This window comes from Bombus pascuorum, unplaced genomic scaffold, assembly GCF_905332965.1.
Source record: "Bombus pascuorum unplaced genomic scaffold, iyBomPasc1.1, whole genome shotgun sequence".
Taxonomy (NCBI): Eukaryota; Metazoa; Arthropoda; class Insecta; order Hymenoptera; family Apidae; genus Bombus; species Bombus pascuorum.
This window is the reverse complement of record NW_026869764.1, coordinates 111,504-183,592: the sequence shown is the minus strand read 5'-3', so window position 1 is coordinate 183,592 and position 72,089 is coordinate 111,504. Positions and strand designations below refer to the sequence as shown.

Here is a 72,089-nt window from a genome sequence, read left to right as displayed (position 1 = left end):
GAAATAAACCGAGCGAATCGAATAACGATGCCAACCAGTGATTATATATATATATATATATATATATATATATATATACTTATTGTTATTATTAAATGTACAATAATACACATCACTTTCATTAATTTTAAAAACTTTTGACCCTCCAAGAATTGTATCAAACAAAATTATATTTTAATAATCCAAAATATATGAAGCGCTGATGGTTTATTTTGTTTAAATATATCAACGTTTCTTTTATAAATGTAAAAATATTACAACATTGCAAAGTTAAACTCGAGAATGTTCTTTTTTTATATAGATCAGATCGCTTCAAAATTATTTTTTTCTATATATTGTGAAACATTGATTATGGAATTCGTTAAGATTTTAAGAACTGGATCAATTTGATCGATCAATGATTAACAGAAGAGTGTGCTTTAATCATGTATGTTAGATAACAATCCATTAGAAAGTTTTAGCAAGTGAAAGAAGATATATCTTGAGAATATTTTGCAAAATTCTGAATATTATGGCTATAAATTCATTTATAACCTATCAATAAATTACGCTATAAAGATAATACAATTTTTTATTTTAACTCTGTAAGTTACTTGTTTTTATCAAAATTTTCTTATTTAAAAGCATTTGATGAAATTCAAACAAATAATGACAAAATATTGTAACATTTTAACTTAATTGTTTACATTAAATATATAATTCAATACGATACTCTTATAACATGATCACGTTTAAATTTTAATTTTTGCATTCATCTAACTTGCTTTAATTTTTTAGGGTCTTCAAAGTCTCTGGATCTCCAAAACCTTGTGCATGGATTTCGTGTTATTCAAATAAACCTATTCTCCTGTAAGGTAAATCATTATAAATATTCTCTTATGTTGGAATGGTGAGTCTCTTTTTATTATCTTTATTACGAAATGTATGTAATCATGCGTTCTCCTTTTTATTATGACGGATTTAAATGATGTACTGCATGCCTTTACCAACGAATGCTTACAAATGGCCATGATGCTGCTCTCAATGCGATAAGCGCTGTATTAAAAATATAATTAAAAACATCAGACCAGCGGAGTGAGATCTCTATTTGTAACGTGCCGCCTGCGTATAGAAAGGAGTAAAAATCACCGTGGACTCGTCGCGGTTAGCGGTTGAACTCCAATTTGAAATTGTTTATGTCATGCTGTTAGCGCCAATCTGTTAACGCCCAACTATTAACGCCAATCGTCGCAACCTTGGGTTCGCAGGTTGATTGCGCCATTTCCTTTAGCAGATGTTTTCCTATTTTTCTTCGGGTAACTAATCAGTTACCCGATTTTATTTATTTCTTTTTTGGAATTCTTTGGTATATAGTTTACATAAAAATAACGTAGTTCTAAAAAACGTTCTCTTTGTCCAACAAACTCCCGATTCCTATACAATCTCCCCTGGTTATCTGGTGCACGCGTAACATTCACGTACTGTTGCATGCGTTGCCATTCCTATTCGTATCCTTCTTTTTATACTTGAATACTTTATTTGAATATAGAATTATAGAAAACGTTTAAGAATACATAAATACAGAAATATAAAAGATATAAAGATATAAAAATAAAAAAATACTGATAGTAAAATTATGATAGTTTGTTTTTGTTCGTTATCGTAGTCTACCGGCGGATCTTGTCCAAATACCAATTTAATTTGAGGGAATCTAGTCGTTAGAAACCTTAACATGAGTTGAATGTTCATTTTTTCTAGTGTGCTAAAGCTATTGTCATTTATCCCTATATGCAAGTGTCCAGTCTGGTTAATAAAGTGTTTAGTTAATTGATGCAACCAGTGCTGTTGGTTGAAGTCTCCTAATTCGGTCTTTGTAATTTGTTTAAAATGTGGTCTGTTAGTCTTTTGAGTTATTGGAGCTGGGGTGATGTTTGTTTTCCAGTCGACACATTCGTCGTAATAGTTCGGGTTTTCTAAATCGGATTGAACTTTGTCATTGGTGATAAGATACAGTCGGGACAGAGCATCTGCAGCTGTGTTTTCCCTTCCCTTTTTGTATTCTATTTCATAATCATACTCCTCGAGTCTCAAACGCCATCGCATGAGTCTCGATGAGGGATCCTTAACATTTTTTAGCCATTTCAAAGCTTGACGATCACTTTGAATCTTAAATTTTCTACCAAGTAAATATTGTCTCAGTCTTTTGATCGACCATACTAACGCCAATAACTCTTTTTCGGTTGTGGAATAGTTTTTCTCAGGAGGGTTCAAGGTTCGGGATATGTAATAGCATGGATGTCCGTCTTGGGAGAGTATTGCTCCTAATCCTTCGTTACTTGCGTCTGTTATTAATGTGAATGTTTTTTCAAAATCCGGGTATTGCAGTACAGGAGCTTCACAGCTAAATTCAATTATCCTATCGAAAATACTTATAATAAGCGGAGACGATGATGGGAAATGTCTACAATATCTGAAATCTTCTATCGTTTCCAGTTTTTAATCACCCTCTATTCGCCTAATGGATTTCATAAAAATTGACCGTGCGAATCATAAACTACAAGTGATAATTGCTTCCATATGTCCTGCGAGTATTTCCAACAACAATAACTAAAGAGAAACTAAGGAAGAAAAGTATATTGGATCATGATGATGTGCGAGATACTATTCTTGTATATAGAGAATAGTTCATTTTAATCTATAAAGCCAATTATATTCTCGAATTATTTATTGATTCAAGAATATTTCAAACAGGATTTGTTTGGTTGAGAGTAATGTTGGGTATTATTGAATAAATTTTAGGACAGTTTAAATAAGAAGCGGAAACGAATTATTTGTTGTTTGAACAAGTCGAAAGACAACGTGTATTAATGTAACGAGATTAATTGTTATTTACAAATACAATTTTATTTTTTGTTTATTACTTTTATTTGCTATTTATCGATCGTAGAGGGAATTTATCTTTACATAAATATAACGTTTCAATCAGAAAGATTTAAACGTTCCTGCTTAGTTACTTTTCAAAGATTCAATGTTTGTCCAGGCAAGCCACTGACGAAACGTTTTAATAAAAGCCCAATAATATGCATATAGTAAATGACAATTAATATTCGGCAATGTATTATGGCAGATGTTATATTACTGTATCTACAGATACAATTTTGGTGGGTCAAATTGAGATTATATTACTGTATCTACAGATACTTGTCCTACCAAAGTTGTCCTCTTGGAACATCATTGTAATTCCGAATAATGAAGGAAATTATTACTTGCGGAAGTTGTAAGGTATAACGAATGAAGAATGTACCATTCGATTTATATAACAAACGAAATTGTAACATATACTAGGCAGTACTGCTACTCACCGATGAATCAAGAGAAGATACATCATTAATTTGAAGCTCTGTTATTCCAAGAAATAATTAAAAAGCCAAACCAAGTCCATGGAAACTCCATGCGGTAGAAAATTTTCTTACTCCAGAGTCAGAATCCAACAATCCCCTCTACATAAGGATGGAACTGGCCATCGACAGGGGGGACACCAACAGCCCTCGAAGAGGAACGAACCACCCCGGCCCAACGCCACCCAGATGGCGCCTGAAGGAGAGGAACAAACAGATGCTACAGGCGGCAGCCATCGTCTCGGCCTGGAGCTGGAACGCCCAATGCACGAGCGCAACCAGTAGTATCGACGAGGAAGCGGAAGACCTCCGTAAATACATGAACGCGGCGTGCAATGCCTCGATGCCGCGCTCCAACCCGAGCAGTGGACATTTGAACAAAGGAGTCTACTGGTGGACACCAGAGATCGCGGAGTTGCGAGAGAGCTGCAACAGAGCCCGCAGAAGATTCGCACAGGCACAGCGTCGCAGACAAACTCGCGACGAGGAAGAGATCTCCCACACATACGAGAAATACAGGGAGGCAAGACGTACCCTCCAACGGGAGATTAAGATGGCCAAAGCGCGGTCCTGGACGGAACTCGTGGACGCGGTCGAGTCTGACCCATGGGGGCGGCCGTATAAAGTAGTGACGCACAAACTGCGTACCTCGGCTCCCCCGATAACAACAAACATGGATCCGATGCTACTGGACAAGGTCGTTGGGACCTTGTTCCCCAGACAGGGCGACAGTGCAGGGCAGCCAGAAACGTCCCTCCCTTCCACCACACCCAACGATAACGACGAAGTGGCAACGACGACAACGGAGTGGAGTGAGGAGCTGCATGTCACCGAGGAAGAGCTATTAGAAGCGACGAAGAGGACAGCAGCCCGCGACGTGGCACCAGGCCCGGACGGAATCCCAGGCCGAGTATGGGCAGAGACGATAAATATAATGGCTCCCCGCCTGCGACACTATTTGATAGATGCCTGAAGGACGGCATGTACCCACGGGCATGGCGAACAGCGAGACTGGTCCTGCTACGAAAGGAGAGTCGTCCGCTAGATTCGCCGTCCGCATACAGGCCGATAAGCCTGCTGGACGAGGTGGGCAAGCTCCTGGAAAGGATAATTGCAGCGCGTCTAGAGGCTCATATGGAGCGACGAGAGCCTGGGTGGCACGACAGCCAGTACGGGTTCCGCCGAGGACGCTCGACAGTGGACGCGGTGAGACGGGTATGCTCTAAGGTGGAGGATATGGTCTCCCAGGAAGGAGTGGCGATAGCGGTCTCACTAGACATAACTAACGCCTTCAACTCCATCCCATGGGCAAGAATCTTAGAAGCCCTGAACTACTACGAGATACCGGAGTACCTCGTAAGGGTTATTAGGGCATACCTCTGCGACAGGTGGATCATATACAACACCAAGGATGGGGAAACGAGGAAACCGGTCGAGTGCGGTGTACCGCAGGGGTCAGTACTAGGCCCAATCCTCTGGAACACCGCTTACGACCGTGTACTTAAACCGTGAACGCTATCAGGAGACTCGGACTGAGCGTGTCACCAACCAAATCGGAAGCCCTGGGGTACTTCGACCGGCGACGAAGAGAACCACCACCAACCGGACTGTCCATCAATATCAACGGAGAGGAAGTGCCGGTGGGACACCAGATGAGGTACCTGGGTCTCATCATCGACAGCCAGTGGACCTTCGAGCCGCACATTGAACAACTGGTCCCAAGGGTGACTGCCGCGGCCAACGCCCTATGCGGCCTACTGCCGAACGTGGGTGGAGCGGGAGTGGGCGTTCGCCGACTGTACGAGGGAGTCGTAAAATCCCGAGTACTCTACGGAGCCCCAGTGTGGGCCGAAGACATGATGGAGAGCCGGCGCAGCCGGCTACTACTAAGGAGGCTACAAAGGACGACCGCCATCCGCACAGCAAGAAGCTACAGGACGGTGTCATACGCGACGGCGACCGTGCTGGCCGCGTCCCCCCCTTCGAGCTGCAAGCCCTCGCACTTCGAAGGGTATACGACAAAAGGAAGATCTCACGCCTGGACGGGCGCGCAACGACGCCACCACCCGACAACAGACCACCGTCGAGTGCACGGGAAGAAGCCAAACGGGAGACATGGGAGCGATGGCGCTCTCAACTGGTCGAGGAAGACACTACACGGCAACACCGGGCTGTTCGCGCCGTGCTCCCCAACTGGGAAACATGGAGAGAACAAGGCGGGGTACCGCTGACATTCCGTATGACACAGATGCTCACAGGTCACGGAGTGTTCGGTGAGTACCTACTACGGATCCGGCGGGAGGTGACCTCCATATGTCACCAATGCGAGGAAGAGGAGGATACGGTACAACACACGTGGGAGCGATGCCCGGCATGGGCAGACCAGCGCCGCGTCTTGCAACTCGACATCGGCGAGAGCGTAGCCCGAGAAGCGATCGTGAAGGCCATGTTGAGAGGGCACCAGGAATACACCGCCGTCCGCTCCTTCTGTGAGCAAGTGATGCTAGCAAAAGAGCGGGCGGAGAGAGAAAGGAAAAGGAAACGCGACCCAGCAAGAGTGGAGCGACAAAGGATACCCAGGCGCAACAGGGGGGGTGGCACCGCCGCCGCCCCAGCTCGAGCGACAAGACTAGGAAAACGGAACAGAAGGGATGTGGTCCCCTCCTAGCGGACCAACACAAATATGGACGCCTCCCTCCTGATAAAAAAGGGGAGAACACGATTACCATTGATTGAAACAAACTTTACACAATACACCGGTATTAGTTTCTAGTGCGTTTTGATTAAATGTATTGCACCCATAAAAATAGACACAACAATACGACACAAATAATAGTAAATTTCAGATTAAATTTAGAAAGTAGTATTTGTAAGATCGTTACTATTTCGCACTTTTCCATGTATGGAATTGACCGATATGTCTTTTAAGGAATTCGTATCATTGTTTTATATTATTATTATGTACATAACGTGTTACTATGTTTACCCTTTTACTATTAGTTTACTATTATCCTATTAGATTGCGTTAGAACAAGAGGACGGTAAGCAGAATCGTGGTAATTTGTCGAATAATCAATAAAGAACTAATTATAATATTATTTTTGAAAATAGATCTGAATTAATGTCAAGTCTCATGGATATTTTTCATCGAGACATGAATATTTGAAACACGTGCATTCTCGTTTCTCACACAGTCTGACAGGAAGAAAGAAGGAAATTAGTGTATGAATGCGCGGTTCACTCACGATCGATGCAGGTAGAAAGTACTTACGAGGGAGAGTGTAAGGCGAGCGGAGAATGGTGGATAAGAATGGGAAACGAATCAGCCAATTGACTGGAAGTCAGAATAATAATAGTCCTGGTGTGTAATTGTAAGTGTGCCGCGTTTTCATGTCGTAAACAATGCACGTAGTAAAAGGGTAAATAGAGAAACGACCTTGTAAATGATTCTTTGTCGATTACACTTTTGTCACGTTTGTTTACCAGCTAGACTATAGTAAGTGCTATTTTAGTAGAATGCAAGAAAATTGTGGGTGTCACGTTTAACCGCAGTTTCATACAAAAATCTGAACTTTAGAGCGAGAACGTTGTTGTGGAAGTAATGATAAGTAGAGTGCAGATGTTTGTATAAATTCATATTTTTATAAATTGAAAAAATGAAATCTGAGTAGACGATTGTTTTGCTATAAATGTTATAATGAGTACTATGCCGTGTATGTTTCATATTTCGTTCGATCTAATACTTCATATATAAAACCTATAGTACTCATTGCTACATATATATCTATTTAATTAATAGTTATTATTAATATTTGTAATAAAACAATTATCTATACAGGAAGCATAAAAGTTTCAGTAACGATATAGTACATGACATTAGCATTATGTTAGGCATTATTTTACATTAGTTTTGGATTCCCGTTTTCTCGCTTGCATGAAGGAAAAGGATTAGACTCTTGCTTCGTTGGAATTGAAACTTAAATAACTCAGTTTAATATTCCTTTGAAATTACTTAACTTGTGACTTAGAGAGTACACATAGATACCCCCCGACCATTACATTAAACAATTGTACGTCCCTGTTTATAAAATATGTACGTTGTCATTTACTATATAACATTTTGTTCAATCTTAATATCCAACTCAGCGATCTCACACCCACAATGATATACCTTTGCCACTCGAGATATACCGATTACTTGAACGTTATCAGTTTGCTACTAATATTCCCTGCTTTCTGTTCGTTAGCCATAAGCGCGCGTCAATTTGTTCACGCGCCTTGGTCTTTCCTGTAGCTCCCGGCTATACGTCGCATTGATTCGTTTTCGCTTCTATTTCCTCAGCAGTCAGTGTAATTAACAACATTGGATTTGTCAAGATGGTTACGGTTATTGGCGATTTTAAAGTAAGATTTCCTCAAGTCCCCGATCAAGGGAACTTGGATGAAGGTGGTCTTATTTGCGCCTTTTGACGTTATATGAGATTTTCTTATTTCACAAGATCTTTACTAAGCAAATCCTTAAGACACGACCTTAAGATTAATCTTCAGTCGCAGTTATGAAATCAAAAGACATCTGAAGACTGTTCTTGAGACGATCTCAAGTATAAGACTGGGCTATGAATATCATCCATAGATTTATATGAAGCAGGTCATATGGGATGCAATTTTGAGCGTGAGAAACCTATCGTTGTATAGGACATAGTAGCAAAGTTCCTTTTGTCAAATATAATATGTGGAAGACAAAGATATTGTAAAAACAAAAGTACCTTTTCGTGTCTTTCGCGTAATTGTTATAGTTAAAGTATCTTCAACTAATTACTTTTTGACATAAATAGGTTAGTATCTTTTTGTAGGGGACGTTGGTACGAATCAATTACTTTATTTAAATCTATATGATTCAATAAAAAAAACGTATTTTGTCATCATATGATTTGCACATGGCCATATACAGAGAAAATTATTATACCAGATTATGTTTCCTTTGAAACTATTCATTTCTTGCCTTAAACATTTTTTCATACAGTGGGTAGTGTTTCAGTAATTTGCATATATTTCTTGAAATCAAACACCCTATATATATTTTAATGTTGGAAGTATAGCTAGAAAGAAAAATATCTGTTCCTTATACTTTTTATTTCGTATTTTCCATTTATTTCTTATTTTCTATCAAATATTATTATATATATGTCGGGTTCTTATTATGATTAGCGTTAGGGTCGTGTAACGAATCTTCGCCTGGGTTGTTCATCGTTGTTGTACAATCGAGATAGCGTTTATTATCACAGACATAGATAGTACAAGATTGACAAGTGGCTGCGGTAACTAGACGCTAATGACAATGACCTTAGGTTCGATATGACGAATCCACGGTCCACGAGCTAACTCTTTGTTAAACTGAGAATATATTTTGAAGCACAAAGTAACGTTCGCTGTGACGCTCGGTATATACTGCACGTAAAGACGATGTGTAATTCTCCAAGGAGATCGCAAAAATAAAAGACTGATGAAAACTTTTCTCTCCTTACGATCGCGTTCGTTTTGTTGAATATTGGCCGGGGATACCAACAAAACTGCAGCCGCCGTTGCTAAACTGACCCGCGTAGCTGCGACATTGCTCCTGCTTGAGGTTTGATTGTCAACACAACGTGTGTCTCATAATACTGGCACTTCTCTGTTAGGTGGAACGTTCATCCCGTGACCGTGGCTACGCTCGGCGAACGGTTGTCGCCTCGAGCCTAAGCTCATTGTCTCAAGTTTCGAATGACTGTGTCTGGATTATTTCGTAAATGCTACAGTATTGAGGTTTTCCAAGTAATTCCAATGGAGGGCCCCGTTGTCTTTTCATCTTCGACACGGCCATCCCGACTGTCACACGTCCTCGGGTGTATTTAGAATATTGGGTTTTCCCAATGTTGGACTCGATATAACTGATGTTGTTTATATATAACACTATGTTAGATGTTATGACTATAGTGCTAACGATACCTGGATTGAATTCGGTAACTTTGTGATGATCTCGCATTTAATTTCTTTGGACCACATGACCACCCGTAAGCGTATGTGAACCATTATGCTCGATCCTACACCTGATTACCACGTTAGACATATGTGAAAGCATTGAACTTCGTCGTATCGCCACACTGGACGTGTCGTGGGAACGCTGAGTGCCACCGCAGTGATACCGCAGAGGGCGTTGGCCACAGCTGTCACCTTCGGGGCGAGGTTCTCAAAGTGGGGCTGGAAGGACCATTGGTCATCAATGGTTAGGCCCAAGTACTTCAACCGATTCCCCACTTGCGCGTAGCTTATGCCTTTCCCTCTATTCCTTCTTCTCCTCCTCCTTCGACCAGAGAGAAGAGGCGGTGTTAGCACCGCTGGGACTACTGTTCTTCCTGCTCCTGCCGCCGATGGTGTGATAGGGATAGGCGCTCTGTAACCCATTCCTAGCCGTGCGGGTTCTCTCGCCCTCCTTCTGGCCCTTCTGGACACCACCGTCTGCTATTCGGTTTCCTCTGTCCCCCCGATTCCCTGAGGTTGAGGTTGGGGGGGCGGAGGTCGGGGGTAGGTCGCCTGGCGGATCTGTTGTAGTTGGCCTGCTTTCCCGGCCATTCCCTCCGCTTGTTTCGATTGCGTTAACTCCCCGAGTATTGCCCTTACTTCTCCCCTTAAGGTTCCCAGAATAGAGGGGCTGAGACCGCTGACCTGCCTCTCAAGCGCCTCCATCCGCGACCTCATGTCTTCTTTGCCCTGCGCCTGGCTGGTCTGACCATCTGTCTATCTCCATCACTATCTTACGCTTCTTTCCTCGGGATGTGACTGAGGCCATCGTGGATCTTGATCCACACGACTCATCGTCCTCCGACCGAGCACCTGACATCGACCCTCTTCTCGATCTAGATTGCTCTCTAGAGTTGTCCCCAGATCGTGCTCCCTCTCTAGACTTCCCTTTTTCCCCTACCTTCCTAGGGATTCGGAAGATCTCGCTATCGTCAATTGGGGGCGGAGAGAAGGAGGAGGAAGAGACTCCCGGTGCCTTGGACGCAGGCGGGGACGATGGTGCTTTTCCCCCTCGGCTGCTGCTTCCGCTTCTGTCCACAGTCCTCTCCGTCTCTACCCTCTTTTCCTTTTTTCGTTCCCTGTTGGCCTCTGCCATTTTCTCTTCTCCCGGAGGGGTCTCTTCTGCCGAAACCACCTCCATCTCTAGCTCTATATCCATCTCCATCTCTATATCTTCCGAACCAGTAGCATTAACACGTAAGGGGGCCTGGCAGTCCACCCCCAAACGGCCGTGGTCGTTAGCTAACGACGCACCGGGGCCCACTTCATCACCCACAACTGCGCCGGTACTGCGGTATCCCTCTCCTGCACCGTAAATAATATCTTTATTCTGCTCCATCATCATCATTCTTCGTGTGTATGGTTAACGAGCCATGCCCTCGTTTCCTTTGCCACTCACTCTTTCGCACCCTACCCCGGTCGGAAACGATGCAGGACGACGGGGAGCTCCACGTGAAGGTGAGGTGAGTGGTCTTGACAGATATGGGCCCACCAACTTCTCCGAAGTTCTCCGCACCGAATCAGCGATCTGACGGGCGCCATCGTAATATTAAATGATTATTCTTAGGAAGAAAATTACTCTGTACATGCACATATCTTAAGTTGCTAAAAGTTAAATTACAAAGTTAAATTACATGTAATGGATTAATAGTGTAGGATAATTAAAAAGAGTGCCATTTTTTATAAATTACGAAAAAGTTACTTATATCTGAACTAAGAAATGTCATAAATATCATAAAACGGAAGCAGAAGAAATAACATTGAAAGAGAGAATGAGAAAGAGTAATATTTTAAACGTAAAGGTTAGGTGTTAAATTCTACTCAAATCAAATAAAATATTTAATTATATATAAAAAAAAGTTAAAGTATTTACTTAGTTATGTTTATTCCAAATTGTTTGTTTCGGTATAATTTTTGCAAAATATTAAAGAATATATACTTGCGTAAATAAGAATATTACTTTCAAAGTCGAAACAATCATATAAACATTGATGTAGGAGCATTATAAATTCATAATTTTATTTTGTATACTTTGTTTGATAGAGAAATGAACATCTTTTTGCCCATTAGCAGTTGGTAGATAATGGTATTATATCATGAGACGTAATTTGATATGCCAGTTCTGTTAGATGGGAACACTATCTGCTTCGCATGTATATACAAGTTTCCGGTGAACCAAAATAAGAAGAGAAACCTTTGTTTGAGTTAATGAATTAAAAACTATTTGAAAGTGATCTGTGGAACAGTATAATTCAGAGAGATGAGGACGGAAGTTACAGAGTCACAACCTTTCAAAAACTTAAAAGAATTATTCGATAACGTGGGTAACTTGAAACCATGGCCAGAAATTGGAGAACTACGAGATTCAACTGATTATGTGTACAGTGGTTTAGAAAAAAGCGCAGGAAGAACGCGGTTAGAAAAATTGGATAGAGAAGTACATCCGAAAACGTTGCTCTGTCATGATATGAAAGGTGGCTACCTAGAAGACAGGTAATAGAAATCACTATATTTATTAATTCATATATTATACATAATATACCCGTGATTTTTCAGATTTATATATGGATCAGAATCTTATGATTCTTACCTATTTTATCACTGGAGTGTTATTGACACTTTTGTGTATTTTAGTCATCATTTCATAACTGTGCCCCCTTTTGGATGGATTAATGCAGCACATAATCATGGTGTAAAAGTTCTTGGTACTGTAATTACGGAAAGAGAAGGTATCTGGGATGTTATACTTGAATCTCATGAAGAAGTAAGAAGATTTGCAGATGCACTAATACTTGTTGCAAAATTTTATAAGTTTGATGGCTGGTTATTAAATATTGAAAATACCATTAAAAGTGAGCAAGTTAATAATTTAATTTATTTTGTAAAATATCTAACAGAAAATATTCATGAAGCAATTAGAAATTCTGAAATTATATGGTACGATAGCGTAACCAATGAAGGAAAATTAAATTGGCAAAATGAGCTTAACAGTAAAAACATGTAAGCTTATTACACTCTTATACTTTTACAATTGTTTCTGTTTGTAAATTTTATTTAATGTTCTGAATACAATGTTTCAGAGATTTCTTTTTAAACTGCGATGCCATTTACTTGAATTATAACTGGATGAAATCAAAATTGAAAAACAGTTTGGCACTTGCAAAAAATCACAGCAGAGATATTTATGATATTTATGTAGGACTTGATATTTGGGGAAGAGGTTGTCCTGGCGGTGGTGGATTTAATTCATCATATGTAATTACAATGTTACTTATTTTATTGTAGCATATAATATAATATCGTTTAATATTTCATTAAACCATTATAATCTACAGGCTTTACAAAAAATACGACACGAAGGACTTTCTGTTGCACTTTTTGGTCCAGGTTGGACTCACGAATTTTTCGGATCTAAGACATTCCAAGAAGTAGAAGATCTATTTTGGGCACAGTTGTTTCCTTATTTATACGTTCATGTATCTATCTACGAAGAAGAAGTATTCAAAACATCATTTTGCCGTGGCAGTGGTAGCATGTATTATCGCTGTGGTCAGGTATGTCAAATTTTGACAAACACATTATTTTTAACAAACTGAATTTATCATAAAAGATATAACTTAGAAAACACGAAGTTGGCACCCTGCTGAGGGTAGCCACCCACATGTTATATTTATTTTTATTTTATTTTTTTTATTACCAATGAGATATAACACTTTACCAAATGTCCTTCATGACAAATTGTAAAAACCAAAATAAACCATATATATATAAAAAGAAAAAAAAAAACTGAATTTATCACATGAATATATTATAACTGAGATGCACATAGTTTATGCAGGCACTATATGAAAGGGATGGAAAAAGATTTAAACACAAACCATTTTACAATTTATCCCTGCAAAATCCACAAATTTCAGTACCTATACCGTACATGAAATTTACATCATCGCCTCAACTTCCAGAACCGAAAAGTGAAAACGATCGAAGTGAGTGTTCAAAAGAACCGATACAATATGTTTATGAAACGAGGAAGAATGTTATTCGAGTATTAAAAAATGTTGTAAATATTGAAAATAAAATGCCAATGCATCGAACTGTCAGAATTTGATATATTTGTCCACGGGGATAAGACCACTGAGACAACAGTAACAACATAGAGATCGTCCTCCAGACCATAAATAATAATAATCTTTAAAATTGCTACAAGACAAACACCGAATCTTCCGCACCTTAAATCGGCTGAAGAAGCGCTTCGGCACTCTATGTTACTCTATCCCATCGGTCATCGAACACGGCAAGGGATATAGAGCCATAAAAATGCTTATCAGTAAGGCCTCTGATAGATCCCGAGTTCTCTGCACTCAGAGAATTAAAGATTCCAAAACCACGTTTCCGCAAGTAAGACGAATGCTATACCTCTTGATCGGCGCCCTCAAATTTTCTTCGGACGATTCTCACCGTCTTCCATAGTTGAATAACCTCCTCGTATGACAGAACAGAATATACATCGTTACTGGTACCAAGTCGACAAATAAGTCCACTTCGTGACGTCTCCGGTACCGCCGGCTTCCCAGAACTTACTAGTAACGCGATGACATGCCAAGAATAAGAATAAACGTCTACGCAACACGTGCTTCTGTTATTCACGATCTTGTGTCGTTTCTTCCTTTCAAGTTATAAACTGTTCTTTGTACAGGTCTTTAATTAGTATTGTGCTTGCGTGCTATTTCATCACTTCAAACTTGTTAAACTTTTATCACTCGTTCCAACAGCATTTGTTATTTGTATGTAGCGAAGCATTCTTTATCCGTTCTCCTTTCTACCGCGCGAAAAGTTTCGTGAATCCCACAAGACTACTGGGGACAAATTTTGGAAGTGTGCGCCGAAATGTGTATGATGATCTTCTCAGATTCCCAAATTTCATAATCTTGAAAATGCAGATTTTCGTTGAGCCGCTGGAACAGGGTCTGTACCTTCACCTGAGGAAACAGGGCTAGTAACCGCTCCGGCTCCGATGTCTCAGAGAATTATTTCACATCGGTAGATTCGTTAACGATTCAATTTAAGTTGCTGAATGGGATAGGTTATCAGGCTTCGATATCTTCAACGCAGTACCAATATAGCTATAGCTCCCGCAAAGATGCACATTCTTCTTCTCCTTGATGCTCAATGATCTCTGATACCAGCATACTTTTCTAAGATATGGAAGATGGGGAAAGTAGTTCCCTTGCTGGGGAAGGATAAGAACAAACCAACAAACCAAATCCAGCCAGGTACAGATCAACGAGTTAGCTGTTTGCAGAGTATCCATTAGTAAGGTCTTTGAGAGTGTGATACAGGTAGTCTCCTTGTATCTTTAACGGTTACCCTTACCTCGAGTAGAAACTCATACAGGGCCCGGGTCCCCGGACAGGACCAATCGGGGTCGGGATCACGCCCGACCGACGCACAAGGCACCCAGTGCACTTGCTTCCTTTATTAGCTAGGCCTGGCAGGGGCTTTCGCTCGTCTAAGGTAAAACGGGGCCACCTTCCCTTAGGCCCTACCGTCTCCCGGGACGGTTCCGAAGCAGTTGGTACGCTGCTCACCCGCCGGCGTAACCGTTTCCGGAGTACGAGTGGGGAGGCTCGCACCCGGGGGACCGGCCGCCTAACCAGCATTCGGCTATGAACCACGCCACCACGAGTCCATACCCAGTTTCGGACGAGCAGAGGGGTCGCTACTCCCTCCGGGCTAATACTCATCCTGCCCGTGGTACCAGTTTATGTCACTGGTGGGACCACCGTGTGGATGTACGGCCACGTCACTGCTGGCACCTGCGACCTGCTAACAGGGCTCTCAACAGACCAAGAAGGGACGCTCGCAAGCGGGGACCTGCGACACTTTTGTGCCCAGGGATATATCCCGGCGGTCCCCTCATTCGCGTCAGGATCGTGGGTGCGCTACTACCCATGACCGCGTAGAGAGAGCATGGCCGCACTTAAGCGCACGCATACTCCCGGCGATCATCCTTGTGGAGTACATAGGGACTCACGTAAGCGGAACGCTTGTTCCGACGGTCCCCCTGGCTGCGGGAACGTGGGTTTGCCAGCCCCCATAGGCTCACGCCCTCCCTGCGTGTAGAGTGTGATACAGAGACTCATACCGTTTCATTGTAAAGAGGCTGCCATTCCTCCCGATCAGCAATTTGGCTTCCGGGTCAAATACAGTAAGGTCCACGCCATAATAAAATTCGTGACAGGCGTCTGCTGGTAGCAAAACTCTACTCATAGTCCTGGAAAGGGATTTTGAGATGTTTCGATCGAGCGGTTTGCTATAAAAGCTGATACGATACGGTTTCTTTAAACATGCAGTTCAGGTGATTTGGTCCACAATCTTCGAAATGTGTCTCATTGGATGTCAAGCTCGAATATCGTCTTCGGAGTGAATAACGGTCTGCAACAGGGAACGTTCAACACCTCCATCCTGTTCAATTTGTATTTTAGTCGTGCTTCGAGCCTCTTCCATCTGAATAGCGACTTTAACCTATGCGCGTTAGCATTTGCCAATGGCCTCCTCATTTACGCGACGGGAATGTATTCATCCAAAATTAATTCCAAGCTACAGGAAATTTTCGATCGAATTATGGTTTGCTGTGGTAACTGAAAGTTCCGTACATTCTCGCTGATTTCTTATCACCGGCAATAGCCCCTATCCGTTCCGCATAAGAAAATGGTCAAATATCCCGGTATATATTTGTATTGCAAATTACAGATTACACAGCACGTTAAGACGCAAATGTAAAATAAATCAGAAAAGACTATTATAGCAAATAAAGGTTCGGTCCTCTCAAAGCATCTCTGCGTGAAATGTAGCAAATTGGGGCAAATCGGAATGAGATATGAGAAATGCACTGTTTACACAAATATTAAACGTTGCTATTTTATCGTTTGTTTGCAAAGGTGTATCTGAAATGACTGGCATTTCCTTGAGTCCAATTCGCGTTAGCTTTTCCTTCTGACATGCATCGCAATTTTTGATACAAGTCTCTACCCTTTCCATTAATCCTGGTATTTTCTATTTTTCTTCAATTCTTTGATAAGTTTTTTGTACTCCCAGGTGTCCTATAGTTTCGTTATGGTTTTCACATAGAATTGTATCTACTTCTTCTTCTGTCGACTCTTTTATTGGTTCCCATGCAAAACTTAATCTTTTGTATGTATCATTGAAATAAAGAATTATGAGTTTCAACTGAATTTTTACAATTTACCGACCAAGCCGTACAAATATATTGTGATATAGCTTGTGAAACTGTGTGACCATATGTTCCGAAATCTCTGCGATACAATGTATTTGATTCGTTACACGGGCTTTCCCATCCAGGGATACGCACCACGCAAAATTTGGTGACGACGCGTTTCGTTTGGCCGTCGATAAACAAGCATTGTCGAAACAGGGCACGGCAATGTATCCCCTGCCAGCGATGTAAGGTCACCAGGCACATATCCACGCCCGTTGTAACATTCAAAAAACATATTAACCAATCAACAATATACACAGAGACATTATCGTGATGCAATACCACGTTTTGGCGTACCCTCGAAAATAAGAACCGATCAAGGACGTCAATGTGAATCAAAACTATTCGACGAATTATGCAAGCTGTTCGGCATCAAATACCATTGTAATGGTTTTCTACTGCTTTCCTTTTCAATAATGAATATCATCTATTCCTTTTGAAAAGGTTAAACTGTTAATATGACTTCAAACATGGTATACCTTGCTCCATATCACATTGATATATAGAAATATATAGCAATATAAAAAAATTGAGATTTTAGATAATTTTGTTCTTATAACACTTGGTATAGTATTAACATCATGCACAATACTGAACACAATAGAATCTAGTTAATTAATATAAATACTGAAGTATTTATATATAAAATTAAACAAGCATGAAATTTGTCTTTTGCATTTGAAATTTGTAAATAATAATTAGGAAAGGTAATGAATAAATGAAATTCATCACCTTTTTTAAATGGAATAGCGCATTCTACAATTAAGAGTGGATAAAAGAAACGGACTTACCGTGGCAGCATGGCGAAGAATTTATAAAGTCTTGACTTGCTCAGAAATCAATTTCAATCAGTAGACTCTTCAAATAATTTCCTAAAATATTATAGTCAATTAGAAGAATGAAGTAACTGTCGAAGTAAGAGCTTGAAGAAAACTAATATTAAAAGAAACAGAAATAAGGGAAGATTTGCATGCGAAAGGATGCGTAAGTGTTCATTGACAAAAATCAAATTAACTGATAATATAATTAAAAAGTGAGAAAAAAATATCGTCCCGTTCATGTCAGGGGCATAAATGCGGGATTTTTCATCTAATTGTTTCTGTATGAACTGAAGTATCCATTGAATGTCTCCCTTTCCTCTTAATTTTATGTGACGATGACATATATAAAGTCGATTACAAAGATGTTGGGTCACCAGCATAATTTTGTCTTTTAAGCTCTATATTTTGAGTAAGTGTGCAATTATATAGAAAAATGTATTGAAGTATGTTAGAGTATAATATAGAAAATCTATGAATACCAAAACGACTGATTTATTACATATGTTTCAAGAAACATCAGAAAAATGCAAAATTTTATATCACAAAAATTTGAGGCATTTTATTACTTTGTTACAAAGTAAAAGTTATGCCTCCGGTATAATTCTTTAGTATTTCGTTAGATATTCTTTATTTTTAATTATTTCTCTTAAACGATTGATATGTATAAGTTACTTGTGTGTGTGTGTGTGTGTGTGTGTGTGCGCGCGCGCGCGCGCGCGTGTAATTGTGTGTGTAGAAATATACTATAAACAAAAGATAAGAGTTAGATTTCATTTGAATCATTGTACCTGTCGCTATAAGGCTGCCGGCAACTAATTCCGACGCGTACGTTGTCACAGACGCACAATTATAGGCAGAATTCACTGAAGCGGTCTCGACAACTTTTTGCGCATATTGGGGAAACTATGGCCAAACGGCAATTATATATATAGACAAAAGTTATACAAAAAGTTAATTTCTATAACATATTCAGAAATCATCGAAATCAGTAAAGTGGAAATCTTTGAAGGTAGTTTCCGAGATATTATTAAAAATACTTTCGATAGTGTACATTGAACTTTGCCAATATAAACGTTACTAATATAACCGTCTTAAAGCAATATTACGATACGTTAAACACTGTATGTAATTAAATAAACAAAACAGTGTACCGCCTAAATCTTTCTCACGTTAAACTAAACTTTAGTAACTACTAACTAGTAACTAAACTTTATGCAAGTTATGTCAGACTTCAAAAATACACAACCAATGCATGCTTTTGAACCAATGGATTCCTAAACATAAAATCGTTATATTTCGTCTTTATCCATCGAGTACTACCAAAAAACATAAAAAATGTTTGCAAGAAGGCGATGATCTGAAAGCGATATTGCACTGCACGCTACCAAGTGTAAATCTGTATAATACGGAAGTAGAATCTAAAACATTCCTTAAGTGAGCAAAGTTTCAATAACCGATTTTACGTAGGATATCCTGTAGTAACGAAACCAATATCGCTATTGTGTTATATTCGTCGTTAAGTATAAATAGTACGAATATAACCCCTTTCTGTTTCTGGTTCTTTTTAATATGTGGACTTTTCAAAATGGCTTTTAACACTGTTAAGCTCGAATTATAGTTTTACTCAACGAATACTTAAATCTTTAATGGAAAATACGAAGAGGATAATCTTGCAACACTTGAATACAGTTCTACAGAAGAAGAGATACTTTTAAGCTATTAACCAAGTATAGTGGTATAACATTCTAGCAGTGTATAACAATATACTGCCAGAGGATCAAGCATGATTCGAAACTAACAAATTCTGCGACTACAATATTTCTAGTGCTGGAGATTAAGATAACAGGAATAATGGTGAAACGAAAGCACACTATTATTGGACTCAATACTTTATAGATGTGTATTTTGCAGACAATGTAATGAGAAGGTCAGGAAACTTAATACATTTACATGGTAAAGGGGGCATATTTTAAAGTTATTGTATGCAAAACCTCCTTGAAAAGATAGATAAGCTAAAAATATTAATATAGAGCAAAAAGGAAGAAAATAGAGAAATAAGAATGAAATAAATGAAATTCAATGAAGGAGGTAGCGCCTATTAGCAGACCACCACTGGGATCTCGGTTGTTGTTGTTCTATCGAACTATTATGTTCACAACAGGTGTCCACAAGTTTCGAATGCTTTCTGCACAAAGGATTGGGATTATATATAATATATGTGTGGCAGTTTTTTTCTTTTTTTTTTTTTTTTTTTTAATATAACATTAGATTGATATAAATTATTTCATAACGCTGATTAGTATTTTTGCATTAAATTTCAAAATTTCAAAATTTCAAAATTTCAAAATCGTTACGTCATTTTATTGTTTTTCTTAAATTAAGTAACTTTAAATTGTAACTTTTTTCATTGATTCTTTACAGTCGCATCTACCACTATAACAACTTATTAGCCACTTAGTTGAGATCATAGAGTTTTATCATTTTTGGGAAAGATTGATCCGTTGTAAAAATTTCAGCAATTACGTTTGATTAAAAGTTTGCAAGCGTTAGAATATTTTTTGTATTAATTCAAAGGGAAAAGACAAATTCTTTATTCGACAACTTTTGTATTTCCGATTTTAATGTTTTAAGAAGTAAGCAAATGTTGCATGATAAAACATGTATCTTAGTATTATTGTTATCTTAACAAATAGATAAATTTTCCACGATGAAATATACATTCCAATATATTATTATTATACTTATATAACTCTATATACGATTTACTTTTATATATTAAAACTTAATTGAATCATATTTTAATTGTTATCATGCTAAAACACATTATAATATAAATCGATTTTAATGTTTCTCAGGTTTGATTACCTTGGTATTCGTCGTTCTACTGTCGTCCTTCAAGTCTCTCGGCCAAGGTTTACAGATGTGCGTAGGCGTAGTTGCCAGTTTCACAGGACTTGCTGGTATTTTTGATGCGTTGTGGACGCCGCGCAACAAATTTTCCGGATTTACCATTGCTTTCCTGGTATTCGACCTCGTTAGCTTTGCCCTTTCGCTAACATCTTTATTTGTGATCGTCGTTCACATTTATAAAAATAGTAATTAACATTTCAGTAGTGCAACATAGTGTTCAGCAGAGAAAAAGAAATAGGAAAGGACAGTACCGGTGAAAGTACAGACAATACGTACCGAATTAGACTTGTCACCATCCAGTGGCATCCCTACGTTTGTGGAAATACGAACGACGATCACAGATAGAGATGTAAACGAAAGGCCAAAGGCAGCGAGGTCGAATACAAGGAAAGCCATGGTAAAGCCGGAAAATCTGTTGCGCGGCGTCATCAACGCATCAACAATACCAGCAAGTCCTGTCAAACTGGCAACTCCGTCTGCGCACATCTGCAAACTCTGGCCGAGAGACTTGAAGGACGACAGTAGAACGACGAATACCAAGGTAATCAAACCTGAGAAACATTAAAATCGATTTATATTATAATGTGTTTTAGCATGATAACAATTAAAATATGATTCAATTAAGTTTTAATATATAAAAGTAAATCGTATATAGAGTTATATAAGTATAATAATAATATATTGGAATGTATATTTCATCGTGGAAAATTTATCTATTTGTTAAGATAACAATAATACTAAGATACATGTTTTATCATGCAACATTTGCTTACTTCTTAAAACATTAAAATCGGAAATACAAAAGTTGTCGAATAAAGAATTTGTCTTTTCCCTTTGAATTAATACAAAAAATATTCTAACGCTTGCAAACTTTTAATCAAACGTAATTGCTGAAATTTTTACAACGGATCAATCTTTCCCAAAAATGATAAAACTCTATGATCTCAACTAAGTGGCTAATAAGTTGTTATAGTGGTAGATGCGACTGTAAAGAATCAATGAAAAAAGTTACAATTTAAAGTTACTTAATTTAAGAAAAACAATAAAATGACGTAACGATTTTGAAATTTTGAAATTTTGAAATTTTGAAATTTAATGCAAAAATACTAATCAGCGTTATGAAATAATTTATATCAATCTAATGTTATATTAAAAAAAAAAAAAAAAAAAAGAAAAAAACTGCCACACATATATTATATATAATCCCAATCCTTTGTGCAGAAAGCATTCGAAACTTGTGTACACCTGTTGTGAACATAATAGTTCGATGGAACAACAACAACCAAGATCCCAGTGGTGGTCTGCTAATAGGCGCTAATAGGCGAAGCTATAGCTGGTTCGTGTTAATCCTTAGCATCAGTGAGGTATTGGCAGACTTCATCCTGGTACTGTTTAGCTGCCACTTTTATGTAACTTTGCATCGGAGGGTGCACAGCTGTTTCCAAATGGAGACAATCGACGACGTAGTAAACAATGACGAAATCGAGATGCATGACGTGGTCCAGCACAGCGAGATGCCGGGTATTCAATCGCCTTGCTTGGTGCAGCCGCTTATGCAGGTGAGGCCGAATCCTCTCCCACGACCCTTCTCGGCTACTTACGGCTCGACCTTACTTAAATCGACGCTCATCGCTGAACCGACGCCCAGCGATGATCTGACGCCCAGCGATGAACTGACGTCCAGCGATGAACCGATGCCCATGGCTCGACCATCTCGTAGAACTTCCGCTATTATATCACGAAGCTGGCAATACCCTCATCCATTGCACGAAGTAGGTATTTCATTCGTCATCCTTCACGCTAGAAGATAAGTATCGCCGTGTAAAAATAGCCATCAGTATCTTTGACATCGATTTCTGCCGTTTCCCTTTCCATATATAATTATATGCGTAACCACGGAAAAAATTCTTGAACCGTTCTTGTCGCTCCTAATTGCTCTTTCGAAATCTTTTTTGGCAGATTTCAATATTTGTGAAAGCGAAACGTAGCGAATTCTATTTCTTAAGATTCCTTTTGTACTTGATTTGATACGTAAGTGTTCTTAAGATTGTTGAAATTCCATAGATAATGGTTAATCCCCTACTTACTGTGGCTATTTCATACGACTCGTATGTCATTTAAACGTTTCATTTAAAAATGAGAGTATGTGTCAATACTTGTCATGGCCATTGTATTTATTTGAATTCATTGAGAAAATAATTGTCATATAATTAAACCATCAGATTTAATAGAGGTGAAATTCATTTAAGGAATTCATTCATGAAATTAATAAATTCATTATGTCACTTCAAAATTTCTCTTGTATCTTCTTCGAAACTACAATGCTCTCTGATCCAGCTATCGCGAAATTTCTAGAACTATACATCAAATTTTCATCAAATTTTATTCTGCATAATTTACTATTATTTTTGCAATTTAAAGCTTTATATCTTCGGAAGAAATTCAAAACCAATAATGTAATGGCACAAACTCTCCTATCCTACCATACTACCATTATATTTATTATTTCTTAAAAACAGACCAATGAAAATAACATACAAAATTGTTGTATTTTCATTACTGCAAGGAATAAGAATAGGCACATAGAATTGTCATTTACAAATCAATTCAGTTAATCAGTTAACTATTTAGTATTTTTTGATCTTTTAAATAATTAAATATAAAAACAAAAATATATGTGGAATGAATATAAGTTTTGGAAATATACTTATTATACACATATATTTACAGAAAAAATTTCTTTAAAAGAAAATTAATTTAGATAGAATATCATTTCATATATTATCATTTATATTCTTTAACGATAGTTAAAGGAATAACGAATAATGGTATTTAATTTTACATTCGACCCAAACAGAGATTTCAACAACATACCAGACGGCCGATAGTGAGAATGCCGACTATCGGCGAAGAAGAGGAGCACCATATGCACTTGTATAATGGTATCGACGGCACAGAGGCAGAAGACTTTGTGCTGATATTGATTGCACCCGGCCGACAGTGGGACAATTAATTTCCGATAATGAAATGTATTTAAAACATTGTTAAACACTGTATCAATTTCTATCATGTTGCAATTGTTCTCTATTGTATCTATTGTTATGTATCATATCCCTTAATTGATTTTCAAAATTCTTCTTTCATTAACGTATCTAAATTTGGTTGATCTAGTATTAAAAGTAGAAAGTTTTTATCATTTCAATTATCAACGCTTTGAAAATTTGTTAGACAATTGTTGTTGTTACACATAGATACATAGAATAGATATATAGATACATGTCGTGTTACTCGATGTATAGATATGATTATATTTAATAAGTAAGATTTAAAAGTTAGTAAATTTATATATTTTTTCTGTTGTTTATCATGTAGCTCTGTGTATTTGTTGTGAAATAAATTCCAAATATAAACTATAATTGTGATATTTCTCGCCAGTCACTATAGGTTCTTACCAGTAATAGCATTTCTTCGTTTAATTAATGAATATATTATGATTTATTTCTTTGCAATATCATAAACAGCATAAGTTAACTTAAGGAAATTGTATTTTCGTCCAGTCGCGGGGAGACGCGTTCGCTTTGAGACGCGTCAACAGGAGTCGTAAATTCCCGTTACGATGTACGAATCGACACCGCGAGCAGGGCGATCCCCTGATTTCAGTTACGATAATAGGGGTGATTGTGTTGGAATAACTGTAGTCTACAGTTATCTAGTATATATTTATTTATCACCATTAACAACACGTGAGACTTACAGAAATTATTTTTACATCTTACCCGATCTAACCCAGCAAAAGAAGAAAAATTACAACAAACGCAAATACTAGGAGGGCTGCAGAAACAGAAAGTAAGCAGTGGCTCCAAGAAATCCCACTACAAAACCCCTTCAGCATACTACCACAAGAGAAGGAACCAGAAACAATTGAAACAACTGAAAAATCAAAACATAACGCCAAACCACCACCAATATACATCGATGCGCAAGTAATAGACCCCCTCCTCGAACTGCTAAACAATACGGCAGGCAAAGAAAACTACTCAATAAAACAATTAAAACTGGACCAGGTAAAAGTGCAAACCAACGCCCCAGAAACCTACAGAAAAGTGGTAAAAGTGCTAAAAGAAAAAAACGCCGGGTACCACACCTACCAGCTCAAAACTGACAAAAGCTATAAAGCAGTTATCAGAGGGCTACACCCAAGAACAAACACAAGCAACATATGCGACGAACTAGCCAAAATCGGACACCAGGTAAGGGCAATAAACAACATAACAAGATTTGATACCAAACAACCACTACCGCTGTTCCTAATAGAAATAGAACCGAACAAAAACAACAAGGAAATCTTTGACATTAAACAAATCTTAAACACAATAATCACGGTTGAACCACCCAGACAAAAAAAAGACATACCTCAATGCATGCGGTGCCAACAATATGGGCACACAAAAAATTACTGCAACAGAAACCCGGTGTGCGTCAAATGTGCAGAAAAGCACCTGACAACTTACTGCCCATATACGGGAAAAATAAACGAGGTAAAGTGCTACAACTGCAACGGAAACCACCCAGCCAGCTACAAAAGCTGCCCAGCCAGAAAAATACTCCAACGTAAATTGTTTCCGCCGCTTAGAAGCAGGACATATAACTACCACCACACACAACAAGACAGGGCAGAAGCTGAGACACCAATAAAAGTACAGTACGTAATGAACAACAACCACAACAATATCAACACCACTGGCAGTCGAAGCTACGCGCAAGCAACCAAGGAAGTAACACCCGTAGCCAACCAAAACCACAACAATAACACCAACGACGCTACAGAAATAAAAGAACTATTAAAACAATCCATCAAAAGCACCGACATGTTAACAAGAACGATAAGCGAATTAAACGAAGCATTCAAACAGCAATCATTACAAATCACAGCTATGATACAACTGATAACAACCATGCTAAGCAAAAAGTAAAAACGGACATACTAAAAATAGCTGCCTGGAACTCTAACGGCCTACAACAAAGGGCCATTGAAACCAAAGCATTCCTATACCACAACAACATAGACAAACTACTCGTATCAGAGACGCATTTCACAACAAAAAGCTACACAAAAATACCGCACTATACCATATACGATACCAAGCACCCCTCAGGAAAAGCACACGGAGGAACCGCAGTGATAATAAGAAACGACATTAAACACCACCTACACAGCCAAGTTAGTAAAGAACACATACAAGCAACTACCGTTACCGTACAAACTAGCAGCAACCGTCTACAGCTGTCAGCAGTATATGCACCACCGCGACACAAAATTACAGCACAAATGTGGGAAGAATACTTCCAACAACTAGGCGACAAGTTTATCGCAGCAGGAGACTACAACTCAAAGCACACAACATGGGGATCAAGAATCACTACACCTCGAGGCAGAACCCTGGAAAAACACATCAGGAAAAACAATCTCAATATATTATCCACAGGAAGACCGACATACTGGCCGACAGACCTGAGCAAAATCCCTGACCTACTCGACTTTGCAGTCACAAAGGGATTAAACGGAAATAAAATAAATATAGCATCCAGCCTCGAGCTTAGCTCCGACCATACACCCATAATAATAACATACAGAAACAAGCCAATACTCTACAACAACTCAGAGACGCTATGCAACAAATCCACTAATTGGCAAACCTTCAAAGAAATAATTGAAAGCAAAATCAACTGCAACATCCCACTGAAAACGCTCCAACACATCGAACAAGCTGTAACAACACTTACAAAAACTATACAAGAGGCAGCACGGGCAACCACAAAACCAGCAACTACCACTAGACCAACAAAACAAATCCCATCAGACATCCTCGAAAAAATTAGAGATAAAAGAAAAGCGAAAGCAAAATGGCAAAAACATAGAACAAAAGAAAACAAAAAACACCTAAACAAACTCGCAAAGGAAATAAAAAACGAAATAAAAGAGCACAACAACGACGAATTCACAAAGTTCATAGAGTCACTATTTGCACACGAGAACTACAACTACTCACTATGGAAAGCCACAAAAAAAAATAAAGAAGGCGATAAAACCAGTCCCAGCAATCAGAAAAGCAGACAACACATGGGCAAGAAGCAACGAAGAGCAAGCCGAAGAATTTTCCATCCACCTATGCAACACATTTACACCACACAACATCAATAACAGCAACCAGAACAGCCATACGGACGACGACGCGATAGCCACTAGCACTGCAATCGACAAGCAATACACCATACCCAAAACAACAGCACAAGAAATAAGAAACATAATAGAAAAAACAAAAAACAACAAAGCACCAGGAATCGATCTAATCAATGGCAAAATATTGAAAAACCTCCCTCCAAAAGCGATACGGCTAATTACAATAATATTCAATGCAATACTAAGAATACAATATCATCCTACATTATGGAGGCACAAATCATAATGTTACCCAAACCAGGCAAAGACCCACATGAAGCAACATCCTACAGACCAATATCACTACTCCCCGTGCTCTCCAAAATACTAGAAAAAGCAATATACGCCCGACTAAAACCAATAATAGAGAAGGAAAAATTAATACCAGACCATCAATTTGGATTCAGAAATAAACACTCCACCATAGAACAAATGCACAGGCTTGTCAACGAAATAATACACACAATAGAAAACAAACAATATTGTACAGCCCTATTCATGGACATAGAGAAAGCTTTCGACAAAATAAACCACGAAAGCCTAATACAAACAATCAAGAAACAATTCCCGGAAAAAATATACCAAATAATAAAATCATACATAAGCAACAGAACCTTCACAGTAAAAATCAAGGACGCACACTCCGAAGCAAAAGACATCAAAGCAGGTGTTCCACAAGGAAGCGTCCTAGGACCCATACTATACACACTATACACGGCCAACATTCCAACAACTACCAATAGCAAAATACTGACATTCGCGGACGACACAGCCGTGCTAGTCAGGCACACTAACCCTGTAACAGCAGCCACAATACTACAAGAGCACATCACAAAAATAGAAAAGTGGCTACAGGACAAACAAATCAAAGCTAACCCTGACAAATGCAACCACATTACATTCACATTGAGAAAACAGATAACACCAAACATCTTCCTGAACGGCACGCAAATAACACAAACAAGGCAAGTCAAATACCTTGGACTTCACATAGATACACACTTCACATGGAAACAGCACATCAAATCAATAATAGACAAGATACAGATAGCAAGGAGACAAATGCACTGGCTAACAAGCCGAAAATCCAAACTAAGCACAGAAAACAAACTGAAAATATACAAAATAATCATAAAGCCAATCTGGACATACGGAATTCCACTATGGGGAACAGCAGCAATGAGCCACATAAACAAAATAGAAACAATCCAAGCCAAAATCCTTAGAACAATGGTAAACGCCCCGTGGTACGTTAGAAACGAGGACATAAGGAAAGACCTCGGAATATCAACGGTCAAGGAGGAGATTACCAGATTCGCAACAAGATACAGAACAAGAATAGAAACACACCCGAACCAGCTGGCAGTTGAAACGTGCAACACAACAAACATCGCAAGAAGACTAAAAAGGAAACACCCAATAGACCTCATAAAAGATATAACTTAGAAAAAACGAAGCTGGCACCCCGCTGGGGGTAGCCGCCCACATGCTATATTATTTTTTATTTATATATTTTTTTTTTCTTCACCAACAAGACATAACACTTTACCAAATGTCCGCAAGGACAAATTGTAAAATAACCAAAATAAAATAAAAAAAAAAAAAAAGAAAAAAGACTGACTCGAGATGCTACAACGGACTGTTTTAGCGCTGGTTAGGAAGGTACTTCTACCGAGGGTCTAGTCCCTTTGGAAGGGCCTTTTTAGTTATTGTTTCAACAGACGTGGCATGCAGGGTGTTCGGTCTATTTGGTTACTGAGCGAATGGTTTCCTTGAGTGTGTGACACATGCAACGTGCATGGAATGCTGTGTTCTTCGCTGTTCTAAAAAAGAGATATATTTTAAATAGAGATCGCTTTATACATGTAACGCATACATGTAACACCGTTTGACTTGTATAGATCATGCGCGGTAAATATTTTTAAGAGTTTTGACTGAAACTTATTTGGATTAGATTTAAATTTATTTTTTGTTACGATACCGGAGAACGTAAGAACACTTTCTCGTAGAAACAAGGAAATATTGAGTAACATTAATTGAAAGATCTGAGAGAAAGATCTTCTAGGTATACAGGTATTATCTTTTCACCGACTTTCCCTTTTTTCATTTTTTAAGCAGATTCAGATTTGTATGCAATTTAATATTATCACGTATAAGTATCAATCACCTACTAATCTATGTATCACAACTCACTAATCAATTCACTTACGATACCTCCATACTAATAATAATTTTCTAATTATAAAACCTGCTTATTCCGCGTTTTTATAACGTTATGTCTTCTTTTTAATTATTTAATTTTTTGCGTTTGTTCCAACATTTTTTCTAATATATATAAAGCACTTTGATAACGATCTAATTTTTTTAATTTCCTGTTTTGTTTGATTGTTCAATTTATTTGATTTCTTGGAAAAAAAAGTTACACTTTTGCATTAGAAATCACTTCTTGTTACATCTGCTACAGACTGTTTAGAACCGAAAGTTAGGAAAATAAATTAAAAGGCTAAAATTAAAGTTTTAAGTTATAGTTTTGCTTATCCAAAACTTATTATCTGCGTATATAATGCTTATAGAAATTCTATAAGTTATTAGCTCTGGAAAACGTAATAGGAAATTTTATTAACGATATTTTATTTTATCTATTAATTTCTAATTATCTGTTTATCATACAATTTTATCAGTTTTACGGATTCAGCACCTTAACGCACCCGTTTATTTTAATAAAAGTATGAGAGATCGTCCGCGAAAAAATGTTTGATACATATTTTTTTTATTAATAACATGCAAAACATCTTAAAAACCAGAAGATACAAGAATAAATTTCCTTTAAATCTCATATTGTCGAATAAGGATCCAAAAATTTTAAAAACAAAATTCTCCAAGCAATCATTTATATATGTAATTATATATGTAATATGAATTATTCAGATAATTTTTCTAAATGTTAATCCACTTTCGCGTAAATTTTTGTATGTGGACGTGTATTTTTCGAATGTGCCATATTGTAGATTTTTACTGCTGTAGATAGATACTGCTCACCTGTAAAATACTTTAGTCGCAACCTGTATACAAATAAATCAGGAACAAAATAAAAATACAAGTAAAATATTTAGCAGATAATATAAATATAAATTTATATTCATAAAGTTCGAGAAAGATTTCAGAACAAATTTTCTTATTTTTATTACATTACATTTTATCTGATTCACACTAAATTCAGCAATCGTCTTCAAAAATAAGTGACATACGTGTGTAAGGACCCTAATTTCAACGCTATTTAATATACTATACAAATTAATTCAAATGATTATTAATATTAAGAATATTATATATAATTATAAATAAATAAAAATAATTATATTATTTCATAAATACCCAATTATACTAACACATAAATAAATGAGCACATAAACATGTAAATAAATATATATTAAACAAATTCAAAGAAGCGGAAACTAAACTATCGCTGCAACGATGCATCGTTAGAAACGCGATTTCTAATATCGCAGAATGACTCGAGAAATTTCTCCGGCTGGATACTTTTTTATGTAAACGAGAAATTGTCGCCATTTCGAAGACGATTACAAGGGACAAAGCGTGGAAAGCATGTAATTGGAGTTGGTGGTGGCTATGAACTCGGCGACGACTTGACCATCTGGTCACACCTGAAATGTTTTCCAGGTCGGAAGATGTAGTCCTTACCTAGCAGCGGATTATTGCAGATGATTTTATCCGTTCAAATGCAATTGCCGCGACAGGATAGCAATTTGAGACGCCAGTGAAAGCCTAGATCGATGCGAACTGCATTCTACTAGATTGTTTCTGAAGTATCCTCTTCAGTAATGTAATATAACACATTTTATTATCTTAATACCAGGGTATTCTTCTTCCGTCTTTGATCGATGGAAGCTTGTGAGTAGAATCGAGTTTATCGATAGAAATAAAGAGGGTTATTTTCTGTATATTCGTTCTTGTCGATTCTAGTCTTTTATTTGTTGTATCGTGTATTACTACAATGTAGTTGTTTCAAAACTTGAAATTTCATGAGATCATTTTCTTCCACATTTAGATAAAGGCAAATTTGTCTCGTCGGTGGAAATAATTGTTCTTCGTATTATGGAAGTTTCAATTTGAGGGCATTAGACTCTATCTAACGATTTTGCCAATTTATGATTTTAAATCACTGTAATAAAAAACTGTGTTTTAATGGAATACTAATATAGGAATACTAATATTTACAAGAAAAGGAAATCGGGCGTTTTATTTAAATTGAATTAAAATACTGATAGGATACTAATATATTAATATATAGCTATCGTCATATTTTTTGCTTCTCAAATCACTTTCTCTTTCGTTAGTAATTACAATATTCGTATTTAATTACGATTACCACACTCACAGATATTAAATTTAGGTACTTTTAATTAGCAATAATCGAGCATACAAATAAATTAATAATTTAACATTATTACCCAAGTGACTGAAAAAATACATCAATTTCTATAACAATGTTAAAAAAATTACTTAAATAACAATAAAAGTAATACATAAAATAAGTCTAAAAGTATGCAAAGTGCATTAATAAAAAAGTTCCGCTAATCTACATTTTCGAAAAAGCTGATATTTCAATGAAAAACTTGATCTTTTATATATATACTGATTTTATACACGTATGTATGCATTAAATCAAATATCAATAACTCACTGAAGATATTATTATACACAAATAACGGTGCTTTTAAATTGTCGAGAAATACAATTTCTGAATCACTTTCTATCACTCGAAAGATATCAAGTTCAAATTTTTCACACGTTCTCTGATTGCAGGTGATGGTATACCCGGAACAATTGTTGTTCGTGTGGGAAACAATCGGCCGGACTTGGGAACGAATCCAATTTGCAATCGTTTCACCGATCCCCTCGAAGAAGGGCAACCTCTTTTTTTACCCTGTAATCCGCCTATGCCTGGAATTTTCGTTTCCGTACACTTGGAAGCAAATACACCGGCACTAGTTCCAGTGCAACTTTCATTGTGCGAGTCCTTCGTGTACACTGATCAGGTACGATCAATTTGCTCTACCTGTTTCAAACAAATAAAATTATCCAAGTATCATAAATAGCTTTGTTGTAAGTTATATAATCTATACAATATATATAATATGCAAAAGATATACAAAAACTACGTATAATGCTTGTTATAATATTTAGCAGGTGCAACAAATCTCCACGTAAGTTCAATTTTTTAAATTGTGTTTATAAAAATATAAACTTTCACGAAACTTCCCCTTAGTTACCTTCATAAATTTTGAATCCATGAATGTGAATTATGTTTACTACAGAAGGGACTAATTAATGTGAATTTCAATTGTTAAAAATGGATAATCAAGTTTTAAAAAATATCACATTTCAAAAGACTCTTTATATATACCTTATTTATCATTTCTTATATATATTTTGATAATGTAATTCATTTTGTAGATATAATCAGTATTTTAACACTTTCTACTAATTAAAATGTACCAGGGTTATTAGAAAAACTTGAGTTTTAGGGTTTTTATACTGACTTTTACACCGATTATTCTTTTCTTATGTGTATATTCTTCTTTATGTAAGGTTTTTCCTTTTTATAATTTAAAGAAACGTGATTACTTTTTTATATAGGCTCTTCCCATCGAGAGGTGTCCACAATTTAGAGATCAGCCACCAGGTTCGACAGCAACCTACAATGGAAAATGTTACATATTCTACAATCGCCAACCGATGATATTCCGAGAAGCATTGGCATTCTGTCGTGCACAAGGTGGTACTTTAGTGGATGAAAGTAATCCTGCGTTACAAGGGTTTATTTCGTGGGAACTATGGAGGAGGCACAGGTACCGAATTCATTAATTGTCCACCTCTACGCTTCGCTATCTACTTTCAACTCTTTTCTGTAACATATAACTAGTTCAATTTAATCAAAATCAGACTGATCTATCTAGTTCGTTACAATAGACAATTTATTATATCTAATACTAATAGCAACTTTCATCAAACTGTTATTTTCATATTTAATAGTTAATAAAAATGCTACAGGAAAGGTACAGATATTATTCTATACGGTAGTAATAAAATTTTAAAATAAACACTTTAGCTTCAAAACAAGTCAATTTTCCTATTGTACCATTTGTACCTTGTAATTTGAAATTACTTCTATTACTACCATGAAATAAACTAAACCTACCTTCTGACGTAAATTGTTTACAGTGGCGAGTATAAAAATAGGATAACTTGTACTCATAAATACAAATAATATTAGAGTGAAAACTTTCGTTTCTATTCTTCTTCTTTTATATAGAATTCAAAAATACATCTCTTGTAAAATATTAAATAAATTTTAATCAATATGTAGCAGTTAAATACGAGCAATAACAAATACAAATAATTAGATTAGAATCTTAGATTCTGATACATAGATAATTTAATAAATTATTATAGAAATAGTTTAAGCGAAAGGTAAATTACCATAAAGAGAGTTATTATCATAAACGAAAAAATGTTCAATGTTCATTGTGTAATAAGTGTGTTTTCAACAAGCATTTCTAAAAAGATATACCTTATCTTTATTAAGGAGTGATACTTCGAGTCAATATTGGATGGGTGCAGTAAGAGATCAAAAGGATCGTACGATTTGGAGGTGGACAGGAAGCGGCGACGAAGTTTCTGTTTCTTTCTGGAGTCTACCTCAAGGCAGCGAAGAAGACTGCGCCCGATATGATGGTAGTAGAGGATGGCTTTGGTCTGATACCCCTTGCACAGCTCGATTAAATTTCATCTGTCAACACCGTGAGTAACAAGTATTTTCTCATTACTATCGAATTACTATCAAATGTCATCTATATAAATGTCATCTTCATTACTATAGAAATATATATATATATATACTTAATTCTTCATAGATATCTTAATACGTACATGATGACACATTGCACAAAACAATTAGAGGACCTTTTCTCATATCACTTTGTCTTTTATATTCGCTTCTTGTGTTTGTACATTGTTTTTTAATTACCATTCGAGATCAATTTTTAGAATACATCATGATATCGTACGAATAGCATGTTGATATGTTAGGTTTATAGAACTTCTCCGCTTTTATTTACTTGATTGGTGCGATAATATAGTCAATCCGTTTACTTTTTTTAGCAACGCGTAAAGAATAGAAAGATATTAAATAAAGGGTGAAAAATATTATGCGAGCCTCTCAAAAGCTAAACTGAACAACTTGGCTTATTGTTCATTTCGTAATTTCATTACACAAGTACACGATTAACGTTCAACTCTCAAGACACGAATGATTTCCTTCCATCAGTTCATTTATCGCAAAATGATGACACTAATGATAGTAAATTCTGTGATAGTAGATTTAAAAAATAATGTTTATATCATCATCAACTTGTTGTATTTTAGAATTTATGGAATTGATCAATATGGTTGCTGAAAAGCTTATGTATAAAAAATGAAGTTCTTATCTCTCTCTTCTGAAAAAGATAGATAGAAAAAGATAGAGAAAAGTAAGCAAATGTATGGAATATCATCTTGTTTTTTAAACGTTACTCATATAAAATCAGTCACATAAAATACAAGATTTTTGTAGGTATTCAATCATACATTTACACTCAATTTAAGAGCAGTCCCATATTCCTAACGTTACGAGCAATCTTCAGTATTGAACTAACATTTAAAAACGCATAAATTATATCTAATAAGAAACAGGTACTCAACTACTGGAAGCTTAACATCAGGTACAATATTTTCATGGAAAACAAACAAAGAGTATTCTTTTTATTAATTATTCTCCTTATTAATTAAGAAGCTACTTTGCTTATAAAATTTTTAAAAAATTACATACCCAAGTATCAAACTCTCGACCAATACGTTCGTCATGTGCACAATGTCCGCGCTATTTTTCTCCGTCAGAGTATCGCGAGAGAAGTTATTGGAAAAATAAACGGTGCCAAGTGAGGCAGTGAGAGAGCCTCATGACGTTTCACAGATAAGTCACCTGTCAGATTCGATTCGTACAATTTATTTATCGGATTTTTACAAATGTCTCTATTCTATATTAGATAGATACTATTCCATACTTGGTCAAACAATGTGAGACAACAAGTAAAACCAAGGAATTCTTTGTTTGCTCTTAGAACCACGAGCGTGTGGTCGACCAGAACAGCCTCCGAATTCCACGATGACGGTGACCACAACAACAGATCGGAATTCCGGAAATGCATATGAAGTTGGCGCGACGGTGGATTACACTTGTAACGCCGGCAGCCTTCTTATAGGACCGTCGACTCGTACATGCCTCGATACTGGCTTCTACAACGAGTTTCCACCGGTGTGCAAAAGTAAGAGAGCAAGAATTAGACACAGAGGCCACTCGGTGAACCATACACGATCGTCCTATCGATGTTAAATTCAACATTCTGCTCGTTTCAGGCATCGAGTGCGGTTATCCAGCGAACATAAAACACGGAGGTTACACACTTATCAACAATACCGTTAGTTATCTCAGTCAGGTGCTTTATTCCTGCGATGAAGGATACGAGATGACTGATGTAATATCGTTTGATACCTGTGTTGAAACGCTTCGCCAACGAGCATTTTGAAGGAAATTGGTAAGAATATTAGTTGGTGTTGGATCCTGATGACATCATCTTTCTGATTGTTTATTGATCCTCTCGTTGTGGCTTGATTTTGTTCCTGATTCTAGAATCGTTTAAATTGGTTTATCATTTTTAGAGATTTATGGTAGAGATTGAAATTAATCTGATTGAAGATAAGCTTTGAATGCGTGCATGATTTTAATATGAGAATTTTTATGTTGCACAACTGACAAATTCCTGTGTCAGTTGCACTGTGTAGTGTTTATTCATGAAAATGAATAAATAGTGTAATAACGTAATGCAATGAATCTTTTCCTTTTTTTCTCCCCATGTTGCGAATCATCTACACAAGCGTTTCATGCGACCGTAAGCGATAAAAGTAAAAAGAAAATCATGGAGTACATTCAGTTTAAGCAGATATAAATATAAATATGTACGCATGTACATTTTCCAAGATACTCATCGATACATTATAATAATATATTATGATCAGATTTTTATACTTTCTCTCTAAGATTTCTAATTTGAGATTAAAACAAAATATTTTCGATTTTTATGAGACATTAAATGCTACAATATTTATTAATGAAACTCCGATATAGTAGTAATAAAGCCAAAATGTTGTATAAAACAATTTTATAAAACGGTTTTATAAAAAATAATATAGAAGGATATGTATAACTTATATAAATAGACTTTTCATTTTTAGTTTAACGCTACATAGACATTGTTTACAGCTTATTAATAAATTATAATGGATTAGTAATTTGCAGAAGAAACAATTTGTTCCGATTACAGGTCGTGCAAGACTGACATGCGATATCGATGAGCGCTGGAACGGACCGCCACCACGTTGCGAGCCAATTCTGTGCGATCCTCCTGCTCCTGTTCCACATAGTTATATTCAAATCGATGAAGTCGACGAGACCGAGACAGTACCATCGAAAACGAACTTCAGTCGAAGTCTTCTCGTAGGCAGTATCGTTGCATACACTTGCGAGAAGGGTTATAGACTTTCTGGCTTCCGACAAATATTATGCTTGCCTACTGGCTTATATGATCATGTCGCACCCACTTGTACGGGTATGTGATTTAATTATTTTTATGGAATAAATACAAATTTAATTATTTCTTTAGAAAGAGAAGCAAGTCATTTTTCGTGATAGTGTTTGCAATCTTCAAATACGAGGATAATTTAATTTCATAATTAATTATTGAATCTTTATTAATGTAAATGATATAATATGAGAATATTCAAAGGTTGTTTTTCAATCCAATTCATGAGATATTTATTTTATACTTGGAACTTAAATTCATTTATGCATATAACTGTTATGCGCGTAGCAACTCAAAGAATTAATAAGTAATTCATAATTGTTTTAATATATACATATATAAATTTCAAAATGAATTCTGATTTACAACAGTATTGTTTTCAACCAAATTCTACTTAACTATTGTGTACCTTCTGTACCTGACTGTTATATGTGTGTGTCCGTGCGTGTGTGTGTATAAAAATAGTATAATACATATACTATTAATATAATATAAATGCTTATATATTAAAATATTATTTTAAACTAAATCACATATAATACGTATGAAATCTGTATTATAATATATCTGCAATAACTGTAGTTGCAATAATTGCAATAATTAATTTCAGTAATTTCAATAACGATATATGTAGATTATCATTTACATTTAATTTTTTGTTGAAATCGCAAACAATAATCTTTTGTCGTATTGACCTCTTAAGGACTCTTGACCTCTTACTCTACAAAATTCAATCAAAAATGTACTCAATTTTTTCGTTATCAATTTAAAACTATATTAATACGCTAATATATCATAATTAGAATTACAAAAAGGCTCTTTTCACTTAAACCAATACAGGAGGTCTAAGATAACTTGGGATAAAAGAAATTTTACATATGATTGGAAACTGGGAATCTATATATTCCTAAGGGATTATGTGAATACATAATAATAATAATCATTAAATTTTCTTTAACAGAACCTATGTGAATGATTAGAATTACAAGAGAATCAACGTCTCCAAAATTCCTTTATTACAGAAGAACCACGTACCACCGTGACTGTGTCTTCCCGAACAACCGTGCGACCAACGAAGAACCAGCAGAACCCGACACACATTCCTACCACCTCGAGTTCGAACCACAACAATCTCGACGACCACAACCACAACCACCTCTGTGCCACCACGAAGAGTGGCTAGCACCGCCGAATTACCCGCGACGGTTCGGGAAACCATAGCAAGGAAACCAAATATTGGTCTTCAGAGACCAGCACCGCCTCCGTCGCCACCTTTGAACGACGACACCAACGATCATCCTCAGGACAATGAAATTTCTGGCAGTGGAGTGGACAATGCTCAGGCTGGCATTGGAACTGGTGTTCCTGAACCTTCTGGACCTTTCAGGGTGGACAACGCCGACCAGTCGAGTAACACTCATCAAGCAAAATTAAATCTAGGCGCGGTGATCGCCTTGGGTGTCTTCGGTGGTTTCGTATTCCTTGCTGCTGTAATCACCACCGTTGTAATACTCATACGCAGGTAAAAGCAAATCACTCACCTAAATCCGCGAATCGCGTGTAGAATGATGGCATTATCGAGTTGTTGTCGGTTCTTTTGATTTCTGTGATTTGGTTGCACCAAAAGTAACGCCTGTTTTGTGATGTCAGATTATATTCATCTTTGTTTTTATTTGTTTGTTACGTTTTGCTCGTTTTCTAGCGCGTTGTTTATTCGTTTCTCATTCGTTGCTGGGAGCAATTTGAGGATTATTTTATTACGAGTAAGGATAATTAATTAAATTAATTAAATAATATTTTTCATATATTTCATAGGTAATTTCAATTCTATATTTTGAAACGAAATAATTTGCGTGTGTTTAAATGGAAATATGAATGTTTGATAGAGATTAACATTCAATTTCTAATCGTTGAATTTCAAAATTAGGAAAGAAATTTAAATATTTTTCATTGCATTAATTGGAAAATTAAATGGAAAAAAAAAGAACTTGATTTGAAACTTTTACTGATACTGATACTGAAAAAGTTTATTTCGTGGCAAAATACATTTGTTTTAATCTTTGGGATTTGTTTAATTTCGTTCAATTTCTAATATCTCTACTTTAAATTAAACTTCCTAAAATTAGAAATATCCTGATATTTTCACATACTATCAGTTATGGGAATTAAACAAATTTCGTATCACTTCAAATGAATAGAAATCTTAAGATATAAATGGTGGAAGCCAATAAAATTACTCTTATACATATACTACTTCCTTTTATCGTATTACTCTATTAGAAGGAGGAAATTTCTTACTAATTCTCTAATGGCTCGATGGCAACCTACTTATTTAAAAGACTGGTTTTCTCGTCCTTACCATTGACTGACTATCAATTACCGTAAATATTCAAATATACGTAGCGTAGATGCATGTTACATTGTTCCCATTTTGACTTTTAGATTCTTGTGTCATGAAACATGTTATATTGGTAATCATCTGATTCTCTTGTTATCTGCAATTTAAAAATTGTATTGCCTTCGACTTCTCTAACAGGCATTATTTCTTGGACAGACTATGCATAACTATAGCTTCTATATACATACAATACATTCGCTCTTTGACCCTACGTGTATATATTGTATCGCTTACTCTACATTTGTTTAAACTTTCTTTATTCTTTCATCTGTCTTCTTGCCTATTTTCTTCTTATCTAAACTCGCGTTTCGTAGCTCCCTCGAAATATTGTAATTTGTAATTCATTCCGGGTGTTGTAATTAGTGTAACAAAGAGTTGTTACGTAAACAGTCTTTGCAGAAGAAAACGTGTAAGAATCAATAACCTCCGAGCCCTCTTAATTTCGATTATATTTTTGTTTTTAATATTGTCGACTGGTAATATTATAAATGTTGTTTCTATGCAGCATGCTGTAAAACATTACATTTTAAGTGAAAAAATACAACGTTACTAGACCAAGATATCTTCTGGAAAATTTCCATCTATATCTAAAATACGCTTTTACGATGTGCATTGTGAATTATTTTGGATGCAGATTAAAAGTTTACAACGAACTACGCTCCAGGTTTTGGTTGATAAAAGAAATATTGTAGAATCTTTGTTATTCGAAAGATTGGAAATTTTTGAATTCATGGAAACGCAATATATTTGTTCTCTTAGTTTCATACATTTTAGAAACATAGGAATCGCAATTTCTTTTTGAATGCAGTTTTAATCCAAACGTTAGTTTTTATAGACATTGAAATCATTGAAATTTCGAATCTGCATAACATTATAATATACAACATTATATTACCATTGAATTCGTGTAAAGTAATCTGGTTTTGAAAAAAAAAAAGGAAAGAAAAAGAGCAAAAAATGCGTTATAAAAAAATTACGTACCTTATAGAATGATTTAACACGAATTCTTAACAGAAATTCAAATGAGAGGTTCTATTGCATCTTTTATCAAAACATGAATTATTTTGTTTGATTAAAAAATTGACATAAGACGTACATATGATTTTTGCGTTAGAAAATGTAGAACAAGATTTTTGTAAATTTTTGTTATAAGAGAATACAATTATAAGAAACGGCAAAATGATCGACCCTTTCGAAGGTGATTAACACTTTCTAAATTGAAAGTCCATGTTTGTTAATCAAACCATACATGTTTCTAATTATATTCATTACAATTCTTTAAAATTGATATTACTAACATGATCTATTCTTTTCAAAAAGCATAATAATTTAAAAAGTTCTCTGCATCTTTCATTACATCGAAGATAATTTATTAATGAGATTGCGTACGATATTCTTTTTTTCTCAAGAGAACAAATTATTGTAGATTATTTTCCGTGACGAAAGGGTTAGAAATTTAAAATTAGACAAACTTGTCTACATGGGACATTCAAACTAATCCTTTCATTGCTGTTAATTACCTATTTACCTACACGATATACATATAAAAAAATTATAATTAACTATAACATCGAAAATTACAAATTTTAAAGTATAATATAACATTTACCTCAATATTTACATTGTATAATTTAAAAAGTTAACAAATCCATTTATACACTGCGTTTCATAATTATAAAACCATCCAAAAACTTTCAATTTTTATGTGTCATATTATAATTTTTATATTTCGTCATAATGTCATATTTCAATAAGCTTAATTGTTCGATTTTGAACTTTCGAATATAATTCTAATTTATTTGTATAAGAATTGAAGAGTTTAGAATGGTTTTATAGTTATGGGACGCAGTGTATATAGTGTCTAAAATACTCACTTTTCTTTAACAATATATTTGCCATGAAGATTCAATTATTACATACATTAACAGATGAAGATTTACATTTAAAAATTATCTCAGCAACGAAAGGGTTAATCCAAACAATCATAATAAAACAATCATTCAAGGGAAGAGAAAAAATATCAGCATTAACCCTTTGTGGTCGTATGTTTATTCTCAGCTACCAAAAAGAAAAAGAACCGTTCTAATTGTATAATAATATTAACTTTTCATATTGACAACATATTTCATTTCGAAGATACACCCTAATAGGATTCTGCAAATTAATACAATTAAATATTTTCTTATCTTGAATTATTTGACAAAGGATGCTCCAAAATGCTCCAAATGCAAAAAGAAAACTGAATGATATAATACATATATATATACAGTAAACTGCGAATTTTTATGCAAATGCATATTTTGCATATATTTTTTACATATATCAATATAATTAAAAAGAAATAAAATCAAGACAGATATTTGTTTCATCTATTAAGTGTTATAATGAGCACAGTATTTGGATTATTTTTTATATATTTTCGCACATTATTTCGCACATTCTATAAATTTTTACGCCCTCGAATTTGCAATTTAATTACCAGTATCTGTTCAATGAAAATTAATTCCAACTAGCACGGTGCCCATATCTCGGCTGAATAAGATCGCAAAGGGTTAAAAAAGAAATAGTAACGTCCGCAAAAAAAGAAATAATTTTAAAAAGTGGAAAAAATAAAAGAAAAAAAAAAGAAAAAAAAAGGAAAAGATTGATCGGAGGAAACTAGGTAACGATCAAGAAATAACAATTAACACTGAGCCCATTTGCGTTGCGGTGGCTAGCGGCAGTGGCAGCGTCAGAGGAAGGCGTCGCAGGGGGCTTGGCGGGATTGGTGCGTTGAGGGGTGGCGGTAGTGGTGGCCTTGGAAGGGGTGACACCGGGATGCCCTCGCGTTGGTATACGCTACTGGCGCTGCCCTTCCCCGACCAGCACCTGGGGCGCCGCGACTTGACGGCTCGCCGCGGCACCGATCATCCTTATTCCTTCGGCCTCTCGGCGGCCCATCGCGCTGGATACCTTTCCAACCCTGTCCTTTAAGATTATCAAACAATTACTTCCTATATAGTCTATATATATACATATATAGTCCACCATTATCGCCTTCACCCTCCACGCAACCACCGCCCACCACTACATCAACCATCACCACGTACCACTACAACCGCCATGCGCCACCCTCGCGAGTGATTACTAGTCAAGGTAAACGAGCAACGTTTATAATGAGCACCCATATATAGCGATAGCTCGTTCACCACCGCTCACCACGATTACCACGTATTTTTAAAGCTTCTCCTCTTCTTCCGGACGCACACAGGTCAATGCAGCGTTCACGCACTTTCTTCCCCCCAAGTAGCTTCATCTATGTGTACTGTTCTCTTAGCACATCGTTTAAATAGGATTGGGCACTATCCTTTTCGTTAATGGAAGAGATTCGATTTAAGGGAAGAATATACGTATAGTGAGAAGTTTAGAGTTTGATGGGATGAAGTGTTCTATGAAAAAATTTGCTCAGTTTCTGAAAATTATTTGTCTCTGAATTAAGATAACTTGCCCATCGATTAATAATGGTTCGTGATTTAAATAAATAAAGGAAAAGTAATTGCTAGATAGCTTAATAAGACGAAGTAATCGCAAATAAACGAGTAATTAGCGGAAGAAATATAATAATATTTTGTTGACTGTTAAACATAACTCAATTCGCATGAAAAGTTGTTCTAAACTGATATTCGCACTGATTTTTTATTAACTCTTTAACGTTCAAATCTTGTTGTCGAGGGACGTTATACACCATCGCTCAAAAGTCATAAAACAGTTATTATATTAGCTCAAAATTGGAAAAAATTAAATATATAATAAAGACATCAAGAAATAGTATTTGTACAGTGAAGAAATTATACACTACTAATATACATAATGATTTTATTAAAACAGGCTTGTAATTGAAAATTCATGATCTATAACAAATACCAACATTTTATTAAAAATACGAGATGTCCTAACACTTTTGAACAAGGGCGTTCAAGAGATAGTTTCGATTCGATAATATCAATGTTTAAATCAAATAAACCGGCACGTGATCAACCTATTGACTCCATTCGTCAATTATACGGACTTGAGCAAACTGGATGTTTCTACTTGTTTGCTGGTTTATGTTATAGGTTTGCACAAACTAGATATTTCCACTATATGTCAATTTATGCAATATAGAAATATATATCTTTTGTTTCCTTTTTTGTTTTTAATTTAATTTTAAATAGAATTTGTCGTTACATTTAAGTTAGATTATATATTTTGTTAGTGTATTAATACCTAATTCTAAGGTTTTAACTTTTCAACTTGAAATGTCGCTGTAATTCCATATTTTATTTTCCACTATGTTCCCTCTGTTCAATACATGTGAATTGTTTCAATAATTTAGTACTAATGCACATATTCAACTGTTTTCGAACTTTCATTTAATTATTTGTATTTCGATATTTCATTGGTCGTAAAAATACTTCCTGTTGTTATATTTGTTATAACTCTTCTATTACTTCGGGTTAAAAACGTGGAGCATCATTAAATTGTCAGATAACTTTAATTAACTGATATTTATAGGCTTAAATAATAAGAAATAATAGCATGATATAATTATGACTGAATACGATAAAACTGAATGTATAAAATTCCAGCGACATTCAAAATTACCATACCCATTGAGACTGAATAACCTTTTTAAAATTGGACCAAATGATTTGGATTTTTTTTAGAAATTAGGAAGATTATTTTACTAGATCAAGTATAAAAAAATTTTTTGAAAAAACTACAACTGGTCGGAATCGCCAAGAAAGAAAGTAAACATTATATTTTCCGCAACTTCTTTGTCTGAGCTTGTAATGAAAATTGAAACGATACATTTTAGACATTTATATCAGTTACATACATGCTGAAAATTTCATCGAAATCGGTTAACGTTGCTATGAGCTGCAAACGTTTAAAGATGGTGAAAATGGCCTGAAATTTACGTCTTTCGGTGCCTGTCGCTTGTTTTCGCGTCAACCAATTTTAATAAAATTTTCGGCATATATGTACATGTATAACTGATAGAAATGTTCGAAATGTTGTTTAAAGTTTCATTACAATTCCAAGAAAAAATTTTGGGAAATGCGATCCTTACTTTTTTTCTTGACGATTCCAACCAATTGCAATTTTTTTAGAACTTTTTTTATACGTCATCTAGTAAACCAATCCTCCTAACTTATCAAAAATATTCAAACCGTGCGGTCCTATTTTTAAGCAGTTATTCAGTTTTAAAGAGTGTTACAACAATTTTGGAAGTTACTGTAAATATAGAACTTTAAATTGACAACTAAACATATTTGTATAATCTCAACAAATTAAAATTTACTATCTCTGTATTCACAATTATATCTGTGAATATTAAAATTTATTTAATAGCATAGTTTGATAATGTTTCATAAAGTTTCTGGTTGTACAATAAGCTATGCTGAAGGAAAAATGCGATGATTACTAGAAAATGGCTCACTATATATAGTAAAATAATTTTAATAGAAATCACAAGAGATTTAAATTATAATAAACTCCTAATATATCTATATCTAACTATTTGGTGCTCCTTCCATCTTCAAATTGGTGATGGTATTGCTAATGATTTCACTACAAATTGCTTCAATTACACTTCGCTAAATTATGTTTCCCAAACAAACATACGTAATACAAAATGAAACAATCGATTTGGCTTCAGTTTCTCAACTTAAGTGTTATAATAAAAACCAGAAATATTTGAATAAGAATTTTCTATAAGGAACAATCTAAATATCTGAAAGCCAAATCGATAATACAACAAACCGCATATATATCTTGCTTACTGTATATATATGTTCCTAAGAAGAAAGAAGGAAGATCATAAATTATTAATTAGAAATACACTATGGGTCTAAAACGAATGAAATCAGCGAGATTCTAAATTCAAAATAAAAATAATGTTAATTCTTCCTTTCGCGGGGAGACGCGTCTCCGTTAGGCGCGTCAACGGGAGTCGTAAATTCTCGTTACGATCTACGAATCGACACCGCGAGCAGGGCAATCCCCTGATTTCAGTTACGATAATAGGGGTGGTTATATTGAAATAACTGTAGTCTCCAGTTATATATTTTTATTTATTTCGCACTTTTCACAACACTTGGAACGTATATAGAAATATGTTGAAATTGATACCGGTTAACGCGATGAATCCCGATATCGTGTGAAACTATTAGACTAGCTTGCCGAATGAGTGCAAGAACCGTCCGAAGTATGTTAACGCGAAGAATCGACTATCTCGTTGGCGTGAATTGAAGTTACTGCCTGGTGGCTAGAATTGTACTTGCTTGGAACGTATATAGAAATATGTTGAAATTGATACCGGTTAACGCGATGAATCCCGATATCGTGTGAAACTATTAGACTAGCTTGCCGAATGAGTGCAAGAACCGTCCGAAGTATGTTGACGCCAAGAATCGACTGTCTCGTTGGCGTGAATTGAAGTTACTGCCTCGGTGGCTAGAATTGTACTTGACTGACTCATCTCATGCCATTTAGGGGGAAAGATCGGTTTGGGTGTGCCCTTACCGAACCAAGGACCCGGATTCGTTGTTCACACGATCCGCGATGCCCATTGGTTATAGCCGAAGTTAATAAACATAATGCGAGGAGAAAGTCTCCTGCATATTTGGCTCATGGGTGGCCTTGGTCTTGGGAAAAACCCGCCATTTAGCGGGACACATCTGCTTTCCCCGTAATTAGCAAGAGAGTGCAATAAACCTAATGACTGTTCAAATGACCATCCATAAACCGAATAATATTTGTATGAATCGAAATTAAGTTGAAAAGATTCGGTTTATGGTGGTTCCTTAGGTTACTGCAGGTCAGTTTGACGAGAGATAGGCGTCGGCGGTCAGACCGAAAGGTACGTCGCACTGACCGTCTAGCCCGCCGTAACAAATAACAAAATTACATCGAAGCATTTATTTTCGAAAAAATGTATATGTGTTACTTTTCAAGTACATATATATTTGCTTCATTCCCAGCTATACAGGAATAAATAATCGACAAGAGACTATTTTACGTATAAAAATGTAAAATAGAAATTTTTCGTTTGAAGCTTCCTTTTGAAGAAAATAAAGTTTGATCCTATTCGGTCAAGAAATCGCATATTCAACAAACTTTCAAATTTTATTTTCTTGAAAATTAAACTCTAAGCGAATAAATCTTATTCTATATTTTCGGGTCGAAAAAATTTAATTTATTTTCGTATGTAGAATAACATCCTGTCAATTCCTTACTCCTACCCAGTCGAAAATCAATCAAATACATGAATACCTATGTGATAAGTTTCCAAACACGATTTTCTATAAAATGAAATCTTCGACGCAATTTTATCTTTTTATTTTCGTGTTATTTTGAACTAGAGAATCTCTCCTGACTTCATTTATGCTATAAATTTAGATCCAAGGTGTATAAATTAAACACTACAATAATATTGTATTGTTTTCAAGTTAGAAAAATAAAACAGTAATATAAAATATTACTTGGCCCCTCTTGCACAATACAACTAATGTTATTAGTGAAATTTTACATATTACAAATTATAGGTTACCTTCTATACATTAGTTTTCTAGAAAACTACTTCTGTACATCAATTTAACAAATTACCATTCAATAGTCTTATTCGACTAATGTTCTATATAAAATAGAAAAATTGTACAACTTATCATTTTGTCAACCTACAGATATTACCAGTAAATCATTATGCATAAAGGTCTCGAAGTTGAAATAATAATAAATATTTGTTAAACTATTCACACAGAAATCGCGGTAGAAGCAGCAAGCATTACCGACACCGTGCATCTCCAGATTGCAATACCGTGGCCAGCTTTGGAAGCAGTTCCTCTGAGAGTCGAGGAGGACTGAATCGATATTACCGTCAAGCTTGGGAAAATCTGCATGAGACGGCCGGTCATAAGACCAATCATCCTCCTCTTCGTCGCAAGGAGACCCTGGATGAACCAGGATACCGAGAAAATTACCGTGGCAACAACACCGAGAGAGATGGTTCAGAATTAGTTGTGAGCGATGTAGCCACGTACCCGTCTAACAAGCACGCCAGCATTTCTGACAAGAAACGCCATCATCATCATCATCATCATCACCACGGTAACTCTACGCCCGAGTGGAGGCAGTCTCAGTCTCATCACAGATACTAAACATAAAATCGGTTACCTAGAACCGCTTATTTTTTTGAGATTTTCGGTGAATCGATTATTATGACGAGTCGCGATTAGATCACGAGCAAGTTGTATTTTTTATGCTGTATGCATATTTTATAAATGGTGACGCACTGGAAGATGGTGACTTTATGTTAGGAAATACGTACAAAATGTAAGGTAAATTTCTTTCAATATAGAGTTTTAATTTCAGCATATGTATTTTTGATTATTTGTTGAATGTGAAAGATATAATTAATTGAATGTTTATTTGGTAATATTTGGATTTAAAAATATTTGTACAGACAAATTTGTTTACATAAGTGAAATACTTCTTGTGTATGTGTATTTTTATATATAAGAACATCTCTTTTTTATTTCTTCAATACAGTAGTATGTGAATTTTATATATTGATCTGATTCTTTAAGAAAAAAATTGATGAATTCATACATTGCTTTAATTTCAATTTTAATTTCTAAATAACTTTATTTTTTATAGAAAAGCACATCTATCTCAAAATCTTTTGAGGTGGATCGTTGACATTTTCTATAATATTCTAGATCTAAATTACACATATACATTTTGAAACATGTATAAAATCTTGTGTTTAAAATTCAACTAACTGTTTCTAGTAATTCAGCTAATTCTAAGTTAGAATATCAAAAATGTATATTGTTTTCCATTTACAATTCAAAGTTTACTTAGAAGAATGTATGTTTAACATGAATTATAAATCTTTGTCCCAAATTTTTTCAAGAAATATGTATATGTATATCTAATATTCTTAGAACAATATTTTGTAGTCATTTGACGAAGAAATTAGTAAAATAAAATATTACCAAATGCATATATATCATAACAAACGTTTGACAAATATTTAAAATCATTTTTTTTAGAAATAAAGTTTCATGTGGATAAATTTTCTTATATTTCATCTTCTTTTTAGCATTAAATCACCATCCATCCATGTATTCTGCTATATCATTTATGAAATAATTTGTAACTCCATTTAAAATGGAAACTTAAAACAACATGGTGAACAATTCAAACGTTGCGTAGGAGAATTTTTAAGCGTGATTCATAGATAGAAAAACTAATTCATCCTACATTTATTGTTCTGTTTTACAGTAAATTATTTACGACTACCTTGTTACGTAATGTAAATACCGTATACTGCAGTAGCGTAAGTCAAAGATGAAAGTCGTGAATGTAGGAGGATCACGAGTTGATCGAAGGATATGCCAAAAAAATGAGAAAGTAATATATGTATATGTATAATTACTGATCAAACGAATTCTAATAATTTTTAAACGAATTCGATACAAACTATTATAAGAATGTTCGATTATAATAGGATTGACAATATTTTATGAAAATCATACGCATACTCGGTTGATCAATATCTGTAATGGGCACCTTGGCCTCGCCTTAAAGGAATCGAACAAACTCATAACGAAACGATATTCGAAGATGGTACCGTTAAGGAAAGGCCGACGCTATACATATCAGAATCAAAATTCATTTAGTTATGGTGCTCATTTTAAGACACTTTGCACTTATTCAAATTCATGTCGGATCTGTTTTTGCAGATTTTAAAACACCTTAATAAATTATTTGTGTTTAGTATTATTTTAACCAGTTGAACATCTTTTCTCATGCTTGTCAAGAATAAAACATATATAATTAATAGATATGTATTTATTCATTGACTGACGTAAGATATTCGTAGTAAGTTTGTACATGTATTTATTTAATACTTCAGTAATCTACAAAAAATTGTAATAGTGCCATTATGGGCAAACTTGTTTAATTGTATTTATACATGCATTCTAGTTGTTTAAACATAAACACAGAATGGTGAACACTCGTGTATCTTCAGTAACTTGTTATGTACGTACATAGTTAGTTTTAGTCTTAGTTATGCACGAATTGTTTCAACTAAAAATATTTATGTATCATAATTGTTTCACAGAAGTTCATAAAGGAAAATACAAATTGTTCAAAAAGTTAATAAGATAAATTTAATTCTTTTAATACATCATTTTTGTTTAAAAAAATAAAAAACTACTTATCATAAAGTAGTTAAATGTAGCACACACAGCGTTAAAAATATCATATTTAATTATGCAGCCATTCATCTATTAAATGTCCAACCTCAACTCTGGCAGCTTTCAACTGAAGTGGATCATTTTTGGAAGGAGGATACATGTTGGCACAATGAGCAGTACCTATGGTCATAATAATAAATAAATTTTTTGTATTACACGAAAAATGAAAAATTTCAATTAATATGTACACACCATCAATATAAATGACAGGTATTTGCGGATTTGCTGATTTTGTAATTCCCAAAACATGCCAAGGATCAATTGATCCATGTACAAATACTACATTTGTAGTCTTTAAATCTAATCCTCCATACAGAATATTTGTTCTATTCACTGCCGAATTCAGCAAATGAATATTGTACCTGTTAGAATACGGAAATGTTATAATTTTATAGCTAATGATTTATCATAATTGAGAAATGTATTTATCGTAATTTTAAATAAACCTTGGGCCAAATATATCAATGCATTGTTGTACAAAGAAATCTACTGGGAAAGTTTCACTAAATAATTTTGGGCGTGCTGTCGAAGTTTGAAAGAATCCAAATTCTGTACACGTTTGGTACGTCCATTGACGTCCTACAAGAAATATATTTTAAAATACAATAAATAAAAATTAAAACAGCAATAGTATAAGTAAAAAAATACACTACCCCCTTCTGCTTCTTCGCTAGCCCATGTTATGTTCCGAAGATTATGAATCATTTTATTATACATATAATCCAAACACTTTTTTTCTGATGCCTGTAATATTTTAGTGCTCAAAATTGCAAGTCTGTCAATAGCAATACCCAATGTTTCGTTCGTTAATATATCGCAGGCACTATCGATAGTTAAATTAGCCATTGCGGAATTATTACGATTGTCTTTATTGTACTGTACAATACCAGCAAAAATGCTTGCTATTGTTTCATACAAATTCGAAATATCATTACGTTTGGTATGTTCGTTGATTGGATCACATAAACTATAAGTAAAAATAATTTTTCAATAATGATATATTTGATTTGTAAATGAAGAATTTTACTTTTACTTACATAAATTTTTTAGCTATTCCTTGTTGACCGATAGGACGATGTAACATTATATGAAATTGTTTGTTTGCTTCTAGTATTGCATTTACACATGCTTCAGAATATTCTTTGAGGGCATTTTCAACAACAACAAAGTATTCTATAAAGTATAATTATTAATATAAAACACTTCTGTTTTAAATAAAATATTTTTTATATTTAAGTGTATCTTATATTTACTCTGAAAATCAATTTCTGCTAATAAAGGACCACTAGCAGAAACAGCCCCGTGTACTAAATGAGGATATTTATTACGCAACCAAGCAGCTAATGATCCAGCATATGATCCTCCAAATGCAATCCATTTAGTACCAGCTGGTAACTTGTAATTAATATTCATGAATTCTATAAAGTAAGCCAAATCTGCAAGTGCCTGTTGCGATGAAAGATACATTAAATTTTTCACGCCGAGATCCCTGCAGATAACAAAAACGTAACATTATAACTTAAAATGTATCAATTATATATTTTATAAACAATGTTACATACGAAGTAGGATGACTTTGTCCATAAAAGCGGTGTTCCACTTGAAAACATAGCGCCCCAAATTGCTTAGCATATTCGATCCATTGACCTTCTGCCATCCATTTAGCATTTGCTGCAGCTTCACCACTTATCATCAAAAATACTGGACCACCTTTCTTATAGTGCTCTCCAACCTAACCCCAACCTAACGTTTACGAAATATCTCTGAAAAAATAATAAAAAGATTTATATTATAAAATAAAAATTAAGAAATATTTAATATATTCTTATTACCTGTTGCCAAACACGCGCATCAGTTGGATCAAAGTGATCTAGAAACTGTGTAAACCATTCAGCACTTGGAAGTTCATGATCTTCAGATAAAATTGGAGCACCTAGATTACCATATTTGCTTCGACCCCTCATAAAAGTCTCCCATGATATACTATTATTTATAAAATTAACGAAGAATAATAATAGTAGTAAACGGTTCATAGTATCCTAGGTTTGGATAAACTATAAAATATGCATTCTGAAAAAATAAAAACTAAATTTATTATTTATATTACACATAAAAAATTAATATATTACGAATATTATTTTATCAATTTTATTCTCTAATAAATTAAAACATAACGATAACATAGTTAATACTACCTTTTTAAAATACAAGTTGTCTTACATTTATTATTTACAGAAATGATATTTTTAAAATTAGTTCTTATAATATAGGCACTAATATTATTCTTGTACAAATTTACACGTGTTTTTTATATATGAGTACTACAATTTATTAACTTGAAACCATGCTTGGAACAAAATTCCAATCTTTCCAACATGATAAAACTAAAAGAATATAAATATAAAAAGCAGAGGAATGTACTTACAAATTTTATAGTAATGATAAGTTGTTCTTTCCTGTTTAGAGCTTCTTTTTCTTTATAGTACTTATTGAATAATTTACTTAGTTCGTTTTAATATATACAATATTTAGAGAAAACATTATAATTTATAACCTTGATGTAATGAACAATTTTGCTGCTTTGAAAAGGCACTATATGTGTATCGTTAACTTGTTGACTTGTAGCAGCTTGTAGTACGTGCAGTCTAATATATGTCGGGTTGACGGTAGGGGCGTATAATGAATCTTCACCAGTGTGGTTCATGGTTGTCGCACAGATATTTATTACACAAGTATGGCTGATACAAGATTGACAATCGGACGCGGTAGCTGGACGCTAATGACAATGGCCCTAGGTTCGATATAGCGAATCCACGGTCAACGGGATAACGAATATACTTTGCTTCAAAGTCTAAGTCGGACTCAACTTACTACTCGTGATACTAGGAACGCTTGATTGACTCTTAGCTAATCAGGTTACCAGAAAAGAATGACTTTCCGTCGCGACGACGCTGCAGAGGAAAACTATGATGGGGTGTGCCTAAGGGCACGAGATCATCGGATTCGTCAAAGAAAGCCTCCACTCGGAGGGTGAGGGAAATAGACGCTGCTGTTAATTGGTCAATTTCTATGTTGGCGGTTAGAAAAGGATGCTAGCCGCCCTAGAGAGAGAGTTCCTAGCAGGTAACGTCGTACGTGACCAAATCAGGCTTTCCCATAACTTCCCGCAATAGGCGACAGATTTACAGGCTGATAGAATAAAGACTGTTTGTCAATCTGAAGGACTTTAGTTAACTAAGTCCTAAGATTTGTAACGGTTCCTCAGGTTATCTGAACATAAACTGTAAACGATGCATCGGCATCTGGCGATCATCTGGCCCAAAGAATGGGGTCTGTGTGTGGCGAGCTGCGGGGCTGTTGGAATGTCTTATTGTCAAGTGTCTGTACTGCCAATTCTTTAAAGGAAAGCTATGTTACTTTATATCTCTGTTAGGTGGAATGTTCATCCCGTGACCGTGGCTACGCTCGGCGACCGGTTGTCGCCTCGAGCCTAAACTCATTGTCTCAAGTTTCGAATGACTGTGTCTGGGTTATTTCGTAGATGCTACAGTATTGAGGCTTTTCCAAATAATTCCAACGGGGGGGACCCGGTGTCCTTTCATCTCCGACATATATATATATATGTCGGGTTGACGTTAGGGGCGTATAATGAATCTTCACCAGTGTTGTTCATGGTTGTCGCACAGATATTTATTACACAAGTATGGCTGATACAAGATTGACAAACGGACGCGGTAGCTGGACGCTAATGACAATGGCCCTAAGTTCGATATAGCGAATCCACGGTCAACGGGATAACGAATATACTTTGCTTCAAAGTCTAAGTCGGACTCAACTTACTACTCGCGATACTAGGAACGCTTGATTGACTCTTAGCTAATCAGATTGCCAGAAAAGAATGACTTTCCGTCGCGACGACGCTGCAGAGGAAAACTATGACGGGGTGTGCCTAAGGGCACGAGATCATCGGATTCGTCAAAGAAAGCCTCCACTCGGAGGGTGAGGGAAATAGGCGCTGCTGTTAATTGGTCAATTTCTATGTTGGCGGTTAGAAAAGGATGCTAGCCGCCCTAGAGAGAGAGTTCCTAGCAGGCAACGTCGTACGTGACCAAATCAGGCTTTCCCATAACTTCCCGCAATAGGTGACAGATTTACAGGCTGATAGAATAAAGACTGTTTGTCAATCTGAAGGACTTTAGTTAACTAAGTCCTAAGATTTGTAACGGTTCCTCAGGTTATCTGAACATAAACTGTAAACGATGCATCGGCATCTGGCGATCATCTGGCCCAAAGAATGGGGTCTGTGTGTGGCGAGCTGCGGGGCTGTTGGAATGTATTATTGTCAAGTGTCTGTACTGCCAATTCTTTAAAGGAAAGCTATGTTACTTTATATCTCTGTTAGGTGAAACGTTCATCCCGTGACCGTGGCTACGCTCGGCGACCGGTTGTCGCCTCGAGCCTAAACTCATTGTCTCAAGTTTCGAATGACTGTGTCTGGGTTATTTCGTAAATGCTACAGTATTGAGGCTTTTCCAAATAATTTCAACGGGGGGGGACCCGGTGTCCTTTCATCTCCGACACGGCCATCCTGACTATCACACGTCCTCGGGTGTATCTAGAATATTGGGTTTCCCCAATGTTAGATTCGATATAACTGTCGTTATTTACAATTTAGTTAAGTGTCAAAATAGGTCAAGGGTCCAGTTTGACAGCAAAAATTCTGGTCGGACGTTTGATAAAGAAAGAGTTAAAAGAGAGTGGAAATCCGTAACGTTACGATTGATATTCGAAGTGCTAGTCGCATTTTGTGAATCATCAGTCTGGGCGTAATAACATGATGGACCATTCTCGACCTCGCACCTGGACGACCCTCAGTTCTCTGGATCATGATACCACACTGAGCTTTTGTTCAAACACTATGTTAGATGTTATCTCCGTAGTGTTAACAATACTTGAATTGAATTCGGTAACGGTGTGTTGATCCCACACTTACTTTGTTTGGGCCGTATGCCCCCCGTAAGCGTGTGTGTGCCACTATGTTCGATCCGACACCTGATTACCGCACTGGACATGTATGAAGACATTGTCCTTTGCCATATCGCCACACTACGTTAGATGTTATTTCCATGATACTTGAATCGAATTCGGTAACGGTGTGTTGATCCCGCACTTACTTTGTTTGGGCCGTATGCCCCCCGTAAGGCGTATGTGAGCCACTATGTTCGATCCGACACCTGATTACCGCACTGGACATGTATGAAGACATTGTCCTTTGCCATATCGCCACACTGGCATATGCAAACTCTTTCTGCTAAGTGCTGTGGTCAGCATGATCCTCTGGGACCGAGGTACTCGCATCGTCATGGTCACTGTTCTCGTCATCACCGCAGACGTCCAACTCAATAGGAACGCGACTATCTGGCATTTTCTTTAACCTATCATGGCTGTATTTATATGACCGTTTGCCGTCTAGTGTTTTTATATTGTACCTATCTCCTTCCAAAATTTCCGCTATCACAAATGGACCGCTAAATTTCGGATCTAGTTTCGTTTGGTTCCTTTCCTCGTTTTTCTTTAATACAAAGTCACCGAGATTAAATTTAACTACTTTGGCTTTCGTTTTATCGAATCTTTCCTTATCATACTTAGCGCTATCTTCCATATTTCGTATGGCCTGTTGTCTTACGTTGCAGATATCTATTTCCTTTTCTTCGGTATTTTCAGATAGTAGTAACCCGTAGGGTCTCGCTGTTTTACCAATTAATAATTCTAGCGGACTCGATTTAGTCACACGATGAGTGGTGCAATTTAAAGCTAACTGTATTTCGCCGATCGCGTCTTGCCATGATCGCCCGGTCGTTTCTACTGTTGTAAACATATTCTTTAATGTACCCATAGTACGCTCTACTTGTCCATTCGCTCTACTAGCACCGGTTGCTATTAGGTGGAGTTTAATTTGTCTATCCTTACAAAAATCTTGAAATTCTTTGCCGGTAAAACATCGCCCTTGATCTGCTATTATCCGAGAGGGACTGCCGAATAGAAATATGGCGGACTTAAGTGCCTTAACGGTGCTAAGTGAGTCTATTTTACGAGTGTGGTGTAAGTATACAAATTTGGTAAAGGCATCGATCAGGACAATGACGTATTCTTTCGAGTCGTTCTTGCCGCTCAGCTTTCCCGTTATGTCTACGTGAATGGTATGCCAAGGTATGCTGGCCTTAGGTATGGGATGTAATTCAACTTGCACTTTGCCTGAATTCGCCTTAGAAATCTGACAAGCATGACAGTTCTCTACGAATTTGCGAACATATTTCGCCATCCCTTCGAACCAGTAATACTCGTACAGTTTCTCGAGCGTTTTATCCCAACCTAAGTGCATAATTGACTGGTGTATGTGGTTAATGACGGACCACCTAAACCCTCTTGGTACGATGGGCAGGCAGAGGGTCTTGCCTCTCCTTTGTATTTTACGGTAAAGGGTACCGGATCGTAACTCATACGTACTCGCAATGTCTTCCGCGAACTCGTCGTTTCGCAGTTTGTTGACGATTTCAGAAATTTGAGGGTCGCGACGTTGTTCCGCTAGTAGCCAATCTTCCGAGATTTCGGCCAAATTAATTTTCTTTTCTTCGATCTTGTTGGTGGGGGCGCGGTCGGTGTCTACAAGATTACGCGAGAAGAAATCTACGTGGGCCATTCGTTTGCCTTCTCGATACATAATGTCGAAAGTGAAAGTTTGCAAGTAAGCCCACCACCTATGAACCCTGTCACTTAGACTTACTTTATTACGAGCTGCTTTTAACGAGTTACAATCAGTGACAACGAGAAATTCCCGTCCGTGTAAATAGTGGCGAAACTGTTTAACGGCGTTTACAACTGCCAGGGTCTCTAGTTCATATGAATGATATCTGGATTCCGCGGGGCTCGTTCTCTTACTGTAATATTCTATTACTCGGTTTCTGCCGTCGATTTTGTGCATTAAAATAGCGCCGTATCCGTCCGAACTAGCGTCAGTATGTAATTCTATCGGGTAATTCGGGTCAAATATCATCAACACCGGCTCGTTGGTCAGGATGGAAATTATTTTTTGCCTTATGGTTTCGTGTCTATCTGTCCAAGTTAGGTTTTTAATACCGGAGGTAAGTGCGTACAATGGTTTCATTACCTGCGAAAATTTAGGGACGAATTTTCGGAAATAGGAGGCTAAACCTATGAACTGCCTAAGTTGAGCGACGGTCGTTGGTGCCGGTAGAGAACTCAAGGCTTGTATTTTACCCGGATTTGGGCGAACTTCTCCGTTATGAACTACGTACCCGAGATAAAGTACAGACGTCTTGAGAAAGGAACACTTCGAAAAATTGAAGGAGAACCCGGCGTTTACGAGGGTACCTAGTACGATGCGTAATCTTTCTAAAGCCTGATCTACCGATTCAGCGATGATTAGGACGTCATCCAGGTAGACAACGACGTACGAGTGGGCGAGGCCGCCCAAGGCATTGAGAATAGCCCTCTGGAAAACGGACGGTGCGTTTTTCAATCCAAACGGCATCGTCGTATACTCGTATTGCCCGTCGGGGGTGACAAACGCTGTATATTCTGTCGAATTGGGATGAATGGGGATTTGATGGAACCCGCTGGCCATGTCGAGGCTAATGAAGTACTTCGCCCTTTGCAATCTCGCGATTTGATCCGCGATAAGAGGTAGAGGATATCGGTCCGCGACCGTATTTTTGTTTAGCTCTCGAAAATCTACGCACAACCTATCCGAGCCGTCCTTCTTCTTTACGAGTAACATAGGGCTCGCGAACGGTGAGTTACTAGGCCTTATAATTTCTGCCTTAATTAATTCGCTTATTCGTTCGCGCACTATGCTTCGCTCTGCCTCGCTAAGCCTGTAGGGGCTTCTTTGTACGGTGATATTAGGATCGATCAGACGTATCTCTAACTGTCCCGTATTTACTCGTGCACGCGGGAAACCCGTAATAAATGAACTTTTGAATTCTTCGAGGATGGAGATCAATCGGTCTTTGTCTTTACCGAACACCTCGGTGTCGACCCCATTAATATCGATTTTACTTTCGGCGGTTACATTGTAAACATTGGCAGCTTTTGCCCTGCAGATACTGAGGCTATTTTGGGTAATATTTACGTTAAAATCTTGGCTCAAAATTTCGCGGCCTATCATGATGTCGTAATTTAGGTAGCCGTCGGCAAGGATGTGAAAAATTATTTCCAACGCAAAACCATTAATACGTACTATGGATGCAATTTGAGACGTGCAATTAATACGGTGATTTCCTATCCCTCGCATTACTACTACTTCGGTCGTTCTTTTGCCGGAAAATTTCGAGGCTACGGACTCTTTGATTAGCGAACATTCGGCTCCAGAATCGAAATAAAACGAGAACGACTCACCCAGATGGCTTAATTTACCAGTTGAAGACTCCACCACGCAGGAGTTGACTCGACGTTCGTTATCAGGGTTGCGATTTGTTTTCTGCAGCAGCGGGCAGTTGGGTGCGATGTGGCCCTCTCCGCGACACTTGAAGCATGACACCTTGGGCGATCCAGCCGGTCGGCTTTTCTCCTGGCGTCGTGCAGTCTCCTGTCTCTCGGTTCTCATTCTCGTACGACACTCCGCTATCTTATGCCCGGGAATACCACAGTGACGACACTTGATCCGGGGGTCAGGTAGCTTCTGCCGTTTAACTTCGGGGCCCGTTGATGGATTTCCTGACGAAGGCGCCAGCCTCTTCTTCGCGTAGTGGAAAGCATTCATTTCCGTCAAAAATTGGTCCAGAGTCTTGATGTCGCTTGTAAGCGCTAGTTTCTCGACACGTTCGTCGCGCAGACTCAGGTGATGAAGAACGGTGGTGATACTTCCTTAGGTTCCGCACCCGCCTCTTGCTTTTTCAATTGACTCACGATGGCCAGAAGCTGCTCCTTAATTGTAGACGGTGGTGATCCCACTTCTGATGTCGGGTTGACGTTAGGGGCGTATAATGAATCTTCACCAGTGTTGTTCATGGTTGTCGCACAGATATTTATTACACAAGTATGGCTGATACAAGATTGACAAACGGACGCGGTAGCTGGACGCTAATGACAATGGCCCTAAGTTCGATATAGCGAATCCACGGTCAACGGGATAACGAATATACTTTGCTTCAAAGTCTAAGTCGGACTCAACTTACTACTCGCGATACTAGGAACGCTTGATTGACTCTTAGCTAATCAGATTGCCAGAAAAGAATGACTTTCCGTCGCGACGACGCTGCAGAGGAAAACTATGACGGGGTGTGCCTAAGGGCACGAGATCATCGGATTCGTCAAAGAAAGCCTCCACTCGGAGGGTGAGGGAAATAGGCGCTGCTGTTAATTGGTCAATTTCTATGTTGGCGGTTAGAAAAGGATGCTAGCCGCCCTAGAGAGAGAGTTCCTAGCAGGCAACGTCGTACGTGACCAAATCAGGCTTTCCCATAACTTCCCGCAATAGGTGACAGATTTACAGGCTGATAGAATAAAGACTGTTTGTCAATCTGAAGGACTTTAGTTAACTAAGTCCTAAGATTTGTAACGGTTCCTCAGGTTATCTGAACATAAACTGTAAACGATGCATCGGCATCTGGCGATCATCTGGCCCAAAGAATGGGGTCTGTGTGTGGCGAGCTGCGGGGCTGTTGGAATGTATTATTGTCAAGTGTCTGTACTGCCAATTCTTTAAAGGAAAGCTATGTTACTTTATATCTCTGTTAGGTGAAACGTTCATCCCGTGACCGTGGCTACGCTCGGCGACCGGTTGTCGCCTCGAGCCTAAACTCATTGTCTCAAGTTTCGAATGACTGTGTCTGGGTTATTTCGTAAATGCTACAGTATTGAGGCTTTTCCAAATAATTTCAACGGGGGGGGACCCGGTGTCCTTTCATCTCCGACATATATATATATATATTATATGTATAGCTGATATAGTATGTGCATTTTTTGTATAGCGCCCCCTATAAAACGGTTTATTACAATAAATATATATATATGTATATCATATACACGAGTATAAGTTAGCAAATAAAAGCGCATAAATTATTTTACGAAAATAGTTCGTGAAAAAAAGACAGATACAAAAGTTCCAGATAACATTACCAAAAATGGCTCTAAATATATGAAAACATTTTAGATTTTAAATAAATGATACATGTAGTTAAAATATTATCAATGTAAACTTTGTAGTGTTAATTGTTAACGTAACTCGTAAGTACACTTATTTGTCTTGTATTACTTTTTGTTGTACTGGATATTAATTAGATTAAATATGTTATAATGAATAAAATCCAATTTTTTTTTTCATTTGAAAAGAGTTACATTAAGAATCTTCTTCTATTATTGATTATACATACACATAATTACTTCTTAAAAGATAATTATCATACAATCTACTAAAACTATATTTTTAATGTTTTATACATTTTTCTACGCATTATACTATTTATCTTATGATATTATAATATTTTATTTTTTATATATTTAATAGTTCCGTTTATATATATTTAAGTATATATTTGTGCATGTTGCAATCTTTTACAAAGTAGAAGATTGAATTCACATATATATTTAATAAAATTTTATTATTGTTATAACATTTAAAAATGCTTGACAAAATCGAAAAAATGTTTTATTTATATTAAAAATTAAATTCAAAGTAAATGTTAATTGAGAGAATATTCTGAGGGTAATAATATAATAAAAGATTGTCTCAATATCTGATAAAAAATACAAAAATCCACATAGCCAACTACAAATAAAGATGTTCGTAATTATTTGTGTGCTATAGTTCTACTTTCTTATATATAATCAACTATTTGATGGATATAATTCGGTTAAAAAAAATAAAAATAAAACGTTTGTACAAAAACAATACACACACATATATATATATATGAGGATATATTTTTTACATTCAATATGCATGTATACATATGTACGTAAACATATAAACAAAATCTTTTTTTGTAAAGTAAGAATCGAAATATGAATGCTTAACATTATAAACTGCATATAACTATTATAGATTATATACATATCACATATAAGCATTTTATCTAACTGAAATAAATCTTCGAGCGATGACATTATCAAAGGTATTTAATCGGAAAATTAATTATCTGTTCTATTTGGTTCCAAATAGTATATACAATAATCACTACAATTAAGGGTTGTCCTATTTGGTTGAAGCTTAGTATATACAAGAACCTACGAAATTAGGGTTCTGTTCTATTTTGAAACTTAGCATGTACAAGAACCTAAAATTTATGGATATGTTCTATTTTGTTGCATTTAGTATATACAAGAATGACTACAATTAAGGATTGTCCTTGTTGGTTGAAGCTTAGCATGTACAAGTACCTACGAAATTAGTTTTCTGTTCTTTTTGTGAAACTTGGCATGTACAAGAACCTATAAAGTTGTGGATCTGAACTATTTGGTGGAAACTCATTTTATGCACGTTCCAATAAAATTAAGAATTCTCCTATTTGGTTGAAACTTAGCATATAGAAAAATCTATAAAATTATGGATCTGTTCTAATTGGTTGATTTTAGTATACACAAGAACCACTAAAGTTAAGGATTGTAGTATTTGGTTGAAGCTTAGCATGTACAAGAACCTACCAAATTAGTTTTCTGTTCTATTTTGAAACTTAGCATGTACAAGAACCTACGAAATTAGTGTTCTGTTCTATTTTGAAACATAGCATGTACAAGAACCTATAAAATAATTTAACTGTTCTACTTGGTTGAAATTCATTATATACAAGGACCAGTAAAATTAAGAATTCTCCTATTTGATTGAAACTTAGCTTATAGGAAAATCTATAAAATTATGGATCTGTTCTAATTTGTTGAATTTAGTATATACAAGAACCACTAAAGTTAAGGATTGCAGTATTTGGTTGAAGCTTAGCATATACAAGAACATACGAAATTAGGGTTTTGTTCTATTTTGAAACTTAGCATGTACAAGAACCAACGAAATTATGGTTCTGTTCTATTTGGAAACTTAGCATGTACAAGAACGTATAAAATTGTGGATCTGGCCTATTTGGTGGAAACTCATTCTATGCACGAAAGAAAATAAAATCAAGAATTCTCCTATTTGGTTGAAACTTAGCATATAGGAAAATCTATAAAATTATGGATCTGTTCTAATTGTTTGAATTTAGTATACACAAGAACCACTAAAATTAAGGATTGTAGTATTTGGTTGAAGCTTAGCATATACAAGAACATACGAAATTAGGGTTTTGTTCTATTTTGAAACTTAGCATGTACAAGAACCAACGAAATTATGGTTCTGTTCTATTTTGAAACTTAGCTGTACAAGAACCTAAAAATTATGGTTCTGTTCTATTTTGTTGCATTTAGTATATACAAGAATCACTACAATGAAGGATTGTCCTATTTGGTTGAAGCTTAGCATATACAAGAACATACGAAATTAGGGTTTTGTTCTATTTTGAAACTTAGCATGTACAAGAACCAACGAAATTATGGTTCTGTTCTATTTGGAAACTTAGCTGTACAAGAACCTAAAAATTATGGATTTGTTCTATTTTGTTGCATTTAGTATGTACAAGAATCACTACAATTAAGGATTGTCCTATTAGGTTGAAGCTTAGCATATGCATGAACCTACGAAATTAGGGTTTTGTTCTATTTTGAAACTTAGCATGTACAAGAACGTATAAAATTGTGGATCTGGCCTATTTGGTGGAAACTCATTCTATGCACGAACCAATAAAATCAAGAATTCTCCTATTTGGTTGAAACTTAGCATATAGGAAATATATAAAATTATGGATCTGTTCTAATTGGTTGAATTTAGTATACACAAGAACCACTAAAGTTAAGGATTGTAGTATTTGGTTGAAGCTTAGTGTGTACAAGAACATACGAAATTATGGTTCTGTTCTATTTTGAAACTTAGCTGTACAAGAACCTAAAAATTATGGTACTGTTCTATTTTGTTGCATTTAGTATATACAAGAATCACTACAATTAAGGATTGTCCTATTTGGTTGAAGCTTAGCATATGCATGAACCTACGAAATTAGGGTTTTGTTCTATTTTGAAACTTAGCATGTACAAGAACGTATAAAATTGTGGATCTGGCCTATTTGGTGGAAACTCATTCTATGCACGAACCAATAAAATCAAGAATTCTCCTATTTGGTTGAAACTTAGCATATAGGAAAATCTATAAAATTATGGATCTGTTCTAATTGTTTGAATTTAGTATACACAAGAACCACTAAAATTAATGATTGTAGTATTTGGTTGAAGCTTAGCATATACAATAACATACGAAATTAGGGTTTTGTTCTATTTTGAAACTTAGCATGTACAAGAACGTATAAAATTGTGGATCTGGCCTATTTGGTGGAAACTCATTCTATGCACGAACCAATAAAATCAAGAATTCTCCTATTTGGTTGAAACTTAGCATATAGGAAAATCTATAAAATTATGGATCTGTTCTAATTGTTTGAATTTAGTATACACAAGAACCACTAAAGTTAAGGATTGTAGAATTTGGTTGAAACCTAGCGTGTACAAGAACAGACGAAATTAGGGTTCTGTTCCTTTTTGAAACTTAGCATGTACAAGAACCTACGAAATTAGGGTTCTGTTCTATTTTGAAACTTAGCATGTACAAGAACCTACGAAAATAGGGTTCTGTTCTATTATAAAACTTCGCATGTACATGAACCTATGTAATTATGGGTCTGTTCTAATTGTTTGAATTTAGTATACACAAGAACCACTAAAATTAAGGATTGTAGTATTTGGTTGAAGCTTAGCATATACAAGAACATACGAAATTAGGGTTTTGTTCTATTTTGAAACTTAGCATGTACAAGAACCTACGAAAATAGGGTTCTGTTCTATTATAAAACTTAGCATGTACAAGAACCTACGAAAATAGGGTTCTGTTCTATTATAAAACTTAGCATGTACAAGAACCTATGTAATTATGGGTCTGTTCTAATTGTTTGAATTTAGTATACACAAGAACCACTAAAATTAAGGATTGTAGTATTTGGTTTAAGCTTAGCATATACAAGAACATACGAAATTAGGGTTTTGTTCTATTTTGAAACTTAGCATGTACAAGAACCAACGAAAATAGGGTTCTGTTCTATTATAAAACTTAGCATGTACAAGAACCTACGAAAATAGGGTTCTGTTCTATTATAAAACTTAGCATGTACAAGAACCTATGTAATTATGGATCTGGTCTAATTGGTTGAATTTAGTATACACAAGAACCACTAAAGTTAAGGATTGTAGTATTTGGTTGAAGCTTAGCATATACAAGAACCTACGAAATTAGGGTTTTGTTCTATTTTGAAACTTAGCATGTACAAGAACGTATAAAATTGTGGATCTGGCCTATTTGGTGGAAACTCATTCTATGCACGAACCAATAAAATCAAGAATTCTCCTATTTGGTTGAAACTTAGCATATAGGAAAATCTATAAAATTATGGATCTGTTCTAATTGTTTGAATTTAGTATACACAAGAACCACTAAAGTTAAGGATTGTAGAATTTGGTTGAAGCCTAGCGTGTACAAGAACAGACGAAATTAGGGTTCTGTTCCTTTTTGAAACTTAGCATGTACAAGAACCTACGAAATTAGGGTTCTGTTCTATTTTGAAACTTAGCATGTACAAGAACCTACGAAAATAGGGTTCTGTTCTATTATAAAACTTAGCATGTACAAGAACATACGAAAATAGGGTTCTGTTCTATTTTGAAACTTAGCATGTACAAGAACCTACGAAAATAGGGTTCCGTTCTATTATAAAACTTAGCATGTACAAGAACCTACGAAAATAGGGTTCTGTTCTATTATAAAACTTAGCATGTACAAGAACCTATGTAATTATGGGTCTGTTCTAATTGTTTGAATTTAGTATACACAAGAACCACTAAAATTAAGGATTGTAGTATTTGGTTGTAGCTTAGCATATACAAGAACATACGAAATTAGGGTTTTGTTCTATTTTGAAACTTAGCATGTACAAGAACCAACGAAATTATGGTTCTGTTCTATTTTGAAACTTAGCATGTACAAGAACCTACGAAATTAGGGTTCTGTTCTATTTTGAAACTTAGCATGTACAAGAACCTACGCAAATAGGGTTCTGTTCTATTATAAAACTTAGCATGTACAAGAACCTATGTAATTATGGATCTGTTCTAATTGTTTGAATTTAGTATACACAAGAACCACTAAAATTAAGGATTGTAGTATTTGGTTGAAGCTTAGCATATACAAGAACATACGAAATTAGGGTTTTGTTCTATTTTGAAACTTAGCATGTACAAGAACCAACGAAATTATGGTTCTGTTCTATTTGGAAACTTAGCATGTACAAGAACGTATAAAATTGTGGATCTGGCCTATTTGGTGGAAACTCATTCTATGCACGAAAGAAAATAAAATCAAGAATTCTCCTATTTGGTTGAAACTTAGCATATAGGAAAATCTATAAAATTATGGATCTGTTCTAATTGTTTGAATTTAGTATACACAAGAACCACTAAAATTAGGGATTGTAGTATTTGGTTGAAGCTTAGCATATACAAGAACATACGAAATTAGGGTTTTGTTCTATTTTGAAACTTAGCATGTACAAGAACCAACGAAATTATGGTTCTGTTCTATTTTGAAACTTAGCTGTACAAGAACCTAAAAATTATGGTACTGTTCTATTTTGTTGCATTTAGTATATACAAGAATCACTACAATTAAGGATTGTCCTATTTGGTTGAAGCTTAGCATATGCATGAACCTACGAAATTAGGGTTTTGTTCTATTTGGAAACTTAGCATGTACAAGAACGTATAAAATTGTGGATCTGGCCTATTTGGTGGAAACTCATTCTATGCACGAACCAATAAAATCAAGAATTCTCCTACTTGGTTGAAACTTAGCATATAGGAAATTCTATAAAATTATGGATTTGTTCTAATTGTTTGAATTTAGTATACACAAGAACCACTAAAATTAAGGATTGTAGTATTTGGTTGAAGCTTAGCATATACAAGAACATACGAAATTAGGGTTTTGTTCTATTTTGAAACTTAGCATGTACAAGAACGTATAAAATTGTGGATCTGGCCTATTTGGTGGAAACTCATTCTATGCACGAACCAATAAAATCAAGAATTCTCCTATTTGGTTGAAACTTAGCATATAGGAAAATCTATAAAATTATGGATCTGTTCTAATTGTTTGAATTTAGTATACACAAGAACCACTAAAGTTAAGGATTGTAGAATTTGGTTGAAACCTAGCGTGTACAAGAACAGACGAAATTAGGGTTCTGTTCCTTTTTGAAACTTAGCATGTACAAGAACCTACGAAATTAGGGTTCTGTTCTATTTTGAAACTTAGCATGTACAAGAACCTACGAAAATAGGGTTCTGTTCTATTATAAAACTTAGCATGTACATGAACCTATGTAATTATGGGTCTGTTCTAATTGTTTGAATTTAGTATACACAAGAACCACTAAAATTAAGGATTGTAGTATTTGGTTGAAGCTTAGCATATACAAGAACATACGAAATTAGGGTTTTGTTCTATTTTGAAACTTAGCATGTACAAGAACCTACGAAAATAGGGTTCTGTTCTATTATAAAACTTAGCATGTACAAGAACCTACGAAAATAGGGTTCTGTTCTATTATAAAACTTAGCATGTACAAGAACCTATGTAATTATGGGTCTGTTCTAATTGTTTGAATTTAGTATACACAAGAACCACTAAAATTAAGGATTGTAGTATTTGGTTGAAGCTTAGCATATACAAGAACATACGAAATTAGGGTTTTGTTCTATTTTGAAACTTAGCATGTACAAGAACCAACGAAAATAGGGTTCTGTTCTATTATAAAACTTAGCATGTACAAGAACCTACGAAAATAGGGTTCTGTTCTATTATAAAACTTAGCATGTACAAGAACCTATGTAATTATGGATCTGGTCTAATTGTTTGAATTTAGTATACACAAGAACCACTAAAGTTAAGGATTGTAGTATTTGGCTGAAGCTTAGCATATACAAGAACATACGAAATTAGGGTTTTGTTCTATTTTGAAACTTAGCATGTACAAGAACGTATAAAATTGTGGATCTGGCCTATTTGGTGGAAACTCATTCTATGCACGAACCAATAAAATCAAGAATTCTCCTATTTGGTTGAAACTTAGCATATAGGAAAATCTATAAAATTATGGATCTGTTCTAATTGTTTGAATTTAGTAAACACAAGTACCACTAAAGTTAAGGATTGTAGAATTTGGTTGAAGCCTAGCGTGTACAAGAACAGACGAAATTAGGGTTCTTTTCCTTTTTGAAACTTAGCATGTACAAGAACCTACGAAATTAGGGTTCTGTTCTATTTTGAAACTTAGCATGTACAAGAACCTACGAAAATAGGGTTCTGTTCTATTATAAAACTTAGCATGTACAAGAACCTACGAAAATAGGGTTCTGTTCTATTATAAAACTTAGCATGTACAAGAACCTATGTAATTATGGGTCTGTTCTAATTGTTTGAATTTAGTATACACAAGAACCACTAAAATTAAGGATTGTAGTATTTGGTTGAAGCTTAGCATATACAAGAACATACGAAATTAGGGTTTTGTTCTATTTTGAAACTTAGCATGTACAAGAACCTACGAAAATAGGGTTCTGTTCTATTATAAAACTTAGCATGTACAAGAACCTACGAAAATAGGGTTCTGTTCTATTATAAAACTTAGCATGTACAAGAATCTATGTAATTATGGGTCTGTTCTAATTGATTGAATTTAGTGTACACAAGAACCACTAAAATTAAGGATTGTAGTATTTGGTTGAAGCTTAGCATATACCAGAACATACGAAATTAGGGTTTTGTTCTATTTTGAAACTTAGCATGTACAAGATCGTATAAAATTGTGGATCTGGCCTATTTGGTGGAAACTCATTCTATGCACGAACCAATAAAATCAAGAATTCTCCTATTTGGTTGAAACTTAGCATATAGGAAAATCTATAAAATTATGGATCTGTTCTAATTGTTTGAATTTAGTATACACAAGAACCACTAAAGTTAAGGATTGTAGAATTTGGTTGAAGCCTAGCGTGTACAAGAACATACGAAATTAGGGTTTTGTTCTATTTTGAAACTTAGCATGTACAAGAACCAACGAAATTATGGTTCTGTTCTATTTTGAAACTTAGCATGTACAAGAACGTATAAAATTGTGGATCTGGCCTATTTGGTGGAAACTCATTCTATGCACGAACCAATAAAATTAAGAATTCTCCTATTTGGTTGAAACTTAGCATATTGGAAAATCTATAAAATTATGGATCTGTTCTAATTGTTTGAATTTAGTATACACAAGAACCACTAAAATTAAGGATTGTAGTATTTGGTTGAAGCTTAGCATATACAAGAACATAAGAAATTAGGGTTTTGTTCTATTTTGAAACTTAGCATGTACAAGAACCAACGAAATTATGGTTCTGTTTTATTTTGAAACTTAGCATGTACAAGAACCTACGAAATTAGGGTTCTGTTCTATTTTGAAACTTAGCATGTACAAGAACCTACGAAAAGAGGGTTCTGTTCTATTATAAAACTTAGCATGTACAAGAACCTATGTAATTATGGATCTGTTATAATTGTTTGAATTTAGTATACACAAGAACCACTAAAATTAAGGATTGTAGTATTTGGTTGAAGCTTAGCATATACAAGAACATACTAAATTAGGGTTTTGTTCTATTTTGAAACTTAGCATGTACAAGAACCTACGAAAATAGGGTTCTGTTCTATTATAAAACTTAGCATGTACAAGAACCAACGAAATTATGGTTCTGTTCTATTTTGAAACTTAGCTGTACAAGAACCTAAAAATTATGGTTCTGTTCTATTTTGTTGCATTTAGTATATACAAGAATCACTACAATTAAGGATTGTCCTATTTGGTTGAAGCTTAGCATATGCATGAACCTACGAAATTAGGGTTTTGTTCTATTTTGAAACTTAGCATGTACAAGAACGTATAAAATTGTGGATCTGGCCTATTTGGTGGAAACTCATTCTATGCACGAACCAATAAAATCAAGAATTCTCCTATTTGGTTGAAACTTAGCATATAGGAAAATCTATAAAATTATGGATCTGTTCTAATTGTTTGAATTTAGTATACACAAGAACCACTAAAATTAAGGATTGTAGTATTTGGTTGAAGCTTAGCATATACAAGAACATACGAAATTAGGGTTTTGTTCTATTTTGAAACTTAGCATGTACAAGAACGTATAAAATTGTGGATCTGGCCTATTTGGTGGAAACTCATTCTATGCACGAACCAATAATATTAAGAATTCTCCTATTTGGTTGAAACTTAGCATATAGGAAATATATAAAATTATGGATCTGGTCTAATTGGTTGAATTTAGTATACACAAGAACCACTAAAGTTAAGGAATGTAGAATTTGGTTGAAGCCTAGCGTGTACAAGAACAGACGAAATTAGGGTTCTGTTCCTTTTTGAAACTTAGCATGTACAAGAACCTACGAAATTAGGGTTTTGTTCTATTTTGAAACTTAGCATGTACAAGAACCTACGAAAATAGGGTTCTGTTCTATTATAAAACTTAGCATGTACAAGAACCTACGAAAATAGGGTTCTGTTCTATTATAAAACTTAGCATGTACAAGAACCTATGTAATTATGGGTCTGTTCTAATTGATTGAATTTAGTGTACACAAGAACCACTAAAATTAAGGATTGTAGTATTTGGTTGAAGCTTAGCATATACCAGAACATACGAAATTAGGGTTTTGTTCTATTTTGAAACTTAGCATGTACAAGAACGTATAAAATTGTGGATCTGGCCTATTTGGTGGAAACTCATTCTATGCACGAACCAATAAAATCAAGAATTCTCCTATTTGGTTGAAACTTAGCATATAGGAAAATCTATAAAATTATGGATCTGTTCTAATTGTTTGAATTTAGTATACACAAGAACCACTAAAGTTAAGGATTGTAGAATTTGGTTGAAACCTAGCGTGTACAAGAACAGACGAAATTAGGGTTCTGTTCCTTTTTGAAACTTAGCATGTACAAGATCCTACGAAATTAGGGTTCTGTTCTATTTTGAAACTTAGCATGTACAAGAACCTACGAAAATAGGGTTCTGTTCTATTATAAAACTTAGCATGTACATGAACCTATGTAATTATGGATCTGTTCTAATTGTTTGAATTTAGTATACACAAGAACCACTAAAATTAAGGATTGTAGTATTTGGTTGAAGCTTAGCATATACAAGAACATACGAAATTAGGGTTTTGTTCTATTTTGAAACTTAGCATGTACAAGAACCTACGAAAATAGGGTTCTGTTCTATTATAAAACTTAGCATGTACAAGAACCTACGAAAATAGGGTTCTGTTCTATTATAAAACTTAGCATGTACAAGAACCTATGTAATTATGGGTCTGTTCTAATTGTTTGAATTTAGTATACACAAGAACCACTAAAATTAAGGATTGTAGTATTTGGTTGAAGCTTAGCATATACAAGAACATACGAAATTAGGGTTTTGTTCTATTTTGAAACTTAGCATGTACAAGAACCAACGAAAATAGGGTTCTGTTCTATTATAAAACTTAGCATGTACAAGAACCTACGAAAATAGGGTTCTGTTCTATTATAAAACTTAGCATGTACAAGAACCTATGTAATTATGGATCTGGTCTAATTGTTTGAATTTAGTATACACAAGAACCACTAAAGTTAAGGATTGTAGTATTTGGCTGAAGCTTAGCATATACAAGAACATACGAAATTAGGGTTTTGTTCTATTTTGAAACTTAGCATGTACAAGAACGTATAAAATTGTGGATCTGGCCTATTTGGTGGAAACTCATTCTATGCACGAACCAATAAAATCAAGAATTCTCCTATTTGGTTGAAACTTAGCATATAGGAAAATCTATAAAATTATGGATCTGTTCTAATTGTTTGAATTTAGTATACACAAGTACCACTAAAGTTAAGGATTGTAGAATTTGGTTGAAGCCTAGCGTGTACAAGAACAGACGAAATTAGGGTTCTTTTCCTTTTTGAAACTTAGCATGTACAAGAACCTACGAAATTAGGGTTCTGTTCTATTTTGAAACTTAGCATGTACAAGAACCTACGAAAATAGGGTTCTGTTCTATTATAAAACTTAGCATGTACAAGAACCTACGAAAATAGGGTTCTGTTCTATTATAAAACTTAGCATGTACAAGAACCTATGTAATTATGGGTCTGTTCTAATTGTTTGAATTTAGTATACACAAGAACCACTAAAATTAAGGATTGTAGTATTTGGTTGAAGCTTAGCATATACAAGAACATACGAAATTAGGGTTTTGTTCTATTTTGAAACTTAGCATGTACAAGAACCTACGAAAATAGGGTTCTGTTCTATTATAAAACTTAGCATGTACAAGAACCTACGTAAATAGGGTTCTGTTCTATTATAAAACTTAGCATGTACAAGAATCTATGTAATTATGGGTCTGTTCTAATTGATTGAATTTAGTGTACACAAGAACCACTAAAATTAAGGATTGTAGTATTTGGTTGAAGCTTAGCATATACCAGAACATACGAAATTAGGGTTTTGTTCTATTTTGAAACTTAGCATGTACAAGAACGTATAAAATTGTGGATCTGGCCTATTTGGTGGAAACTCATTCTATGCACGAACCAATAAAATCAAGAATTCTCCTATTTGGTTGAAACTTAGCATATAGGAAAATCTATAAAATTATGGATCTGTTCTAATTGTTTGAATTTAGTATACACAAGAACCACTAAAATTAAGGATTGTAGTATTTTGTTGAAGCTTAGCATATACAAGAACATACGAAATTAGGGTTTTGTTCTATTTTGAAACTTAGCATGTACAAGAACCAACGAAATTATGGTTCTGTTCTATTTTGAAACTTAGCATGTACAAGAACGTATAAAATTGTGGATCTGGCCTATTTGGTGGAAACTCATTCTATGCACGAACCAATAAAATTAAGAATTCTCCTATTTGGTTGAAACTTAGCATATTGGAAAATCTATAAAATTATGGATCTGTTCTAATTGTTTGAATTTAGTATACACAAGAACCACTAAAATTAAGGATTGTAGTATTTGGTTGAAGCTTAGCATATACAAGAACATAAGAAATTAGGGTTTTGTTCTATTTTGAAACTTAGCATGTACAAGAACCAACGAAATTATGGTTCTGTTCTATTTTGAAACTTAGCATGTACAAGAACCTACGAAATTAGGGTTCTGTTCTATTTTGAAACTTAGCATGTACAAGAACCTACGAAAAGAGGGTTCTGTTCTATTATAAAACTTAGCATGTACAAGAACCTATGTAATTATGGATCTGTTATAATTGTTTGAATTTAGTATACACAAGAACCACTAAAATTAAGGATTGTAGTATTTGGTTGAAGCTTAGCATATACAAGAACATACTAAATTAGGGTTTTGTTCTATTTTGAAACTTAGCATGTACAAGAACCTACGAAAATAGGGTTCTGTTCTATTATAAAACTTAGCATGTACAAGAACCAACGAAATTATGGTTCTGTTCTATTTTGAAACTTAGCTGTACAAGAACCTAAAAATTATGGTTCTGTTCTATTTTGTTGCATTTAGTATATACAAGAATCACTACAATTAAGGATTGTCCTATTTGGTTGAAGCTTAGCATATGCATGAACCTACGAAATTAGGGTTTTGTTCTATTTTGAAACTTAGCATGTACAAGAACGTATAAAATTGTGGATCTGGCCTATTTGGTGGAAACTCATTCTATGCACGAACCAATAAAATCAAGAATTCTCCTATTTGGTTGAAACTTACCATATAGGAAAATCTATAAAATTATGGATCTGTTCTA

General features: G+C 35.4%; 2 protein-coding genes and 1 pseudogene across 2 annotated transcripts; 2 read left to right on the top strand and 1 right to left on the bottom strand.

Moving 5' to 3' along the window:
- The first annotated feature begins 11,339 nt into the window (after positions 1-11,339).
- On the top strand, positions 11,340-13,897 carry LOC132915944 (cytosolic endo-beta-N-acetylglucosaminidase-like). The gene is made up of 5 exons (XM_060975707.1): positions 11,340-11,927; positions 11,991-12,434; positions 12,515-12,689; positions 12,770-12,988; positions 13,273-13,897. The coding sequence occupies exons 1-5, from the start codon at positions 11,695-11,697 to the stop codon at positions 13,540-13,542; spliced, it is 1,341 nt and encodes a 446-aa protein (XP_060831690.1). The 5' UTR covers positions 11,340-11,694; the 3' UTR covers positions 13,543-13,897.
- A 16,669-nt stretch (positions 13,898-30,566) lies between these two features.
- Positions 30,567-47,019, top strand: LOC132915945 (uncharacterized; annotated as a pseudogene).
- Positions 47,020-48,624: 1,605 nt separating this feature from the next.
- LOC132915952 (putative serine protease K12H4.7) lies at positions 48,625-51,383 on the bottom strand. Its single transcript, XM_060975714.1, has 9 exons — positions 51,248-51,383; positions 50,885-51,122; positions 50,615-50,815; positions 50,306-50,541; positions 50,090-50,225; positions 49,706-50,019; positions 49,499-49,631; positions 49,245-49,414; positions 48,625-49,172 (listed from the first exon to the last, which is right to left on the bottom strand). Exons 3-9 carry the CDS (start codon positions 50,743-50,745, stop codon positions 49,063-49,065), a joined length of 1,230 nt encoding a protein of 409 aa, XP_060831697.1. The 5' UTR covers positions 50,746-50,815; positions 50,885-51,122; positions 51,248-51,383; the 3' UTR covers positions 48,625-49,062.
- Between the last annotated feature and the right edge of the window lie 20,706 nt (positions 51,384-72,089).

Bases quoted from the DNA above. Each gene is read 5' to 3' on its own strand.
- LOC132915944 (XM_060975707.1), top strand. From the start codon at position 11,695: ATGAGGACGGAAGTTACAGAGTCACAACCTTTCAAAAACTTAAAAGAA. The intron at 12,435-12,514 runs GTAAGCTTATTA...ACAATGTTTCAG, and splicing joins GAGCTTAACAGTAAAAACAT to AGATTTCTTTTTAAACTGCG. The intron at 12,989-13,272 runs GTATGTCAAATT...TAGTTTATGCAG, and splicing joins TGTATTATCGCTGTGGTCAG to GCACTATATGAAAGGGATGG.
- LOC132915952 (XM_060975714.1), bottom strand. From the start codon at position 50,745: ATGATAAGTGGTGAAGCTGCAGCAAATGCTAAATGGATGGCAGAAGGT. The intron at 50,226-50,305 runs GTAAATATAAGA...TATACTTTATAG, and splicing joins AGCAGAAATTGATTTTCAGA to AATACTTTGTTGTTGTTGAA. The intron at 49,415-49,498 runs GTTTATTTAAAA...GTATTCTAACAG, and splicing joins ATTGATATATTTGGCCCAAG to GTACAATATTCATTTGCTGA.